Source organism: Juglans microcarpa x Juglans regia, chromosome 5S (genome assembly GCF_004785595.1).
Source record: "Juglans microcarpa x Juglans regia isolate MS1-56 chromosome 5S, Jm3101_v1.0, whole genome shotgun sequence".
NCBI classification, from domain to species: domain Eukaryota; kingdom Viridiplantae; phylum Streptophyta; class Magnoliopsida; order Fagales; family Juglandaceae; genus Juglans; species Juglans microcarpa x Juglans regia.
This window is the reverse complement of record NC_054603.1, coordinates 11195352-11267440: the sequence shown is the minus strand read 5'-3', so window position 1 is coordinate 11267440 and position 72089 is coordinate 11195352. Positions and strand designations below refer to the sequence as shown.

General features: G+C 36.5%; 3 protein-coding genes, 1 long non-coding RNA gene and 1 pseudogene across 7 annotated transcripts in view; 4 read left to right on the top strand and 1 right to left on the bottom strand.

The window, feature by feature from the left end:
- The window catches only part of LOC121268648, a 14795-nt gene extending 9856 nt beyond the window's left edge, over positions 1–4939 (bottom strand). For both annotated transcript variants that reach the window (XR_005941198.1, XR_005941197.1), the window contains exons 1-4: positions 4681–4939; positions 4529–4589; positions 1653–1797; positions 1442–1486 (exon numbers count right to left, since the gene is read on the bottom strand). This is a non-coding gene — a long non-coding RNA (uncharacterized LOC121268648). The remainder of the gene's footprint in view (positions 1–1441; positions 1487–1652; positions 1798–4528; positions 4590–4680) is intronic.
- A 2589-nt stretch (positions 4940–7528) lies between these two features.
- LOC121267815 (MACPF domain-containing protein CAD1) lies at positions 7529–16903 on the top strand. 3 transcript variants are annotated; one of them, XM_041171886.1, is made up of 8 exons: positions 7934–8062; positions 12017–12075; positions 12121–12154; positions 12903–13141; positions 13791–13986; positions 14228–14411; positions 15100–15251; positions 16049–16903. In XM_041171886.1, exons 3-8 carry the CDS (start codon positions 12128–12130, stop codon positions 16679–16681), a joined length of 1431 nt encoding a protein of 476 aa, XP_041027820.1. In that variant the 5' UTR covers positions 7934–8062; positions 12017–12075; positions 12121–12127; the 3' UTR covers positions 16682–16903. The 3 variants fall into 3 exon arrangements, with proteins under 3 accessions (XP_041027819.1, XP_041027820.1, XP_041027821.1); XM_041171887.1 differs by lacking the exon at positions 7934–8062 and having other exon boundaries at positions 12011–12075; XM_041171885.1 differs by lacking the exons at positions 12017–12075; positions 12121–12154 and having other exon boundaries at positions 7529–8062.
- Positions 16904–20222: 3319 nt separating this feature from the next.
- On the top strand, positions 20223–23192 carry LOC121267092 (annotated as a pseudogene).
- Positions 23193–43005: 19813 nt separating this feature from the next.
- On the top strand, positions 43006–44459 carry LOC121266730 (oil body-associated protein 2C-like). The gene is made up of 4 exons (XM_041170533.1): positions 43006–43421; positions 43532–43614; positions 43711–43825; positions 43969–44459. Exons 1-4 carry the CDS (start codon positions 43139–43141, stop codon positions 44223–44225), a joined length of 738 nt encoding a protein of 245 aa, XP_041026467.1. The 5' UTR covers positions 43006–43138; the 3' UTR covers positions 44226–44459.
- A 9843-nt stretch (positions 44460–54302) lies between these two features.
- LOC121267844 (integrin-linked protein kinase 1-like) lies at positions 54303–71725 on the top strand. Its single transcript, XM_041171931.1, has 12 exons — positions 54303–54861; positions 54963–55037; positions 55223–55318; positions 59042–59127; positions 59216–59336; positions 60410–60489; positions 61336–61398; positions 61543–61649; positions 61806–61891; positions 69253–69374; positions 69873–69984; positions 71220–71725. Exons 1-12 carry the CDS (start codon positions 54538–54540, stop codon positions 71325–71327), a joined length of 1380 nt encoding a protein of 459 aa, XP_041027865.1. The 5' UTR covers positions 54303–54537; the 3' UTR covers positions 71328–71725.
- Positions 71726–72089: the final 364 nt, after the last annotated feature.

The window sequence follows — 72089 nt, the reverse complement described above, 5'->3', positions numbered from 1 at the left end:
ACAGGGTGACAATGAAAAGAAGGATAAAGGCGAAAGAGAAACTAGAAAGATCATATACTTGTAGGTGATCTAGCTAGGCAGATCATATACATGAATAAATGAGGGTTATTTCTCAGAACCCTCCATACGGCCATGTTTTCCATCTTTTCAAATGACACCTTCAAGTGGTATGAATGAAGTTAATAACATCATGTTAATCGGCCATTCATCAAGTACTAACTGGGGAGGCAGCTTTCTTTTTACTAAAGTTTCAAAACATATAAGTTTCTTATTTGTTTTATACCGTTAAAACATGGAATGCATGTGATTTCAACCATCAAGGATTCCAACAACATGGAACCCCTGTTTTCACAAAAAGTAAAAGTCAATTACACAACAAAATACCATCTTTGAGCTACATTAATATTGAAGGCATCCAACATAATAATCAAAATCCATATTGGGTTGATCATCCTCATATTAACCAAAATCAGATAAAACCCACATACATGAACACTCAGATTTATATCACCCAAAACAACATTCGCCAAACCTCCCAAAGTCCCAAATTAATTATAAATCAACATATTTTAAAACTGATCAAAACCCATCCTTCAGAATCAAAAAGTTCGTAATGTAGATAAAGCAGTGGAATTTATAACAGATTCACAACCAATTTAAACTAGTATAATTTAAAAAAAAAAAAAAAAAAAAATTAAACTAGTATCTAATAATTTGTATGTAAATGCAAACACCTTTCACTTGCAAATGAAAAAAAAAAAACTAGCTAAATACAGATACCCAAAGCAGAGAGAGGTAGTATCAATGTGAGGGAGAGAAATACCACAAAGTTTCAGAGGGGAGAAAACTTGCTGAAATAGGGACCGAGTGAAGGAGGTCGCGCGCGACGGTGGGGCAGCCTAATCACGGAGGAAGAGAGTGGTAGTGAGTGAAAGTTATAGAAATAGAGAGAGAGAGAGAGAGAGAGAGAGAGAGAGAGAGAGGGACGGTGAAAGATAAGGAGAGACAGAGGAGACTTACCGACGACCGCGAGGAGGCGACGGCGTGCAGCAAATGGATGGTTTCCGGAGGGGAAGTTGATCTGTGTCACAGAGAAGACAGAGATCTAGAGGAAGGTACAATTGCGGTGAAAAGTGGAATGTAGTTTTGCGGAGAGAGGTTTAGGGTTTTCCGTCGACTCGCACGCTTTACGCTCAGCGGGGGATAAAAATTTCACGGGAGTTTATTTGCGGCGACATAATATCGCCGCAAAAATTCATGTCGCCGCAAAAAGATGCATCTTATGGCGAACATTCCTTTCGCCAGCAGAAAAATGCCGCTACAGTATATCATAGTCTGTTACGACGACAAATGCCTCGCCTCAATTGTTTTTGGCAGCAAAAGCAGCTTTTTCTTGTAGTGAGCACACAACTTATGTTAATTCACGAAGTAAGCAAGATACCTTTCCAGAAAATATGGTAGGGATGCAGCATGATCCAAGTGAAAGCTGGAAGCAGAAGCATCACTTTAGGTTAAACAAAGAGGCAAAACTATACATTACATCAACATTGTTGGAAGAAAAATACAGCTGTTCTTTTTTATTTATAAGTAAAATACAACGCTTCCTATTGATAAGTCAATGAAGGAAAATTGCAGAAGAGAAAACCAGTTACCAGCACCCAAAGGAGTTATGATAAGTTGATCGTCTTCTCTAGTCACAGATGAATCACGTCTCGAGTGATTGTTGTGGCCCTGCTGAAGCCATTCTCTTTTCCTTAACAGAAATGTACCACAAGGCCTTCAATCAAACTGCATCATCTATCAGTGAAAAAAATTTTAAGTCCCGACTAAAATAATTGTAGAACCGATTCCAACAAGACACCAGCTATCAACTTCCAGCTGAACACCTAATTGAAAAGGCAATAAATTCTACCTTTGACTGCTAAAGATATCTAAGAGTTCATAAAGGTAAATTGTTTTAGTAAAAAATGAACAAATAAGTCAACAATCTTAGTCTAACTAAACACCGTAGTCTACAACTCAAAAATTATTGTTTTATATTTATTTTATTCTACTACGTTTTAACCTTAGTAATCAAAGTATACTGCCAAAAGAGCCACATCACCAACAACTTCTACAAGCATTGGCTTACTCTTAAGGAAAAATTATTTACTTTAAGCTGATTCTAAAGTAAAATACTCCCCTCTAATAACAAAATTCAAGCACACTCTGATTTCTTTCAAAAATAGAGAAGCAAAACCAGTACCTAAAGCAGCCCCTGTTTTTATAAGCCAAAAATTCAGGCTTCCAGTGCAGTGCTTTCAGAAAGGAGTCACAAAAACTTAATCCTAGCGTCTTCCTATTGCAGTGCTTTCAGTAAAGTCCAACAATGAAAAGTAAAAGTACATGCAGTAGTAACTTAATCCTGGCGTCTTCCTATTGCAGCTAGTAGGACTTATGCAGTTATATTATATATGTATATATGTATATATATATATATATATAAGTTCTATCATCCATTTGCTCTAGGTATCCATAGCAAGCCATATAAGGTAAATTATAACTTTACGGAACAAACATATAAATACCTATTCATCCAGCTTTTGGGAATTCTTTACCCCAGATTTAGTGAAACTTTGACTCAAAATAAGAGTTACCCATCAACAAATATGCAGGCAAGAGTAAATATAAAAAAATCTCTATAAAGCTGTCACGATCTTCCTTTCATCTCCATTTGGGTTACCTGTATAAAAACTCGTAAAGTTAGGGTGCATGCCAATAGGACTTGTAGTAAGTCCTTAAAAAATTAAATGTAGATACTTACATGCTTCTCTTACCAATAGTACTACTTCATTTCATCTAACCTCGGGTTGCCCCTATTGTGATAAGCTTAATGGAAACTACAAAAGGCAAAACATGAACCTAAATACATTTACAGCCACCCCATTACATGTCAAAAGCCCAAAAAACCAACACCTGCCCAGCTCACTACCACAAAACACGTGTACTTAACCTCCCATTGGATATATATTGCCCAATGCACCATCTTATTACCTTCTCTATAGGTGTGCTGCATAGAAAAAGTGATTATGTCATCCCAAATCTCCAAGAATTTCCAAGGTGGAGTGTCCAGTGCACTAACAAGAGACAAACAATTCTGACTTACAGCTTGTTGCATTTGCAAAGCCAACTGATAGAGTGCAAGAATCTTGAACTCTTGAGAGTTTATTTGGGTTTAACAAAAACATTCAAATCATGTAACCAATGAATGACATGGTTAATTAATGGCCGAGTGAGATGATCGCACGTTCATGTTTTGCATAGAATAATCACTGAGGCCAAAGTACATTCATGTTTCTTTTGATCTTTTGGGATAAGATGAGATTTAATATTGCTTCATTGATTCCCCCTTTAAGAAAAAAGGATGCAAGCTGGTACAAAATGGCTCAGCTTAGCAGACTAAAAGACTAGCTCCCACACAAGTATATTTATCTTTTAAACTATTTTTAATATTTTTAATACCACTAATTTATCTCCATCATTTTCATAAGATTGAAGACCCTGTTATATATGGGACTGACCACCATACCTCATGGTCCTTCGATCTAATATTCACTGATTTAATAATTAAACTACTTATAATATAAGCTAGCCTTAAACGCAATTTTAAAAAAGAAGAAAATCTTGCTATGCAGATCTTGTTACTCATGAGCTTCCAATTTATACATATAAATTAATGCAATTACACTCCAATATTACAGTATTCGTGACTAGAAAATGTTGAAAATTAGAAATGCCATAAATAAATAAACACAAAAGATAAAACACTCACTACAAGAAATAAGGCATATCCCGGCGATTTTGGTTGGAAATAAAATCGCTGCAAAAAGCCTTTAATTGCAACGATTTCTGACTCAATAATATAACACTAAGTTTTTGCTAAGAAAGACATATATTTATCCAACTACTTGTTCAACTTATCCCCAACACCTTTTTAGATATCCCATGCGAAATAACCTATGTGATTCACATATACACTCAGACCTTTCACAGGAATTTCTGGAAGATTGATACCAGCAAAAGGTTGGAGCTTGCTTAATCACACAAATTTATAATCAATTCTAAAGGAACATGCCAGTTGTAATCTGAAAAGTGTCTTACCAGAACATAAACTAGTCCCTAAACAAAATGTAAATGGTCCCTAAACAGTACTTTAGTCATAAAAAGATGCCAAAAAAATTAACCATATAAACAAGCCGATGTTTAGAAAAAGCCAGCACTCAAGAGTATATATCACTCATCAGATGGACTTACACTCTAACTCACATACACGGATAATTTTTGGGTTCTAGTTACACACTGGTATAGCTAATACTAATCAGAAAAGTTTCATTAATTTAATACTTTGCCATCTACATTTTGGATCAACTACTTCTATACACTTATCAAGCGCATTTCCCTTCTACGAGATACCATCTACTACTAAATCTACACGTTCAGTATATATTAAAAAAATAAGTAAACTATAATTGTTATAAGAGTATCTTACCAATGTTAATCGGCGGCAATCGAGTAGAGGAGAGGACGAGGAGGACGCGATCAACGAAACCCTATTAATCGGCTTAGGAAATGTCAAAAGGGGTCGATTTTTGAACTGGGAATCGTAGAAAACCGAGAAATACACAGAAAATTGGTGTTTACCGTGCTAAAAAGAAATGTAGAACAGGACAGCCGCGGTCGCCAAATCGGTGGAGGCAGATTCGCTGTCAATGGTGGTTTTTGGTGGAAGAGGAGAGTCGCGTAGCAACAAAAATGGGTGGGTTTTGATTAATTTTGCAGGTAGAGAGAAAATGGAAAAGACGAATTTGGGGAAGAAAGGGACTCGCGGGATTTGTGAGCACTGTACGGGGTAAAATCGAAGGGAAGGGGGGGAAAATTGAGTTTTCGTGCGTTCGGCGCCTGCCTTATTTATTAATCGTCGCCACAAGTGTCCTCCATTTGCAGTGAATTTTTCCGTCGCAATATGACCAAAACTCGCTGCAAGAAGACATTTGAAAAAAGTTAATGTTTGAAGTCCGCAGCTAGTCAGCGTTCGTCGCAATGCCTTCCAACAGTAATAGAATCACTGCAATAGGCCACATTTCTTGTAATATATATCTACTTTATTATAATAAGTGACTATTTAATTATAAATAATAACTTTTTTTATTTTTTCGTTAACTTTTTTTATTTTTTTGTTAAGTCCATTAAGTCATGTTTTACCAAAACGTCTTTAAAACTCTTGAACTATTTAACGTGTAGTTCATTTGTAGAATTTAATAAATGATATTTTTTTACTAAAAAGTCTTTAAAATCCTTGATCATTTGATGTGTAGCTCTTTTGTAAAATTTAATGAATGATCATGTTTTACCAAAAGGCTCTTAATAAACTCATGGAGCACATGAATTGACATCTTTTTTTATGTCTTTTTTATTTTGGGAGTGTATTCATTTTTCTCTCTTTTTGTTTCAATTTTTTTTAAATAAAAAAATTAAAATGACTTTACTTTTTAGAACATAAATGCTTTAGAGCATTCTCATTGTAAAATTCAACTTTAAATAAATTTAACTAATAAAATACTTAAAACACTCAATATATAATATTAATTATTAATTTAATTAGAATATAATTATTATTAATATTAATATTGAATATTATTAATTTGATTAGAATATAATTATTATTAATATTTTAATTAATATTTATTATTATATAGAGAGTAAATAGATAATCCAATATGGATGCAAACTAATGCTCATACTTTGCTGAAGTTTAAATTTTTTTTTAATCTTATTTTTTGTCTTTCTAACTTTGTATTTTTTTTTTCAGATAAATAAATTACTGACTTTTTTACTTTTTTTTTTTTATTTAAATCGTTATGTCGGATGCACCCCAGAGATAACGCACCTGGGGCGTTCCCTAGTGTGTGTGTATATATATATTAAGATTATTAGTAACGTTTATAGTCTTCATTAGTTTTATAATTGCCATCATAATTACTTTCTCATTTGGTAGGAGATTTTCTCGTTTATGTATTTGCGACCAATATAAATGATGGTACAATTTTGATTGTTAAAAATAATATCAATAACGAATTTAAAATTTTTTTCACTAAAGATAAACCTTTAGTTACATTTTTATATCGCTACTTAAACTTTTGCTAGTAAAAAAGATTTTTCTTGTAATGTCGATTAGAGCTTGTTCATATTATTAGAAACAATAAAAGAGAAAAGTACAATAAAAAATGGAATCAATCACATACAATACAAGGTTTACGTAGTTTGGTAACATGCCTACATCTATGGAGCTATAGATGATTTTATTCTGATGATAATCAAAGATACAGTACGGCAGTTATACAAAGGTTTAATACAATATATAATATACCCTAACTAGCTAGCCGGGTCGGATTAAAATCACCAAATATAGTAAGTTTCACCCTTAAAAAATCTGTAGACATAACTTTAATGTCAAACTACGTAAATCTCGTTATCTCTCTATTTACCATTTATGTGCATTATATACAATTTAAAACATATAAGAAGCACCCACTATTGTGTCTTCATCCAAATATCATCATGGATCACTCGACCGTATTGTTGACATTTGGGCTTAATTGAAAAATGCATCAACATTATATTTATGTATCACTCCCTTCCTATATATTTTTCTCTTTAATAATGAAATTATCTTATGTTGACCATAAAAAATATGGAAGCAGGAGCACATGAGCATGATGTATGCGTTAGCTGACCAATAGGTAAAACCATTGACTAATTATTTGGTGACATGATTGAATGCGTGGATCAAAGCTGACCAAACACAGTTGATCAACACAAAAAAAAAAAAAAAAAAAAAAAAAAAAAAAGGGATACAAAATAATCAGGCTTGATCAAAATTATAGCAATATGTAAACCTATTAAAAAAACAAGTCATATTTTTATCTACTCGACCGTATTGTTGACATTTGGGCTTAATTGAAAAATGCATCAACATTATATTTATGTATCACTCCCTTCCTATATATTTTTCTCTTTAATAATGAAATTATCTTATGTTGACCATAAAAAATATGGAAGCAGGAGCACATGAGCATGATGTATGCGTTAGCTGACCAATAGGTAAAACCATTGACTAATTATTTGGTGACATGATTGAATGCGTGGATCAAAGCTGACCAAACACAGTTGATCAACACAAAAAAAAAAAAAAAAAAAAAAAAAAAAAAAAAAAAGGGATACAAAATAATCAGGCTTGATCAAAATTATAGCAATATGTAAACCTATTAAAAAAACAAGTCATATTTTTATCTTATAACGAGATATTACAGCAAAATAGAATCATTATTTAAGATGGTCACAGAATCATTGCGAAATTCCTAATATTGCTTTTTTTCAAAAGGTATTATTATTAGGACTTCTTGTTTTGGAGATGGATCTGAAAAAGAATGATCAGTCAACTAGGAAGCCTTCTCCCCTAGAACCGAAAAACGCGTTGTGAGCCATTATTACGGTCAAAAGCCTGCCTTTAGAACAAAGACAAAGCTCACCAACTAGCAAAGTTCAAAGCTTTTACCCATACCTCGCCATTTCCGCAACAAAACAAAAGAGACCCAAAACGAGTACACTTTCATCTGCTTCCTAGGAACATGAATTTCACAATCAACAACAGCCGCCGTAAGAATACATATTGTTCCCTGCTTCCTCTTGTTTTCCACCGATGAATGATCCTTCCACTATGGACAACTCAGAAACAACAACAAGATCAGCAACGACAACAACGAGAAGCTTTAGCTCTGATGCTTTGTCCACCACTCTCTGCAACTCAATCCAAGCTCTGGGTCGAGGATTCGATGTCACCTCAGATATTAGGCTCCTATACTGCAAGGGAGCTCCTGGGTCGAGGCTGGTTCATCTTGATGAGGACCACACCAGGGATCTTGTTCTTAACGATGGCGTTGTGGTGCCAAATGTGCCTGTTGACATTGAGTGCTCCATGGGGAATAGTGGCATAGAGAGAAGATCTGTGTGCAGCTTCCATGAGGTGGTTTCTTGATCTATTTTGTTCAGTTGTTTTTATTTTAGTCCTGGTGAGATGTAATTCTTGAATACTTTCAGGGTATATCCGAATTCTAAAATTTTTGAATATTGATAATCTTTTACTTTTCTCCGCTTTTTCAGTCGTTGGTGGATTTGAGATTTAGTTTTATTTATATCGTTCAATCTGGTTGAGATTTCTCTGGAAACTTGTTTTTCTTTATTTTGAGTTGGTACTGACATAAATACCCAGGATATTGGTTTTCTTCTCCTAGATTTGGTTAGGTCACGAATTACGATTGGTTAACTTTCAACTCGTTTACTCTCGTTGTGAACTGGGCGTGCTGGGTTTTTTGTATTTGTTCATATGAGTGTGCTTCAGAACCATTAACACTGATTTTTAGCATTCAATCATTGTGCCTTTTTTTTTTCTTTTTTTTTTTTGCCTTCTAAGACCATTTGTGGATTCCGGTTGTCAATAACAGAATGGTTTAGTATATTGAGACTGCAAATTAAAAAGGAAGCGCATTGACAATCATAAACCAAAAATGAATAGAACAAAAAACACTATATACTAAGTCACTCATGAAAAGTTCTGTAAATATGCAATAACAATTTTCCATGATTCCTTTGTAGAATTATAATCTCTGACCACCATTTTGATCCTCTAACTGTAATCTTATTCGAAATTTGGGTGGTTAAATTGGACCACATTTTAGCCCCTTATAAATTTGGCACTAGTTGAATTATGAAAATACAGCTCTAATCTTTTGGCGTCATTGGGGAACTCTTATATCTGTTTTATTTTAAGGTCATCAAATCATTGGGAGATGTGATTAGAAACTACATGACTTGCCTGGAGACTGGAGTATATCATACTTCTGTAATCTTATGGGTCTTCAAAAAGCAATCAGGTCCAAATTGTGATTGTGTTGTCGATAGTGTTAGAGATATACTCTAAACCTGCATTGCAGTTTGTAGTTCTAAGTATTTAAGCTCCGTCACTTTAAAAAAAATACGTGTATTTGAACATTAGATAGACTTGATCTCCTTGAAAAATAATGTATGGAGATAATGGTCCAGTAACTGAAAGTAACTAAGTTTTATGCTATTAGCCTAAAAACTCTCTACTTTTAAAGTTCTTTCCAACAAGCTGAAGGTTTTGGGGCAAAAAAAGAAAATTGATAAGTAATGAAGCATTTTATTGACGAAGAATAATATGCATAGTCCAAGTACATAGGATGTATACAAGAGATACATCAATGCTTGATGAACAACTGTTACAAAAAACTCATGGACTCTTAATCCGTATAAATCTATCACTTGTGACCATTGAAATTGAGTGTTGAAAAAAAAATCTCTAAATTCATCCATTGTCCACTCGTGATCTTCAAACCTCCCATCACTTCTTTCCCTCCAAAGGCATCATGATAAACAAATGAGAGCCATTAACCAACTTGTTGCAATTTTTGGATTGCCTTGTAAGCCTCTCCAACTTGCTAAGAACTCAACCACTCTTCTAGGCATCCATCCATGCCCATTCCACCCTATCAAAAAAAATATTCCATAGTGCCCACGCTATCTCGTAGTGTAAAAGTAAGTGATCAACAGTTTCACTGTTTCTTTTGCACATATAACACCCATCCATTACGATAATCCAAAGACACTTTCTCAAGTTGTCAATGAAGAGAATCTTCCCTAAGGAAACTGTCCTTACAAGAAAAGCTGCATTTAGAGGTGTTAATTTTCCGGATACTCCTCCAAGGAACTTCCCTTTTTCTTGACAGGGTCCTAAAAAGCTTGTCTGCTTCTCCCACTGTCATTGTAGCAGAGTACAACAAGTGTGTGGTGGATCTCTTAGCTTGTTGGCAAGGTTTTAAGGGGATTCATCGTATTGTTGCTATTTGGAGGATGATCCCTTTATTTTTTATGTGGCATTTATGGTTGGAAAGAAATGGGCAGTGCTTTGAAGATAGAAAACGTTCGATGGGAGAACTTAGAGAGTTTTTCTTTAGTACTTTGTGTTTTTGGGCAAAGGCTCTTGTTTTGAATGGAGGCAATCTTCATGATTTGCTTTTAGCCTACTATAGTTCCTAGCTTGTATTTAGGTGTTTTCTCTTGTATAATTCCTATGTCCTTGGGCTTTAAGGACCTTACCACCACACTAAAGTTCATGCCAGATTGGATGTATAAAAAGTAAGGGGATTATCTGCAAATAAAACGGTAACCACTTACATCCACTGCACGCAGTGTTTAGGAATGAGTGCTACAAAGGTTGCATTGAGGCCTTTTCAAATCTCCCAGTTGATTGGAACTCTTGAAAAGCGCCCATAACATCATCTTTAACTACGTCCCAAAGAGTCTGAAGGAAGACCACGGTGAAGCCGTAAAGGCCTAAAGCTTTGCCACTAGCCACACCTTTCACCACTTTTGTGATCTTTGTCTCTTCAAAAGGCCTCTCAAGCCACTCCGGTCCCTGTTGGTCTATGGTGCTAAATGCTAACCCATCAAGCTTCAAGAACTTCTGGTATTGCTGGTGAAAAAAAAATCGATATGCAAAATTTTTGTTATGTATTGCTGGCTAATGGAGCCAAGGAAAATCGTGGCAAGTTCATGTGGGGACCAGTGGTGTCTGAAGATGATTTACAAAGTGCATAGATTTATGTGGACCAAAACATTGGATTATGACATTATGAGGACATTGAGTAGCATTTCTTGAAAATGATGGTTATTGGCTTCTAGATATTCCATTCAATATTGGTGAACATTATTGTTCAAAGACTCTAGAGGAAATGTAAGTAGGACCTCCCCTCCTCTTCCTTTCTTTTTATCTTTGACCCTATCTACAATATCCTGCATGCAACAATAACTATAGGGAAACCATCAATTTTATTCATATATTTCAAATTTGAAGGAAAATAATTAGGCTGTCTCATTTAGGGTTTACTAATCACCCTATCTTACCAACATCATTAAATGCACTAGCATCATAAACCTTGCTTCATAATTCAGATATTTAGAAGGTTCGATGGCCTTTGTTGTCAATTTGACTGAAATGTAAATTGGCAATCAATTTGGATGGGTAGAGAAACTTCAGCTGTGTTTGTTTCTATGACAGCTACTTTTGACCTTTAGAATCCACTTGTTGTCCAAGAGTTCCAATGTCTAGCTGGGTTGGAGAACACTCAGATATCTTTCAAGGGTAGATTCTGTTGTTGGGAGAGAGAGATTCATGATGTGGGTAGTATCTGAGCTGTTGGGTAGAAGTTATATCTAAAAAGTTGTGGCACAATTTTCCTTTTTAAGTTGGATTTCTGGATTAGGTTTGGCTCACATGAGAACTCAGATAAATGTGTGCTGTTGCTCTTGTGACACAATTTTGATTTTTAAGTTTAGTTATGGATTAGGATTGGCTGGCATGAGAACTCAGATAAAGGTGTGCTGTTGCTCAGAGATCTGAATAAAAAGAATCATCTGATAATGGACAGTACAAGTCTTTTTTGAATTGGGATAGTAATCAATGTCCTTGAAAATAATCATATGAGGAAATCCTGGATTGCCTAGTTTGTCATATATGATATGGTAAACAGAGGCCTGTTGGTCAGGGAAAATGCCTTTTTGTTTCAATGGCAGATGCTGATTTTCTTCTGCTGCAGTCCTAGTATAGCAACCAATTAGTCTTTATATAGACCAGGCTGGCAGCAAGCAACTGATCAAAGTATCTTTAGAAGATCAATAGACATTTAGTTAATCATTTGGAAACCCTATTAAAATGTATTGATTTTTTTCTTCTTGGCAAAAAGGGAACCTAAGACCTAACCAGACATCACCCGACCCCTTTACGACTGGTAATTGGATTACAGTTGCATTATGTTGCTGGTTTCCCATTATTTTGAATTCTAATCTGAGTCTGCAAATTGAATTTTTTTTAAGCTTCAGCTTCTGGGGATTTAAGCTTCAGCTTCTGGGGAGCATATAATGGAGAAGGTCATTGGTAAACAGTTTCCCCTCTGTTTGAGCACCACAAAGGTGGTCAACATTTTTTGGACAATCTAGATAGAGAGTAAGTTTGATGTTTGCAGGGATAGAGCTGTCTTTGGTAATGATGAAGCCTTATTTTTTTTTTCTTGAGTTCATCTGATTGGATGACTGCTTTAGGCACCACCCATTTCATTTCTTCTTTAGATTTTGTGATCTTATGAACTTCAGATTGTAACTTTTAGGAGCTGCTCTAGTGCACCACCTGTGTACTTGTGCATTCTCCCCTTATAAATATTTATTCTTATATAAGAAAATGACAAGTTATGGGAGCCAAACCATGATGATCCTTCAAGCATTCTTTAAGCATATTCATAGCCAATATCACTATATATATTCTACATTCAACAAGGACACTCCAATGATATTCTTGTTGAATGTGAGCTCCCAAAGATGTGGATGGGTCTTTATTTGTATTCTTTTCACTTTTGTATTTCCAGTATACTTCAATTTGCGTAGATGTATAACTTATAATTTTTAACTTATTAGGAGCGCCGTAGTTCTGTTTATTGATCTATATTTGCAAAAGAATTGACGATATCTTGCAGTCATAATCTTATTTCTAGATTAATTCAAGTCATTATATTCTCACTTAATTGTTCGTCATGAGGGCCGATCCTTGGTTTTCATACATTCATAAACCACTGTTTGTTGTTTCTGTATTTGGTATCATGCCTATGTTTTGTATGTTGTAAATCATTCGTGCAAAGATGTTTTGGATTTTTTTCTCCTTATACAATCAAACAATTACCTCTTTTTGTTTTTAGCCTATCAGTGTTTAATTGACGCCTTTGTTACTGAAATTCCAGATGGCAGAATATTTTAATAAGAAATCAGGTGTATCAGGACGCATCCCACTGGGGAGTTTTAATGCAATGTTCAATTTCACTGGTTCTTGGCAAATTGATGCAGCAGCTACGAAATCTCTTGCTATGGTTGGATACATCATTCCCCTATTTGATGTAAAATTAGCAAAATCAAATTTATGTTTACGTGAAGAAATCAAACGTGTTGTTCCATACTCTTGGGATTTTGCATCTTTGGCAAGGTCAGCAATTCATCACTGATTTGTATTGTTGTAATTCCCTTAACTTTAGTTCTGGAAATATTCTACCTACTTTTCATTGCTTTAGATTTGAAAGTTTCTCTTTAAATAGATATTCTAGCATGATACAATAGTACCTATTAAGATCAATAAATGGAAACATCTTCCGAAAGGACTCTTTGACCTGGAGGGGCCACTCTTTTACTTCCTGTGATATGTACACACCATGATGACCAGTTTATCACCCAAGCAAAATGGGGGTTATTAGTCCCAGTGGATAATGCCTCTCTCCAAGTTTGTATTTGACACACTAGTAACGGTGTTTCACTTGGTCTACCCTGGGAGAAATGGATAACAACACGGATCCACTGGTATCATCTTTGTATTGAAAAATCTTGCAACTACCAGTTACAATGCGATATTCTGATTATAATTGTCCCGTTAATACATATAGAAGGAATTTAATAGTTCCAAACTGTAATGATTTCACAATATGGAGTGACTGCATCTGGAAAGATACAGTCAACATTCAAACTGGAAAGATACAGTGCCATATTATGAGCATGATTTTTTTCTATTAATATTTGAATGAATTTGATGGTCTGGCAGCATGTTTCTGAATGGAATTTCCATTTTTTCTCCCACTTTTCAGTTTTATTGAAAATTTTGGTACCCATATTGTTACTTCAGCAACAATTGGTGGAAGAGATGTAGTTTATATCAGGCAACACCAGTCCTCTCCTTTGTCCACATTGGATGTTGAGAGCTATTTGAAAGACATTGGGGATCAGAGGTTTCTGGACTCAAAAGGCCAATCAAGTGCTGGGCCCTTAAAATACAAGGACAAGGTCAGTATATGTTGCTATTGCTTCAAAACTAGTTCTCCTAAAAAGTGGTATTTACTCCCAGAAGCCTGCGGGAACTTTTAGCTCATTGCATCATGCCTTTTTGTTCTTGATTGTGTCTCTGGTGAAATATATTTCTGTCCATTTTCTGTTTAATTCCATAAACTCTCCTCTTGGCATATACACACCCCTTTGCACACACGCAAAGAAAATAAAAATAAAAGTCCTGAGTCTTTTGCTGCAGGATGTCACCGTAATTTTTAGGAGGAGAGGAGGCGATGATCTTGAGCAGAGTCATGCCAAGTGGGCAGAGACTGTGCAATTGGCACCTGATGTGATTAACATGACATTTACACCCATTGTTTCTCTGTTGGAAGGTGTGCCTGGAATAAAGCATTTAGCCCGTGCAATTGAGTTATATCTAGAGTGTAAGATCTCATCCACTTTGTTTGCTTGAAAAGTGAGTTTATTTGCAATTCTTCTTTTGATTGTCACCGGGTGTCTGAGAACAAACTCCGACTAATCCCCGGGGGCAATTCTAGAAAGTAGTTACTAAAAGTATTATCACAACATATTAAAAGAAAAAGAAGAGGACTCATAACAATCTAGTTACCCTATTATTTTAACTGTGAAGGGTTTGAAGCCATTTTAAAAATCTATTCAATGTTTATACATAGTTAAATGCTCTTTAATTATAATGACCAGTGATCAAGATAAGGGGAATATACTTTTCGGACCAATGACTTAGAATTTCATGCACTCTTGCTTGATGAGGCCTTTCAACAAAATATGGTTGCACCACCAGATAATATCCTCTCCTTTTCTCTTTACATGATTGATTCTTACTGTACCCGCTGCTATAGCGTTATAAACATTGTTGTCAATCTTGCTACCCATTGTAAAAATTCATCATTTTGATTGTCATCCTGATGTATTGGTTTTGTGATTATTATTAGCTAAATAAAGCTCTAAATACCCTAAGCAATATACTAACTGGAATTTCATTTAGACATGTTTAGGAGCAGTCTTATTCATATTCGTCCTACTATGGAATAGTTATTTAACAAAAATGCTTTAATTATTATTGTCTTGCCATCTTTTTATTGCTTTTACCAGACAAGCCACCCATTGAAGACTTGCAGTATTTCTTGGATTTTCAAATTGCTCGAGCTTGGGCCCCAGAACAGAATCTACAAAGAAAGGAGCCTGTGTGTCCCTTCCTTCAGTTCAGCTTGATGGGCCCAAAGCTATATGTGAGCCCGGATCAGGTATTCTTTGCAGTTACAGTGACTCCTCTTATGTGTAATCACTACGAATTTGAAACTGTCTTCCAAGTGGTTCAGACATGTCCTGCATTTTTTTATTTAATTTTCTGTGCTGCTAAATAATAAAAGAGACTGAAAAAAGTAAAGCAGGAAAAAAGGAGTTTGGGGGAGTAAATTCTGTGCAGGAACGTCTAAACAAACAGGTGTTTTTATCTCTTTCTTTCTCGTTTTTGTTTTTGTTTTTTGTTTTTGTTTTGTTATTGTTTTTATCCATCTTCATATATGTGATTCCTGGTTTGACATCTCTATTATCATTCTCGGATATGTTGATGTGGGCTTGAACGATAAAACACTAGGAGTTGTAAGCATCCATTGCAATTGTTTCATACTAGCCACTGAAGCCAGGAAGGTTCTATTTCTCCAACTTGGTACTCAGGATAGGCTATAATTTTTTAATGACTTGATCTTTTCTCCCCTCCCCATGCAAAAATGTGCGAATGTGTGTGTGAGAGAAGAGGGGTGGGTGGGGTTGGGGGAGAGGGAGAGAGGGAATCTTTGAATTGGGTTGATGTACAACTTCTCACTTCAGGTTTCTCTCCTTGTTCTTGGCTTAAGGCAGTTCCATTGAGAGAAAAAGTAAAGCTACTGCACAATTAGAATATCTCTCCTTAACATGTTACTCTTCATTATCTTTTGTAAATTGTATCCCCTTTGAATACATAGTGTTTATCTCTCTCCAGATTGACTACCACTGCCAATTCAAGGTTTTCTACCTATGATTTAACATGTTTCTGTTACAGGTAACAGTCGGTCGGAAGCCAGTGACTGGGCTTAGACTTAACCTAGAAGGGAGCAAACAGAATCGACTTGCTATCCATTTGCAACATTTAGTGTCTCTTCCAAAAATTCTTCAACCCCATTGGGATGCGCATGTGGCCATTGGTGCACCCAAGTGGCAGGGTCCAGAGGAACAAGACAGTCGTTGGTTTGAGCCAATCAAGTGGAAGAACTTCTCCCATGTCAGCACTGCACCCATTCAGCATACTGATACTTGCATTGGAGACCTTTCTGGTGTTCATATTGTCACAGGGGCTCAGCTTGGTGTATGGGAATTTTGCCCCAAGAACGTGTTACACCTCAAACTTCTCTTCTCTAATGTACCAGGATGTACAATAAGGCGGTCTGTTTGGGATCACAACCCTTCCACACTTAATAATTCACAGAGGCGTGATGGTAGTTCTTCATCATTTTCAAGTGACAAAAAGGAAGATAATTCAAGCCAAATTGGAAAACTGGCAAAAATTGTAGACTCCACAGAAATGTCAAAGGGGCCACAAGATATCCCTGGTCATTGGCTAGTCACAGGGGCAAAACTTGGGGTTGATAAGGGAAAGATTGTATTGCGCATAAAATACTCCTTGCTGAATTACTGATGTGTTCGTCTCTTGTTTTCTTTTTTCTTTTTTTTTTTTTTGGTAGTTTTACCCACCCCAGTAGAAACTATAGTCATATGCATTCTTTGAATAGCCAATACCATTTCTGTTGTGTACATTGTGTTTTTTTTACTCTACAGCCACTTTGTCGATAGTCACATCATTGATTAGCAGAGTACCATTTCTTCTAGAACTTTGGTTTGCATATTTGTTTATTGAAAAGGCAGGTTTTCTTAATGACAAGCTTGATTATTTTTAACAAAATTCGATTTTTCTTCATTGAGGTGATGATCCATTCTTCTTGATTGATGAAGTTTTGCTTTCTCTTCATTTTTTATTTATTTTTTTAATGATATCTATTTCCAAATTCATGTCTTCCATTTTTTTCAATGCTGAAAATGTGGTGCTTGGAACTGTTTGGCGAATTGGACCTCAATCTTTCATTGTTGAGCCACATCAGCTGGAAGTTCATGTAATTATCAAAGTTATGTAAGATATCTCATCAGTGTAGGAAGTGAATGGGATCTCACATTATTTACGAGATAACCTTGTTTGAATCATCATAAAAAATAAGAACTTCTCCTTCATCTCAATTAATACGAGATCTCATATACTGCCTATACTCACTACTACTCACGTTTGAATTTAAAACTCACTTCAACTCATCTTATTTCATAATTACAATTTTTTTAAATTTTCAGACAAAATATAATAAACAATTCAGCTTTTTCAAATCCCAAAATAACTTTTCCAAATTCTCACACAAAATATAATAAACAATTCAACTTTTATTCTACTATTCACAAACCATTTCAACTCATCTCTCAATCTAAATCACTTCTCAATATGGACTATCACGTTTTATAATGAGATGACTATTAAACCAAACACATAATCAACAACCATAAATAATATTGGTATTCTTGTCTTGTCCTATCATAAAATGTTATTAAAACTACTTGTGTAAATATTTATTTTTAATAATAACACATGACATGCTATGGTAGGATTAAAATACCATATGTCTATACTCGAAACTATCTAATAGTTATTAAATAAACAAAGTAACAATAAGTTGGATATTCTAGCCGGCAATTTTAGGCAAAGGGATCTATCTTTCTAGTTGATTGTGGACGAACCGGATCTAATTGCCCGACATATGACCAATTCATCGACAACACAGTGCATTTGCTCATCTGTCCATATTTGTCAAGTCTCAGACCAAAGCATCGAAGTGTCTGTCAGCATTCGTGTTTCACTTTTCCTCAACAACAACATATAAGTCCTTTTGTTTCAACATCAATCAGCTGGGACCATATTAAAAAAAATAAACAACATATAATTCCTTTGCTTGATAATAATTATAGCTTCTCCAACATTGATGTTTACGAGAATGAAATGGCTATATCTTTATCATTGTACGTTAATTCCTTTGCTTAATTAATTATAGCTTCTCCAAAAATATATGCTTTCTCCCATATATTAATTAGAGTGATCGATGACAGATTGGGACGCTTTTGGATTCAGTATGAATACTACTTTCTGCCTGTAATTTTCCTTTTGTTAATTACGTGTCTAAAACGTAGTTAAATGTTCAAACTACACCTAAATTTTCTAAACATTTCCCTTGAAACTCTACTTTTCTCATTATAGGGAAATTGGAGATACAAAAATCAGAGTAGCAATATGTGACATGATCCGTATATAAACTCAATATGAAGTTATGAACACGATACGAAATTTGCAGATTTGGGTTGTCAATAACAGATCAATTTGCTTAATTCAAAATCAACCCGCAATAACTCATTTAAATCTTATTTCAAAATAACAATTTTATTATTGTTGGATTGTAATATTGGTATTTTTTAATATGCTTATATTTTTATTGTTAGGATTGTAATTTTAGGTCTATGCTTATATTTGTTATTGTTAGGTTTGTAATATTAAGTTTATTATAGGTTAAAATCTGAAATATATTGATATTTTTTGTTAATAGATAGTCCTTTTTTTTCTTCTTTTTTTTTAGAAATATTGTGGCTACTATTAAAAATAGATTTTAACTTTGATAATAGATTATGTTAATCATGTCAAATTGGTTATGCGGGTCATTTCAACTCATTTACATAAAACGAATTTAAACATGTTAAAATTGGTCATATTTTGTTGATCAATTTCTACTTGATTATTGAACTGATTAAAACGGATGGTGTCGTGTCACCCGTTATTTAAATGAATCGTTTTAGAGTTTAATAGTCTCAACCGTTTAGCTTAATGGATCATATTCGAGTTGACCCATATAGTCGTCCGTCTATGACTTAAAATGACATGAACAATACTCATAAACACGAATTGTCCCCCTTACAAAAATTACATATTCATGTGAAAAAAGATAAATCTAACTACCCTTGTAACTTATGTTAAGACATAAATAAAAATAATAAAATCTATTAACTCTCATCAGGTTAAGTTAGAACAAGTGGTAATTTCATATGATATTAGAACAATGATTATGCGTTTGAACACTACACTTCATCCGATTAATAAAAATAGAAATAATAAAATTTACATTTTCTCATTGACTTAAACTCTTGATTCAACTCAAGGAAGTTGGTTAATGAACCAATGTTAGACATCAGCCTCAGACATTGTATGATAAAATATGATATATATTTCTTAATTAAGAGCGTCAACGTTAGCATCTTGATTTCTAAATTCTTGACTGAGTAACTAGATAGATCTCTTGTCTCTTACTCTCATTTATTGTTAGTGCTAAGAACTCTGGCCAATTATGATTTAATGAAAAGAGTGGCCAAAAATATTTATATAATATGCCAAGGTAAAAGGGTAAAATTGAGGAAATTAACAAAAATAAAACGTCTTAGCAAAACTTAAAAGAATATTAAAAATTAATTAAATATATTTAATGAAGCTTAATTATCTTAATTCTTATTTTAAGAAAATACATAAATAACTATAACACATCATGCATGCATCATGCATACAGATCATTAATCTTTTTTTAATATGACCAAAACGTTTAGGGACCGGGGAGCGTTACTTTCAATCAAAAGGTACATAAATATTACAATTATCTAATATGAAGTGTATATTATAAAGGTAGGCTGATAGCATCCTTCGGATCTTTCCCTCAAGGAGACGGCAATTCTCGGCATAAAATACGTTTACAATCAAACAAGAATAAGGGCGTTGTGGTCATAACAAGTGGTAATAACAAGCATAACACCACTCGGTCAAGCTGGCCATTTTTCACAGCGTTTGCACCTTATATACACACGAATGAAGCTCATTATTTTCTTAGCTTCTACATACCCATCTCAGCATTATAAGTGCTCTTTTGTACCAGGCAACAGATCAAGATAGACTCTTGCTAGTAGCTAGCTATCTATGGTATTTTGCTTTTGATCTCTTCATTGTGCTCACATTTATGCATGGCCTATATATATATATATATAATATATATATATTTATGTTCTTGCTTTAGGTTCATAACTTTCTTTCGTAATGACATAATTTGGCGTATATGTAGGAGAAACCAGAGCTGATTGTTGAAGGAAAGGTCGACTGGAAGGGAAGAGAAGCGTTGAAATACAAACATGGAGGAACCAGAACTTCGTTGCTCATACTCTGTACGTAAAAACTCAACTTGGTTTTGTATAAATAGAAAGATATATAGCTTGATGCATGGTTGTGTATATATAATATTATTGCCAGTTACAAGAAGATCATGCATCATCCATATTAATTGTTTTGTAGGCCCATGACTTAAATTTCGTGGTTAACGAATATTAATGTTTATGATGTTGTAGCCACGTTTGCTTTTGAGCACGTAGCAACCTTTGCACTGGCCGTGAACTTGGTGACATATTTTAATGGGGTGATGCACATGGAACTTGCCGAGGCTGCTAATCAGCTAACCAACTACATGGGCACTGCTTACATTCTCTCCAATCTGGCAGCTCTCCTTGCAGATACTTACATTGGCAGATTTAAAACTGTTGTCTTTGCTGGAAGCCTCGAGTTTTTGGTATGCTTAATTACAAAGCTTATATCCATCTTCATTGGTGTCAAATGTCTAAGCCGTATACATCTGTCAAAACTCCTCACTTCTCTTAAATGCAATGTGAAATCACTACTTGTCTCAAAAGTTTAAGACGATGAGAAATTTTATTATGTATTTTATATATTAACAATTTCCCTCACGTGTGAGCTAGACTTCCCCTCAATAGGTGGCTCAACACGTAAAATACTTAATTAAATGAGGTAGAGTGTAGAGTCAGGATTTGAACTCAAAACCTCTGCTCTGATACCATGTGAAATTATTACTTGTCCCAAAAGTTCAAATTAATAGAAAGATGTAGATTTTATTATTTCTTTTATATTTTAACATGCAATAAGAGAGCTTTTTTTAAAGGGAGAGGTTAGAGTGGGGGTAAGAATTTGTTAGTCTGTCCCATGCTCTATAATTTAAAGTCTATTTCAGACTGACCAAAAACAACAATGAACTGTAATTATAGAACTTACAGCAGTACTGGTTATGGCAATGGACTAAGAGTGACTGGCCATTTTTTCTATTCATATTTTGCTCTGTTCTCAAAAAATTTAAGTATGGTTTTTATCTGTTTCGCATGCTTGTTTATCAGGGACTAGCATTGTTAGCAGTACAAGCTCATTATCCCAAACTAAAGCCCCCAGTTTGCAACATCTTTGATCCAGCTTCTCGCTGTGAGAAAATTGATGGTGCCAATGCTGCCCTCCTCTTTATTGGTCTGTATATGCTTGCTGCTGGGTCTGCATCAGTCAAAGCTGCATTGCCATCACATGGAGCTGATCAATTTGATGAAAAAGACCCAAAAGAAGCAAGGCAGATGTCCAGCTTCTTCAATGGCCTTTTACTGGCCGTATGTGTTGGCGGTGCTATTAGCTTAACGTTAATTGTGTGGATCCAGGATAATAGAGGTTGGGACTGGGGCTTTGGGATCTCTTCCATCGCCTTGTTCTTGGCTGTGATTGTCTTCGCTTCGGGACTACCAATTTACAGGATACAAGTGATTCAAGGAAATAGCCCCATCACTGAAATTATACAGGTTAGCATAATTGGTTAAACCCCTTGTATCAATATCTTGGTTTATTTGTTCCCAAAGACAGGAGCACCTTTTGTTGTGCAGAATCTCTCTGCCTTTCAACTAAGACCAAGCTTAGTGCTTGCTCTTATTATCTATTAGTTCTTGATCAATGTTTCCTGACTATCCTGCTCATGGTTCTTTTTCTCAGGTCTATGTTGCAGCTATTCGCAACAGAAATCTTCACCTTCCTGAGGACCCCACAGATCTCTATGAGATTGAAAAGGACAAGGAAGCTGCTTTGGAAGCAGAATTCTTACCTCACAGAGACATTTTCAGGTTCTCTCCCAGCCTTGAACTAATTTACACATAGATTCATGACATGACAACATGTCTCTTTTTGGCTCTGGATCTCCAGAATTTGCACAATTCTCTTTTATATTCATCGCAAAGGAGAAGAGTTAGTTCATGCACCAATAGAAAGCTGCATGCTCTCCTATATATATTTGTTCCTCTTTGCTTTAACATTTCATGCTAAAATCCCATGCAGGTTTTTAGACAAAGCAGCCGTCCAACCAACATCTACAGAGCAGGATGGTAGACCTGAAGCTCCAAACCCATGGAAACTCTGCAGAGTGACTCAAGTGGAAAATGCCAAAGTAATACTAGGCATGATCCCAATTTTTTGTTGCACGATTATCATGACCCTTTGCCTGGCTCAGCTCCAAACGTTCTCGATCCAGCAAGGTCTCACTATGGACACTAGTTTCACCAAATCTTTCAACATCCCACCAGCCTCACTCCCCATCATCCCCGTCGTATTCATGATCGTCATAATCCCTGCCTACGACAGGATTTTCGTTCCCTTTGCACGCAAAATCACCGGCATCCCCACCGGCATCACCCACCTGCAACGTATAGGAGTTGGCCTAATTCTGTCATCCATCTCCATGGCCGTGGCTGGAATAATGGAAGTAAAGCGAAAAGACGTAGCAAGAGACAGTAATATGCTCGATGCAATCCCAGTGAAAGAGCCATTGCCCATTAGTACGTTTTGGCTATCGTTTCAATTCTTCATATTTGGGATTGCAGACCTTTTCACGTACGTGGGGCTCCTTGAGTTTTTCTATTCAGAGGCACCAAAAGGCCTGAAATCCATTTCAACTTGCTTCCTATGGAGCTCCATGGCTCTAGGGTATTTTCTCAGCACCATAGTGGTTAATATAGTGAACAGTGCAACAAAGGATATTACCAGAAGTGGAGGTTGGTTGGCAGGGAACAATATCAACAGAAACCATTTGAATCTCTTCTACTGGTTGCTTTCTATATTGAGCTTGATCAACTTCTCTATCTACTTAGTGGTAGCTAAGAGGTACAAGTACAGGCCTGATAGTCCTATGCATGCGGTCTCAAATGAAAACAAGAAATAGAACAAAAAGATAACTTAGCCTCAAGTGGTGATCATGATCTTATATATGTGACAATAAATGCAAATTATGAAGATCGTAAGCTTCGATCTATTTGATTTTCTTACTTTCTTTTTGCTTTGCTTGTATCTTTTTTTCTTCCTCTTTTTATTTTCTATAATAACTATAATGTAGAGGGTTTGAGATAACTGTTTATTAATGAAAAAGCTTTTTCGTTTCAAGTCATGTGTGTTGCCGTGCGGCCAATGCATCTACAAACTGGCCCATTAAGTTGTAGTTTACAATGATTACTATTATTTTTATCTAGAAAAAAGATTACCGGCCAGTTCGATGTGTAAGTTTGGTGCTATATATATATATATATATATATATATATATATATATATACCAAAACAGCGGAAATGAAGCAAGCCGAAGTCTGACTGAAGAAGAAGAGAATGAAGGAGAATGAAAGAATCAGAGTATATTGCACAATAATTAAATTATGCAAGCACAAATTAAAATGCGGTTAAATCGGCCATATGTATGTATGCAGATGCAAAATCAATTGTAATAAACATATAAGCTTTATTGAATTAACAAGCTTAAAGTAATTACAGGCACAAGGTAATGCAGATTTGCACTTACAAGATCAAGGTAAATAAGGAGAGGTTAGAAAGATAGAGAGGTGATCATTTTTCTCTCGAATGAACTCTGCCTTAGCTAAGGGGTGAGGTTCTCCTTTTATAACATAAGGAGTTCTTGTTTACAATTATTAAAGTTAAACAGTAAATCAATCCGTGAGTGAACAGTAAGGACTGTTTAAGTACGGGTCTCAGGGTGTCATGATTGTGTCTTTCCAGCTATCTCTGGGGCGGCTACTTTCGGCACAAAATGACAAAATAGCTTTCGGTCGTCTCTGTGTCTTCCAGCTGTTTTTGTAGGCGGCTGCTTAGGGTACAAGGCGACAGATATCTCAAAGGAGACGTTGTTGGTTTTCTTTGAACTCAAGTAGTAGTCAATCATCTTTTGGCTTTGGAATGCCTTTGGAGTCATGACCAAATAGGTTACTGTATGAAACCTCTGAAGAGGCTTCTGAATTCTCATCGTCTTCATAATTGTTACTCAGGGACTTAGACAATTGTTGCTCAAGCAATTTAATTAAATCTTTTTTATCAAGTCTGTTGAGGATGTTATCTTTGGCAGACTTAGAAGATTTCTTTGAGGATGAGCTGGTGGTTTTTCCTCTTGCTAAAGCAGTTGGTAAATTAGGGGCCCAAATCATCAAGGGATATTCAGGAATAGGTGAACCAGATTTAATTGCTGGAAATTCCTTCTTGTCTTGTAAATCAGGGGCGACTTGAGAGAAATCTTTAATCATCTGGTTGATTACTTTATCAGTATATCCGAACCTATCCCACCATTTTGTGAAGTAAGCTCGGTCAATTATATTAGCATTTTTCTCATAAGTCTATTTGAAGATCCACGGTAATTTATAGTTCTTGCAAAAATGGAGCTCATAAGGAAACATCTGTGAATGCCGGTTCAGTTTTGTACTAGCAACTTGTTGATAGAATGTAAAAGCTTTAGCGAGCTGCTCAGGAAGATTGTCTGGAATTAAACCAAATTGGTCCCACCATTAGAGAAACCAATAAGGGAAAGTTCCTTTGAATCTTGTATCAAAATTAATGAATCATGAATAGCTCATATCTGGAACCTGAAAAAACATAAAGCGTCTCCAGGCGGTTATATAATCAAAATAATTATAGCTCAGTGCAGAATCTGAGAGTCTTTTAGGAGTCCATGGGTTGGATGCCCAATCGACTTCTTTAATGACTCGAAGGATGTAAGCACTGTGATATATTAGTTTGGTGGAATCATTCTTATCATAAATGAGTTTTATGACAAGAGAGTTGGTGAGAATCAGGATACTGGAATAATACTGGAGATTTTTTTATGAATCTTCAGGTATCCAGTGAAAATTGGGGGGAAAATAGGAAGAGGCTATTTTGAACGGATCTGTTAAATTGGAACGGTTAGGTTCTATATGAAACAGATGGGTTATGAAAGGCTTCTTCATATATTCAGTTTTTCCTTTTGGGAGGAAAAACTGGGGCGTAATCAAAGTAGGACCTTTTGATGCCACTGCTTTCGCATATGGATCAAAAGATGTAGAAACCGTAGACGCAAACGTCGCCAGTTGCACAATTTTACCAAGAGGTGTAAACCTATTGGCAATATCCAGCGTTGTGGAAGGAGCACTGGGTACAAGGGTGGATCCAGACTCATTCTTGATGAGTTTTATACTGGGTATTGGAGGTGGGGGTTCACTCTCTATTTTTCTTTGCCTTTCTTCTTGCTCACGCTCATGGTTGGGTGTCTGCAAGAACTCTCTGGAGGGTACTCTGTTTTGAGAGAGTACCCTGTTTTTGCTTCACCAAAATAGAGGAAGTAATCTTCCTCACCGTGAGCCTCAAGCCATCCACCCAAGCCACCAGTCGCTGCCCCGTCGTCCCTCACGGCACACAGAAAGTGCCGCCCAGCACCTCTCACCACTCTCGCTCGGTAAGGTCACGCCATGTCACAGTTTCCTCTCCAATCTCTCTCACCATTTTTCGGACTCTCTCTCCCACCACTCAGTCTCTCTTGCTCATCACTCTCTATCTATCTCTCAGTGCTCCGACACCGTGTGCACCACCTGTGACATCCGCCCAGCCCTGCCGTTGCGTCCCTCCTTCCTCCTCGGTAAGCATGGCCATTGTTTCGTGTTTGTAAATCCCAGTCTTTGTTTTCAAACAGCCATGCAGGTTATGTTTTCTTTTTCTTTCCCAAAATGCCCTTGAATGGGTGCTTATTGAACATGTTTTTATAAACCTGTTGTGCGTAGAATTTGTTTGTAGTATAAGATTTTATATAGAAAATATTTTAGGAGTCTAGATTAATGAATTAATTATTTTTTTTACAACTAATTTTAGTAAGTAAATAGTAAGTATGAAATTTTTATGTTAACCCTTTAATAAACTAATTAGTCTATTTTTATTTGATGAAATCTTTGCCCTCATGCTTTAACCAGTTTTTTTATAATGAATCTTTAAATCATGTATTTTGTGGCATAGTTTGTGATACCCCGTATTTACGTGTATTTTGACTAAGTAATTATTGCATTTATTAAGATTATGGGCTTTCTTGTTTTAAATTTTTAGATGATTTACATTGTATTCTTTTAAGATTTTTAATTGTTAATTCAATGTGTTTTTTTGTTATTAATTATTGTTCATTATTTAAATTGCTCTTTATTTTAAATTAGTTTATTGTTGGATTTAATTATTTTATTTTTATTTAGTCACTATGTTTAAATTATTTTATTTAACTTGTTGTTTTGAAATTATTTTCGTTGGATCAATTTTGTGACCCAAGTTGTGAGGATTAGACCTCATTTCTTTCCTTCATTTATTCATTTTCCCTCTTTTTCTTTTCCTTCTTATCTTTCTTTTTCTCCTTCTTTTTCCCTTGCTTCTTCCTCTCGCACGCGACACCCCTCCCCTCTCTTTCCATCCATTTTCTCTTCAGCCCACAGCGTCATCGTGCACGGTCCATTGCCGTCACCGCCCCTCCCAACATCTTCCCCATTAGCCGGCGACCACCCCCCTCTATTTTTAGCTCCTCTCTCGCCACCATCAACCCCCACGCATAGCTCCAAACCGCGGCACCCTTTGTGCTCTAGCACCTTCATCGCGCCACCATTGGTCACCATATTTTCACCACAACACTGGTGGCCTCCCAGCTACCTAATCCACCCATCCTCAGTCCCGATCCGCCACCCTTGAAGCCCCTCTAACTTAATATCCAATTTGGGTATTTTGGCCTCCAACCGCCGCCCACGCCGCCACCCACGGCCAACTATCGCTACCATTAGTTTCACCAATACCTCTAAGCCCTTCCCTAGTAATCTCAAGTTTTCGTTTGTCTCTGTTCAAAATCTAGCATTTTGAGACCCACGACCATTGTCCAAAATACACTGTTTCGTTGTTGTGCTACCACTTTTAGCATCTCCGTGATCATTCGAAATGTATATTATAGCGTTGTAAGTATTTTTCTAAAGAACTTTTGAGATTTAAATGTATTTTTGCACTAACTCATATTTACTGTGAACTGGTTGATTGTGCCGAACTGAGTCTGAGAAGTGAGGGGGTTGGTTGGATTGGAGGATGGAGTTGTTGTGTGATTGGGTTATGTTGGGATTTGTTGGTTGTTGGATATTTGTGTCGTGTCGTGTCGTGTACATTGCATATTTGCACGCATATTCATATTTGTAAATGAAAACTAGATTTTCGTATAATTGCATACATGTTCATGTGTATATTTGAAAAAACTGGATTTTCATGTGAGAAATGATTTTGAGTATATTTGAAATGATTGGATTGATCGGTTTGAGAAAAAGGAAAAGAGACTGTAGAGATGGTGGTAGAGTCCCGCCTGTGATTCTCGTCTACGGTGCATGCGGTAGGGATGGTGGTAGAGTCCCGCCTACAGTGCACGCGGTAGGGATAGTGATATAGTCCCGCCTGTAATTTTCATCTGTGGTGCATGCGGTTGGGATGGTAGTAAGCAGGGACGATAGTGGAGTCTTGCCTGTGATTCCTGCCTACAGTGTCCGATAAATGATTATGTTGTCAGTTTATGATTTAATGGTTACGAGAACCATTTTCTCAGGTTGGTTTATGTTTGGGACATTTTCTGGAAAAATTGCAGATATTATTCATGGTGTGTTTTTGGTCAAATGGAATTTTTGGCTTGCATTGGAAAATAATCATTTTTTGGGAAAATGAGGGTTTTCGGTCACATTCATGTTTCGTCATGTGTACGCATATTTGTTAGATACATTAATGCATTTTTATCTCGTGGGTTGTTTATATTATTACTTACTTTATGGTATCACAGATTTTGATGTAGATGAGGAAGACGAGTCTGAGGATTCGGCTCCGCCGAATGAGTGATTTGGGATCACTTGCTCGTGTATTGGGATTTGTCTCCCACTTTTTAGCTATGTATTTGGTTTGTATTATATTTATATTGGATAATTCTATAACTTTTTTAAAGACAATTTATTTTGGATATCTATATTTAAAAATTCTAGTAATTAGTTAGCTAACTTTTAATTAATCGCTGCGATTTTTGTTGTGCACTTTTTGCATATTGCACACACTTGAGCACTTATTATTGGGATGCGTGACCCGTGGTTTCATCATCTCAACGTCACGATTTCCATTTTTTTGTACGTGAGAGTCGGGGCATCACATAGTTGAATTTATTACTATTATTATTATACAGTTTTAGAAAATGCCTTAAAATTTAATAGCTTAGTCAAAGCATTTTAAGTGGTTATTGATGGATTTGGAGAAGTGATGGTATTTTAAGGTTATAGGTTTTGAGGAATTAAAATTGGTTATTTTAGCATCTTAAGCTTAAATATTGAAAATACATATTCAATTGGACATTTACGGGAATTACGTGATCGATTGGAAATTTACGGGAATTACGTGATTATTTTATAGGTGATGATTAATATTTGTTCGGCATTGTTGAGGAAATTTTCGAAAGACTAAGAAGTCCAGGTAAGCAGAGTTCCTATACTAGACTTTGCATAAAAAAGAAAATGAACTGGGGTTGATTTATGAAAATGTGCATGATATATATTTTTTTGAAAAGAAATGTGAAAATAATTATTTTCTTTGCATTACTCATGAGATCCGTAAGAAAGATAAGAGTATTTTTGTCATTACTGATGTAGACATGAGCTAGTTTTTATGCATTCTATTTCTAATCTGGAAAATAGTGAATATGAGTTTGTTTTGAGGAAATAAAAATGTTCTGAAGCATGAGATCTAAAAGTTTTGCTGTGAATAAATGAAGATGTTTTGATTTTGTTTATTTCAAACATGTGAAATTATCTGAAACTGTTTAGTATTTGGCTTTTGATATGAAGTGGCATCTGAAAACCTTGGCATGAGATTTTAATTCTGTATTTTGATTAAGTCTGATTATGATGTTCTGTTCGATTTTCGGTTACAGCCTAGCCACGGGTAATAATAGTGGCATACGGCCTAACTACGGGTTATAATAGTGAATACGGGCCAACCACGGGTGATCATATTGGATACGGTCCAACCACGGGTGATCATATTGGATACGGTCCAACCACGGGTTATAATAGTAGATACGGCCCTTCCACGAGTTATAATAATGGTTACGACCCTTTCACGGGTTATAATAGTGGTTTATAACCATATCACAGGAGTTAAACATGGTATACAGTCCAACCACGAGTGATAATAGTGAATACGACCCTTCCACGGGTTATAATGATAGCTTATAACCCTACCACGAGGGTTAAACATGGTAGACGACCCAATCACGAGTTATAATAGAGGATACAGCCATTCCACGAGTTATAATGGTAGTTTATAATCCTACTACGGGAGTTAAACATGGTATCTGTTCCGATGTAATATTTTGATTGATGAAGATGAGGTATCAGATTTTGATATGCCAAATGGTTTTTGAATAAGAATGTTTTCTGAAAGTTTCGCTCTGATATTCTTTGTAACATGTTTGATTTTACATTCTAAAAGTAAATATTTCTGATTTTGCATTCTGAAAGTAAATATTTTTTTCTGCATTATGAATTCTGAAATTGTTCATATTTACATACTAGTATATGTTCTCTACTTACTGATTGTTGATAACTTACCCTCTTATCTCCATAATATTTTCAGATAATTTTGGATATTTCAGCTGAGAATCAAGATTATGAAGCATTGGGTGAGATGATTTAAGAATAGTGGATTAAGTATATAAAGTTTTTTATGAGTATTCACGATTTTTATTAAGAAATTTTATTGTGTTCTGGTGACTTGACATTTTGGAAAATTGATTATATCAAGGAAGTTAGTTTGAATCAAAATTTCTATATGATATTGAGAATTTGGAATCTATAATTATATTGTTGAAATGTGTTTAAATGATAGTTAATAACTCTCCGAACCTCCGGGAACGGGGCGTTACGCCATGGGTCAGGAGAGTGGTGTCAAGAGAGTAAGAGAGGGGTGTCAAGAAAAGGTGAGAAGAGAAGGGATGCTTAGACACGTAAAGGGTCAGGCCTCATCTCTGTTGATAAACACGCAAAGGAACCAGTCACATCATGGCCAGTAGGCACGTGCAATGAAGAGTGAGATAAAAGCAAGGGACAAGACGACGAATAGGGTCTCTCTCGATCAGATCTTCTTCTTCTTTAGCAACCTACCGAGGAAGACGTTCTCTCGAGGAAAAGAGCTCTAGCTTTCCTTGTACAATGAAAAATAAGAGGTCATGAGAGACTGTAAATAAGTATATCATAATGGATTTTCTCTCCTCAAACACATGTGGACGTAGGCAACATGCCAAATTCACGTAAATCTGTATGTCCCTTACTCTTACTTTCTCTGCACTTATTTTTCATTCACTGCCATGGAGGTACGCATTGCCACCGTACAATCGCACCAAAATACTGCCAAGGGCTCCAAACAATACCGATCAAGTCCTAATCGACTCAGTGGGCCGAGAATGACTTTTTCTCTCTTTCCAGCCTATTGTGCAATTTTTTCAGCATCAACATATATATACATGTGTATACCTGAGTTTATACGTACTGATACCACCACGCATGTCCATATATACTGCTAATTGTTTTTCCCAAGTTTTCAGTATCAAAGAAATTTCAAAAAATTCTGCACCAATTACGAAAGTTATGGCCATTGCAGAGGGGAATGGATTAAAAAGAAGTATATTTATATATTAATAGAAAATCAACATCTAACTTCAATTTAGTACTATATATAATATTCTTTAGCTAAATTAATTCAATCCAAAAAACAACTCTATATTAATACGTATTCCTACGCATGCATGATAATGATATATGCAGAACTATCTATGAATCGAGTCATACATGATTCAAATTAATATTTGCATCTTTTTGAATATATAGAACGACAAATTATATATAGGTGATTGCAAAGATTTCTCTTGAATCATCATGTATAGAATTAATATTATACATGTAAGGGGATTTTTCCCCATAGGAAAGGCCCATCAGGCCTTGGCCCAGAATCCGGCCCAAGTTTCCTTATCCAAGCAAGGAACAGAACGGGGAACAATCTAATCGACAAGACAGATCAGTCTGACACTCTGTGGCTGCCCTCGAAAACAGTATATGCACAGAACGCCCGGAAAACACAGAGGACCCTCAATTCATCGGCATCAGGTCATCTATAGCTCATATAAATTAGATCAGAAGTCAGGGGATCATACTGCATTAATACGCTACTGATTAAGTCACACGCCACATTTATGGAGCTAGCGTAGAGCCCAACCACATTAAAGAAGGTCTGACAACATACACAAAAGAAAGTACAGACTTTGTGGAAAAAAGACTATCTACACCCTCCCCAGACATAGTAGAAATAGGAAGCTCCAAGAATCAAAAAGGCTCTCTGATCCCTAGCCTCTCTTACTTATTTGCTACTTTCTAAAAATATTTATTAACTTTGGCATCAGAGGTTCCCCGGCCCCTAGGTGGCATTCTCAAAGTCGTAGTCTTTTCTACGTTGTGCAGGGACCTTTTTAAGACCTAAGTTGTTGGACTTTGGCTCAAAGGTGTGTGAAAACGACGTTAACAGTGGCGCCGTCTATGGGATCTTAATAAATCTTGTGTGTCCTTCGTACACCTGACACAACCCGTTCTAGGCAACTCAGAGGTTCGTTGAAGCAACTCGAGACATGAAAGTAGGCCAAATGAAGAACCAGGCATGCAGAAGCAAAAAAAATAACGACAAGAGAAGACCATGCATGAGCGAATGAAGCACGGAACATAGCGAAGGATATCGACGCTTTGCCTCCAACCCCTGATCGCGTGGAGGTTACAAGCGAAGTACGGAACGAACAGGAGCTCCGAAAGGCCGAACCAATTGGACTGCTGGAACTCATTATCCTCCACCCAAACTGACCAAAGGCTACAGTAATGATCAGCAACGAAATGACTCATGAGGCTCGAGACGCCATGCGACAACTCCTCGCCGAACATCTGGATGTGTTTGCATGGAATGATGGGGACATGCCCTGGATAGCGCCTGAAATCATACATCATAGTTTAAGTGTGGATCCAAAGGCCAAAGGGGTGCAGCAGAAGCGCCTAAGCTTCAGTGCAAAAAAGAACGCTGCCATAGTCGAAGAGGTGGACCGACTACTGAAGGCAGGGTTCATTCGAGAAGTTCACTACCCGAAGTGGTTGTTGAAAGTGGTGCTAGTAAATACAGCAAGCGACAAATAGAGAATGGGCATCAACTTCACTGACCTGAACAAAGCTTAATCGAAAGATAGGTTCTCGCTCCCTCGCATTGACCTCATCGTCGACTCAACGGTGGGTCATCGCATGCTCAGCTTTATGGACCCCTACTCGGGGTATAACCAAATCAGTATGAAGCCCGAGGACAAGGAGAAGACATCGTTCATCACAGACCGAGGTCTGTACTGCTATAAAGCGATGCCCTTCAGTCTCAAAAATGCGGGGGCCACCTACAAGCGATTGGTTAACCGTATGTTCAAAGATCAAATAGGAAGAAATATGCAAGTCCATGTGGACGCCCTGTTGGTCAAAAGCAGGACCTTAAAACAACATTAGAACGACTTGAGAAATGCTTTTGCGATAATACGGCAGTATCAAATGAAGTTGAACCCAGCAAAGTGAGCCTTTGGTGTCGAGTCAAGAAAGTTTCTCAAGTTCATGGTGTCCGAACGGGGCATTGAAGTCAATCTCGAGAAGGTGGATGCCATCCTCGGCATGGCTCCACCGCGAAACATAAACGAAGTATAGAGGTTGGCTAGGCGAGTTGCTGCCCTTAGCAGGTTCGTCTCAAGATCAACTGACAAATGTCTACCATTTTTCAAAGTTTTGCGAAAGGCGAATACATGGGATGACGAGTGCGACCAAGTGTTTGAAGCCCTTAGGATGTACCTCACGAGCCCACCGCTCCTTAGCCAACCGCAGAGCGTGGAAACATTGACCTTATATTTGGCCATATCCCCCCAAGCGGCTTCCTCAGCACTAGTACAGGAGGAAGAAGAGGTCCAAAAGCCGGTCTACTACATCAGTCGGGCATATCGAGGGGTTGAAGCCTGATACTCCTGCATAGAGCAATTAGCTTTCTCATTAGTAGTAACCACGTGAAAGATGCGCCCGTACTTTCAGGCTCACCAGGTACGAGTCATCACAGAAACTCCTCTAAAGAAGGTATTAAAACGACCAGATGCTTCAGGACGCCTCATGAATTGGGTAGTGAAGTTAAGCGAGTTCGACATTGAATACGCACCTCCAAACACCATAAAGGGACAAGTGTTAGCAGATTTTGTCTCCAAATTCACCGGATTCCCAGCGATGGACAATGGTGCATGACTTATAAAGCCCTTGCAAGTATTCATTGATGGCTCATCTTGCAGGGCTGGTGAGGGAATGGTGGTGCACATCGTGGCGCCCGAAAGAGAAGAGCACAATTATGTCGTTAGATTGGCATTCAAAACATTAAATAATGAAGCAGAGTATGAAGTGTTGCTCTCAAGATTTCAGGTAGCCAGACCTTTGGGAGCCTCCGAAATCAAAGTATGGGTCGATTCCCAGGTAGTGGTGAATCAAGTAAGGGGGAGCTTACTGTGAAGAGTGAAAAGTTAAGCAGATATCTGGCATTGGTAAAAGTTGAGTGCCCTCACTTCAAATATCTCCAAATTCAACAAATACCGAGAATGGAGAATCAGAAAGCAAACAAACTAAAGTGCGCAGCATCCAGACAGGAGGATTCTCCCAGCCGGAAAGTACGGTGATTAGAACGATGGAAGTACCCACTGTCGGAATCAAGGTAATAGAAATACGACCTAGGACCCCAGATTGGGCAGAGGACATAGTCAGATATTTGGAAATCATCGAGGTGTCTGAGGATTGGCAGGAGGCGAGAAAAATTAGATGCACTCGGCTCCTCTCTTAAGATGCATTTTCCCGGAGGAGACAAAATATGTGTTAGTAGAAATACATGAGGGAGTTTGCAGGAACCATTCGAGAGAACAAACGCTAGCCGAAAAAGTGACGAGGGTTGGTTATTACTGGCCTCAAACCCTCCGAAATGCCAAAGGTTATGCACGAAAGTGTTGGAAATGACAGGAATACACCCAAATCCCCCATTGCCAGCCAGAGAAGTTGATGTCAATCACATCGCCTTGGCCGTTCGCCCAGTAGGGAGTTGATTTGGTCGGCCCACTTCTCATGGGCAAAGGAGGAGTCAAGTTCGTAGTGGTGGCCATCAACTATTTCACCAAGTGGATTGACGCTAAAGCCTTAGCCACTATCACTGCGAGCAATATCACGTGATTCCTATGGAGATCAGTGCTTTGTAGGTTCAACATCCCGCACACTATCATCTCAGACAACGAAAGGCAGTTCGATTCCGACCATTACCAAAATTGGTGCCGAGATTTGGGGATCAAGTTCTGATACTCGTCCTCGGGTTACCCACAGTTCAACGGACAAGTCAAAACCACTAACAAGACGCTAATGGGAATACTCAAAAAACGACTTGACGACAGAAAAGGTGTGTGGGCCAAGGAGCTCCCCGCTGTGCTATGGGCCTACCGGGTCACAGTAAAGACACTGAGAGGGGAAACTCCTTTCACCCTCACTTATGGACATGAGGCAATGTTGCCAATACAGGTTGGACTCCCTACATACAGAGTTCAACACTTTGAACAAGAATCTAATAGCAAACGGCTAGAAGAACAGCTGGACCTGTTGGAAGAAGTCCGACTAGTAGCAGAGATAAAGGACGCAGCCAACAAAAGAAGGATCGAGAGATGCTTCAACAAGCGTGTGCGGCCGATAACATTCAAGGTGGGAGAATTGGTACTCAAGGAAACGGAAACAACAACGTGGGACAAAGGAAAACTAGGCCCCCACTGGTTGGGCCCCTACGTGGTCATCGCCACAAATCAACCAGGTTCCTATCGCCTCAAAAGATTCCCAAGGAAGTGGACTACCACACCCATGGAACGTCGAGCATCTGCGGAAATATTACTACTAAGACGGCTTTCTTGTCATAGTTTTTATATTTTCCCATGCACTAGTTACCAGCCCTTATATTCTATCTTGTCTTAATGATTAATTTCAGGAACATAACCTAACGTGCCAAGTGAACTTTCTCCCGAGAAAATCGGTTTACCCCTCAGCAAAGTCAACTTTGCTAAATAAAAACTCCAAAGACTTACCTCCCCGCAGGGAAAAAATGGAAGGGTAGACCTAAAAGGTTACCTTAACCCTCAAAATGGAGGAGTGCGAATCGATCTTTGGCCACCCGAAGACAAATTTTACCTTCCTCGTAAGTGTCAACAGGCGAGAACGGGTCCAGTAACAAACTACCCAAACAATTTACCTCCCTGCGGGATACCATAGAGAAATGTAAGCTTAAAAGGTTAACATATCCCTCCCCTAGCGGAGAGCAAGATCAGTTTTGCAGGTACCCGAATAATTTATCCCGACATCCGCTGCGACTAAGTGTGAGATCAGCACCAGCATGATCCAAATTTACCATTTCCTGTGATATCAACTGGCGGGAGTGGGTTCAAATCAAACTGTCCGAACAGCTTACCTCCCCACGAAGGATGATAGGCGAGTAGGCGGCTTAGCTTCCTCGTCCGAGAGAGCGGGACCAGACCCAAGGCGGCCCAAATAACTTACCTCCCTTCGGATACCATAGGGAAAGGTAGGCCTAAAAGGTTGCCTTATCCCTCCCCCAGTGGAGAGCAAGATCAGCTTCGCGGCTACTCGAATAAGTTATCCTGACCTCCGTTATGACGAAGTGTGATTCAGCACCAGCCTGACCAAAAATTACCCTTTCCTACAGTGTGAACGGGCAGGAGTGGATCCATTAACAAACTGCCTGAATGACTTACTTCCATACGAGATGTCATAGGGGAAGGTAGGCCTAAAAGGTTGTCTTATCCCTCTTATAGTGGAGAGCGGTTCAGCCCTAAGGCTGGCCAAATGCTTACCCTAACCCCCACCGTGGTGAAGGAGCTGACCAGCTACATCGCTGTCCAAATTACCTCCTCAAGGGAGAAAGAGACGGTTTGACATGAGGCAAGAAACGAGGACATCTTCATCATAAACGACGGCAATACATGATGGACAATATCAGCAAGAACCTTCCAGCATAGACCGGGAAGCTCAGGTTTATGACATTGGTTCCTGTGACGAGAAGGCAAGCATAAGGCCCTACAGACTCCTAACAACAACGTGAAGAATAAAAATTTGATAAGGAAAATATGAAAAATTATGGCACCGCAGTCGAGGCTGACAGAGAAATGCAATACGAAAGGCCACCAACAGGTGGGGTCGTCAACTACGGCTAGCTACTGGCGGGGTAGATCAGGAGAGATACAGGAAGGTGAACCCTCACGACCAAGCTCTACTCAAGCCGGCCCATAAAAAAACAAAGAGAACAAAATGAAGGAAAAGGAAGAAGAAAATGAGAAAAAGATACTGCGAGAAGAGTATAGAAACCATATAACTAGGCACGATCAACAAAAAATAATTTTATTAAAAAAGCAAGTTACATCATAAAGCTGCATGGACCTGCAAGACTACAAGAAGCAAGTTGCATCATAAAGCCGTATAGAGCTACAAGACAACAAAAAACAAGTTACATCATAAAGCCGCATAGAGCCGCGAGACTACAAAGAATAAGTTACGCCGTGAAACTCATATATTCAACAAAGTGGGTTTCAGTGCCAGACCTTAGACTGTAAAACGGCCAAGGATAACCTAAAAGAACCGCTTATCGGACAAAGGCCATTCACCACAGCAACCAAGCCCGATCAAATCACTCTTCCATGCGAAGCAGCGGGCCAAGGTCTCCACCATTATGACGTGTCAATAACGCCAGAGGTTTCCTCAAAACATCAACATGGATGTAATGAGGCAACTAATTGAGTTGTATGATGAACGCGTCATCTAGGAAGCCCCCGAGATAGCCTGCCAGCCATGGAAGATGGCTTATGAGTCGAGACACAATAAGCAAAAGGGCTAGAAGGAGAATAAACGGTCCGGGACCCCAACAACAGAGGATTGGCACAAAGATTTATCCAAAACATTCACCCTTATAAAGCAGGTTTGTTCCCTACAAAACTATCACCAAGGCCACTCGAAATCAGACCCTTCCCAAAAATGTTGTGTCACCATAAAGACACTTCCTGAGGAGGAAAGTCGCCCAAGCTCATAGCATGGAGGTCAGACTAGGCGTTCTGAAGAATGTAGGTCTTCATCCGTTCCAAGCCTTCATTGTAACTGAATCTCCATGCATCGTCACTGACCTCACATGCATAAGATTGCTCATCATGCAAGCTTCAGAGGGCAGCTTCCCGACCTTCGAGCACCACCTTATTCATTTATAGGGTAGCTTCCGCATCTTTTCTTCGCTGCCTCTCCATCTCTAGGGTCTTCTTCCTCACCACCACTGACTCGTTAAAATCTTGAACCTTGGTCTCAAGCCATTTGATCGACCAACCATTTGTCTCCCGCTGCCAGTGAAGTTCCCAGATATCGCCTGCAACCACTCCAATTTCGACTGACACTGGTCAAGGGATTGCTGCAGCGTGTTCCTCGCCTCGCAAGCAAGCGAGGCTTCAATGCGGAGCTGGCCGACCTCCCCTCGGGACTTAACTAGAACGGCTAAGGCTTCTTTAACCACCTCCTTCTGCTTCTGCTCTGAGGCCACGCAGTCCAAGGATACCTGAACGAGAGAGCAAAGGTCCCAGTTCTCATTCCTTAGTTCTGCCTGGCTGTCAACAGTAAAATCTGCCAGACGCTCCAACCCCTACCACAAAAGACAAGTTAAAAAAAAATCTCTGAAGAATTAGCAAGTGAATTTTACCCCTGCAAATAGCCTCTGGATTCTCTTATCCACCTTGTGAAAATGATCGGCATGGCCATGTAACGCAATCATCTGAAAGTCCGCTAGAACTCTCGTGGCGGCTTCCGTGCCCACTCCATCGCCAGGCACACTAGGTGCCACGATTCCCTTGCCTGAAATGTCAGCCTCCTTCCCCTCGACGCTACCCAAGAAAATGCCTTTGGTTGCAATGGTAGCATCCATTGCAACTCTCCAGGCCAGTGGCATGGTGCAAGGAGGATTAGCAATCGACATCGTCTCTTTAGGCACTCTTGGGGGTGCGGGGATTCGAAGCACCAGGATGGACGGCCCCCTAGGAGGAATGGGAACATTATCAGAGTCGACAGGAGCAGGAGAGGTACTCAGGGTCTCTTCCCCTTCCCTTCAACCAACGGGCTTGGAGAACGATTGCGGACAGATAGAGAAATCGTTTCATGGGAATACCTACATCAGAGCGAAGATTAGCAGGGGGAACCAGATACCAAAGAAGGCTACCCACTGACAACAGAGCCTTCGAATAGAGATCGCCTAGATGCGTAGCCACCCAGGCCCAAACAACCCCCAATCTCACCTTCTCATTGGAGTTTGGTTCGAGGCGGCCGATCGAGGCATCATCTATAGTACCCCAATTGGCACAAATATAAAACAAATGCTTAACGGCCTGCCCGGCTGGATACTCCCACCCCTCGCCCAACAAGAAGAAAATCTTGCGGGTATATCCTTTCACCACCTTGTACCTCTCCTCAATCAGAGCCAATTCCTGAACCAGCTGGAAACTGTAGATATGCAGGCCCTTCCGTACTAGATTATGAGTAAGAAAGAACTCACAGGCTGTGAGGTCAAGGAAATCCGACTCGGCCTCCTCCAGAGAACGACGCCAAATAACACAGCAAGAAATAAAAATCCTCCAGGCAAAATGAGGGAGTTGAGCGGGCGCCAAATCAAAGAAACTTAGCACTTTGCTCACCGGTCTACAAAATAGCAACCTCAGGCCACATGAGAACATGACAGGATATACCGCAACTTTAGTGTCATAGCCCTCCTCATCCACCGCTTTGCCAGTAGGGAAAGGCACTACGAGCTCCACCTTTGAGGGGATCTTATAGGTCGCCTTCAACTCCTCTAATTCATTGGAGGTAACTATCGACCGCCATGAAAATCCTGCAAAGTCATCTGGAATGGAACCGCCACGAATGACGACAGCTTGAACAACACCAGAGGGCCTCACCTGCTCTCCAGAATGCGAAGATTTCTTCAATGCCATAAAGGGCAGGAAAGGTTGATAAGAAACTTTGGAAGGAAAGTAAGAAAAGTAAATCACAGAATGACAGGACAAAGGTAGAGTGAATACGATGGGCTTCTCAACATGAGAGAAAGTCCTTCTATAGGAAGAATCGAAGATCACCCTCCCGAGGTGTCAAAACTCTGCGCATCTCACGCGCGTCCCACTCAAGTACCAGGATCCTTCGATTAACGCAACTGCTGCAAAACATATCTACTGATACGATGTGCAAAATTAATGGTGAGACATATAGAGCCATGATGCAGAAACGGAAGGGGCGCCATTCAATGCAGAAGCGGAACTGACGTTGTATTGCCATGTATGCGAAACGCAAGCAGTGAGTGCGGCAAGGTGGGTCTGAAATTTGACAGGATGAGGGGTCAAAAGGAATAAATCAATTCCTCCCAGATCCATCCGAGAAGAATTGGCGGGCTAACTGTAAGGAGATTTTCCCCCTAGGAAAGGCCCATCCAGCCTCGGCCCAGAACGCGACCTAAAGGCTTCCTTATCCGAGCAAGGAGCAGAACGGGGCGTCGTCTAGTCAACAAGATAGATTTGTCTGACACTCTATGGCTGCCCTCGGAAACAATATATGCATAGAACACGGAAAATATGGAGGACCCTCGATTCATCGGCATGAAGACATCTATGGCTCATATAAATCGGATCAGGAGTCAGGGAACCACATCACATTAATGACGCTGCTGATTAAGTCACATGCCACATTTATGGAGTCAGCGCAGAGTCTCGCCCATTAAGAAGGTCTGACAACATACACAAAAGAAAGCACGAACTTTGTGGAAAAAATACTATTTGCACCCTCCCCATACACGGTATAAATAGCAAGATCTAGGTACCAAAAAATCTCTCTGATCCTTAGACTCTTTTACTTATTTGCTACCCTCCAAGAATATTTACTAACTTTGGCATCATAGGTTCCCCAGCCCCTAGGTCGCCCTTTCAAAGCTGCAGTCTTTTTTACCTCGGGCATAGCCCCTTTTTGAATATTTGAATTGTTGAAATTTGGCCGAAAGGTATGCGAAACACTACATTAACCATACGAATAACATTAGGTCATTTGCAACAACCTCTCCCATGCATGCGTGGACCAAGGCCAAGTTGGGTGTGAGTTTTTAAACCAAGTAAAGACTAACTGGCATCAGGGTCGTTCCATTAGGCAACTTAGGCAATTGTCTAATGCCCCTAATGGAAGAAGGCTCCAAAAAATATATATATACCCAATAAGAAACTTTAATTAATTCAATGAAAATGAGAATATAAATAAGATCAAATAGATATTATATCATTATTAGTTTTTAAAGGTATCACATATAATAATTATTTTACCTACTCTCATTCTAAGAATACACTTCTCTTTTATCATTATTAGTTTAATATATAATTAATGTGAAAATTATAAATAGTAAAATTTAATTTTTCAGTATTCATAAAAGGTTTTTGTAGGCCTAGGCTCCGACTCCGACGGAGTCGGAGTTGTTGTTTCCGACCTCCGACTCCGACAAGAGTCGGAGCCAAAATGCTCCTCCGACTCCGACTCCAAACTGGAGTCGGAGTCCAACTCTAATCGGAGGTCGGAGCTCCGATTTCCTATCAAAACTCCAACCTCCGAATGGAAGCTCCGACCTTCGTTCGGAGTCGGACTGTTTATTTCTCTACATTTCTAATAGATCGAAATGTATTTGAATGGATGAATCAATTTGGACGGCAAAATTATATGATGGGGAATATATAATAAATTACTTGTTAATGTTTTCAAGTATCTCACCAACTCTACGTTCTCAATTATCCAATTCTTCTTGACCAATATTTTTTGTCATCATGGTATATAAAATATATCATCATCTTTTTTAAGCATAAAATGAAGGAGGAGTTATATATCTTGGACCCAAAACAATTTTTTTTTTCTTTTTTGGTTATGAGAGAAGCCAAGCACACCCAAGACCTTACAAAATGGATAGAATTAATTACAAAATATTCAACTATCATATATCTGTTATTTGTTTTACATGTAAAGAAAACAACGCAAATGAACCAACTGGACTCTATGCACATCTCTTACACATCTGTTACACATTTTATCATACACTATGCATGCATACAAAACAAATTACAAACATATCATACATTTCATTAAACACATTTTTTTACTACAAATTTACAAAATCAATTCATAGGAATCACAACAAAATACCAATTCACAAGAGAGTGAGAGACGTTTACATAAAATTAATTAATTAAACTACTAAATTTAATTCTAGGGCTCGGAAGTTCAAAACCCGCCACTCTCACCGTAGGCTGAAGCTCGGCTTGAAGTTGCACGGAGGAGCAACGACGAATGGCGGCAACGGAGATGCGAGACGCGAGACGCAGCACGGCAGCAGATCGCAGACGCAGCAGACGAGACAGAACAGAGAAGTGAGAAGGAAGAAAGAAGAAGGGAATGGGGGGGGGGGGGGGGGCTCCTGCGTTTTGGCCCCATCCGTTCCATAAAACGACGCCGTCCCACATTAAGTGGGACGGCGTCGTTTATTTTTTTTTTAAGAAAACCCCAAGATGTAAAACCATCTGGATTTTTTTAAAAAAATTCAGAGTCGGAAGTCGGAGCTCCGAACTCCGACTCCAACTCCGAGACGGAGTTCGGAGCTACTCCGAACTCCAACTCCGAAATCTGACCACTCTGACTCCGTCAGAGTCGGAATCGGAGTGGATGTCGGGCAGAGTCGGAAATTCCAGAATTTTGCCCAGCCCTAGGTTTTTGTATAATCTTTTGAAGAGGCAATGGCCCATTTTTTTCAAACGTGTAAGTTGTTTATAGAACTTTATTGACAATAATGATTATAATTGTGTCTAAGAGTCTAAAGTACTTGTAAAATTAGATTTGATAAAATTCTCTCTAAATCAAAAATTTCTTAATAAAGATTAAATTAGTCCGTTATTAATTGAAAATGCGATATAAAATCTTAATTAATAATTTTGCTTTACAAAATGATAGCAATTATTTTTAAATAAAAATATAATATAAAAATAAATAAATTTATTTAATTTTACTTAAATAAAAAAAAATCTCACTCAAAATTTTAACCTGCGAAACGTATTGAGCCGGCCCCGATTGGCATCTACTATATATATTGTTTACAACAAACACGACATTTCGACAAAAAGAAATTCCAAAAATAAAAACTGAGTGGGATACAGCTGAAGATTGTAATTTTTATATTATTATATTCTACTATCTTTTAGGGCTAATTAATGGTGAATGTATGACTAGATCAATTCTCAAGTTGCCAATTGATAGACGTCAACAGCTCAAACTTCTCGTAAAATAATAATTAACTAGAAAATACACACAGAAGGCCGGGGTAAAAAGGCAAAAGAAAACAAAAGCTAAAGCGAAGAGGATAGGTTCTAGCCAGTAGACGCCACCTCAAACTTTGCATGCATAATGTCTACGTGGGACGTTCAAACCTCACCACGTTACGTTCTCTATCCACTCTTCCTGATCTATTGCTGATCCTATAACACTCCCTAGGTTGCACGACCGGCCTTTCTACCAAAAGCAACAAACAGCAACGAGCTATCTAGGGGGAGAGTTAGCGAGTCATCGCCTTCATGCGATCGCGTACGTCGTTGTCTCATAATTAATAATGGCCTCGAGCGACAAGTCACCAAGTGCTTTGGCTACTGACGGAGACCCCAGGCCGCCTGGGCAGCCTATGACGATGGAGCAGCATGTGATAGACAAGGGAGCTCAAATACTTCAGTCCGTCAAGCCGGTGAAGAAGATGAGCCAGCACGCCTGCACCTTTGCCTCCTACAGCCACGACATGACCCGCCAGATCGAGACCCACCACTACATCACCCGCCTCAACCAGGACTTCCTCCAGTGCGCCGTTTACGATACGGATCACGCTCATGGCCGTCTCATCGGTAAAACTTTTGTCTCCGGCCCCGGCCTACCCTTCTTGCTTTTGCTTTGATAAAAGAAAGCAAAACGTTGCTGTCTTTTCAACTTCCAACTTAATTGTTCTGGTCTACAGGTATTGAATATATAATATCGGATAGGATATTTGAAGATTTGCCTCCGGATGAGCAAAAGCTGTGGCATTCCCATGCTTATGAGGTTGTACCGCGCACCTGTACTCCAGTATAGTCTTGATTATTCGCTTTCTTTTTTCAATTCTTGATTGTGATTATGCATCGACTTTGGACGATCCAGATCAAGTCTGGCCTCTGGGTCAATCCCCGAGTTCCAGGAATAATAGAGAATCCCGAACTCGAAAATTTGGTCAAAACATACGGCAAATTCTGGTGCACGTGGCAGGTTGATAGAGGTAAGAAACTGCATAAAACTTAGCATAATAGCATCGTTGACTTGCACGCCACGTACGTATAGCTAAGCATTTTTTTTTTTTTTTTTAAATCTGTAAATCAAATGGATCGGTTCGACTGATTTTAAGGAGGGGTTGTGAATAAGGTGACAAGCTACCACTGGGTGCGCCTGCCTTGATGATGTCTCCACAACCGGTGAACCTGGGCCAGGTCTCACCGGAGCTGCTCCATGCGAGGGATAGGAAGTACAACATATCGACAGAAGTTCTGAGGGCATCGAGGGTGGAGTTACCGGAGCCGGAGTGGATCAATCCGCAGGCTGATTACTGGAAACAGCATGGGAAGGGTTTTGCCATTGATATAAAGCTCACCGATATGATACTGAGGGCGCCATTTCCCTGAACGTGACACATACAAAAAGAGAGAATAGATCAGAAATGCATGGGCCGCTTCGCCTGTGTATGTGCGCGCGCATATAGAATGTTCGAACATGAATATCCATCGTTGTATTTATTAATGTTAAATATGTGTGTGGCAAGATCAGATCGACCTTCTCGGGCGTTAGTTATAACGCATATATAGTGTATTTAGAGTAGTGTTGTAAATTACTAAATGTGGATCGGATGTTTTAGAGCAGTAATATAGTGGCTTTTAAAGCCTCTTTTGTTTTCAAGAAACATCTCATCTCATCTCATTTCATCATTACAACTTTCTCAAATCCCCACACAAAATAAAATAAACAATTCAACTTTTTTAAATCTCAAAACAAAAATAATATTAAAAAATATATTCTAATAATATTTTATTCAACTTTTTAACTTTAATCTCATCTCATCTTGGAAAACAAACGAGTAAGTGTTAATTGAGTCTAGTCAAGTGTTAGCAGATTTAGCGGTGGTACCTCAAAACTTACAAAAAATTAACTTTTTGTATACATGTAGCACTACTCTATAATTTTAGAGTGACATAGATTCAGTGTGCAAATCCTAACACATTATTTTTAACTTATACATCTTATAACTATACAAATTATTTATTATAATTTTAGAGATATTTACAGTTTTAGATGTTATATTCATTTTAAAGAAATGGATAAACTAATTCATATGAAAAAATTATTTTTTTTAATAATACATCGTATTTTTTTAAGAGAGTCATGTATGGAAGTTATAGATTCTAAAATTGTATCTAGTATTTTATATTCTATCAAATACATATAAACGGTACGTTATATATACTTTAATTAATTTCTCATGCGTGATACCTTGAGAAATACTATGATGATAATTATTATATTTTTAAGTCAATATCGTATTGTAAAGTATATTATCTACTTTATTTAAATGGTAACGCTTTAAATTTTAAAATTTATTTTTTAAATCACTTAAAATGGCAAAACCCTTGATCTCATGTTGTTTCCATTAATACATTGATCTACTCTCATATAAACCAGTCAGTCTAAGTCTTATAAATTATAGATTGTGAGAATTTAGTCCAGTCCTGATGTTTATAAATTTTAGATCGGACAGGACCAAACTCTCATATATATTGTTAAAATATTTTTAATAATTTAATATATTATTTTTATATAGTAATTATATAAGTTAATGATGTAATTTTTATACAATTTTTTATCTTTAACTATATAAAATATTTTTTTAATGAGTTAGTTACATGATACACATTAATAATTCACTTAATTTTAATTTAATAATTTAAATAATTTTTTATTAATTTATTTGAAAAAAAAAAGAAGAAAAATTAAAAATAAAAATTAATTAAGCCGGACCAAACGGACCAATAGCTACCGGTCCAGTCTCGTCCCTATAGATGTTCGATCCAATCCGGTCTAGGGAAAATGATGGATCAAAAATTTCAGTCCATCACCCCCCGGACCGTACCGGACCAACCGATTTACACCCCTAGTCAATATGTTGTACTTCTTATCCCTCCTGCATGGAGCCAGCTCGATCGGGTGAGACCTGGCCTAGGTTCACCGATTGTGGAGACATCATCAAGGCAGGCGCACCCAGTGGGAGCCTCCTCAAAATCAGTCGAACAGGCCGATCAATTTGATTTATCGATTTCAAAAAAAAAACTACTACAGACACAAATAGATTACACAAAGTAAATCCACTAACTGATGTGGTTACATGAAATTCGTTAGATCTTCTGTATAATAAAAGTTAACTTTATAATCGAACATACCACATCAAACCATATCAGTTTGTAGAATTACTTTTGTATAATTTTTTTGTCGCTAAAATACTTTCATTTCAAAAAATATATGGTTAGCAGTACGTACGTGGCACGCATGCAAGGAAATGATGCTAAATTTTATGCAGTTTCTTACCTCTATCAACCTGCCATGTGCACCAGAATTTTTTCCGAAAATAAATGGTGAGAAGGCCAGAATTCTATATATAATTTAGAGTTATGTTACATATTCACTGGTATATATAATAATTACAACGTTTGAAACAACTGATTACCTTCATCATTAATTAGCAATAACGACAAACATAAATTAAGAGTATATATGACCATTTAGAAGCACATTTAAAAGAAGGATTCTTCATCTTACTTTTACCTAATATTTTTTTTCAAAATTGAGTTTAGCTCATGTTGATTTTGTTCATAATTTTATCATGCAGCTGTGTCTAAAGATTATTCAGTACTTTAGTATCAAAGCAAATATATATATGAAAAACGCTGGATGCAAGTGGCCAAAGCACAACCGGCATGCAAACGCTGACGTGGTGGCCATGTCATTTAATAAAACGATTGTGCTTCATTTGTTTTTTTTTTTTTTTTAAATAAAACGGTGTGTTTCATGAAATCCCTCTCCATTTCGTTTTTGTAACCCTAAGGTCCTCTCCCTTTCCCTCTCCATTTCGCAATCAGTTCTAACATTATACTCTGCAACTTCACACTATTTTATCATTGAAAACAAGAAGACAAAGCATGATAAAGACAAATTTTATTAGACCACTGCCATCTACAAAGCATAGGAAGTTATGATGAATCAGCATATTCTCTGGTCAATTAGAGAAGGGGAAAAGTACCTAGTAATAAGAAGATTTAGATTAAAAATGTGAAGTTGCATGGACAAATGATGAGTGTGCAAGAAAAACAGAGAACTCCATCTCCTTAATCTCTCTCTCTCTCTCTCTCTCTCTCTCTCTCTCTCTCTTTTACGGTTTGGGTTCTAATTTCCATGTCCCTTTAGTCAACAACTTTACCCATCCTTTTCTTCTTTTTTTTCCTTCTATTTTTTTCGCTCGTCTGATCTCTTTATAGAGCTATCTCAATCTGCAAAGCAGTGGTATTAAACTCCACTTGTTGTTTTTGCTGTTGTGGGAACCCAACCTCCCACCTTGGCTTGGCCATGACTCCATCATGCACAGGCACGAAAAAGACCCAGACGAGCTGCCTTTTTCATCTACAAGAAGACCTAGATGAGACGAACTCTGAGAGATTTGAGAGACCCAAACGACGACCAAGACCCACACGAAGAGCTGATGCCTCTCTTCTCACTCTCTACGTTTCTCTTCTATTTTTATTTTGGTCTTTTTTTTCCTTTTATATTAATTATTATTATTTTTTAAAGCCGTTTGCACACCGCTTACATAGGGCGACTGTATGTAGCAGTTTTGTATATATATATATACACATATTTGCTTTGATACTGAAGTATCGAAACAATTATATATATTTAATTGTTTGAATTTTTCTTTTTAAATAGTGTTATTTAAAGTTTTTAGACATATAAAACTAAAGGTTAAGGCTCAAATCATCCCCTGCATAATAAAATAGAAAAATAATATTCATCATTTTCTTAATCGTCATGATTTTACCATTAATTTACGTGGCATTAAATAATTAGATGATAAATAATGCATGAATTTTTTTTTAATTATTTATTAAGAAAAAAAATGATGAGTAGCACACTTTATAATATTGTCGTTTATGCGAAGATCCAAGCCCAAAATTTGATGGGGTCAAAACCTTCAAGTCTAAGTACAAAACCCAACATATCTATATTCCTTGCCTTCAACCGAATCTTGATATGTGTTCGTGATGATTTAAGCTAGCCCAAGGAGAATCCGAGCTGGCCCAATGGGTTGTGTATGCCCGGCCTGAATCCGGGACGAATCTGGCTTAGGATTTTTCAAAAGACAATCTTGGGATTTTGGCATAGATCTATGAAAAGGCATCAAATATCAGGCATAATTGTTATGTGGCCCTTATTTGGGAGTTGCAATATATGCAACCTTAGCATTATATGCTATAGATGCTATAGCGAGGGATCTTATGGAAATTGAACTTTTGGCAGTTTTGAAAGGTCTACAGATTTGTTATTCTTTGAGGATTCTTGAGCTTCAAGTGGAGAGTGACTCACTTTTGGTGGTACAAGAGTTTAATAGAAAACAAAAGCCTTCGTCTATTTGGAAAAATTTGATCCATGAGATTAGAGGCATGCTGCACAGGTTTCCTAAGTTAAAAGTCCAGCATAGATGTCGAATGACCAATGTTGTTGCCCATTGTTTGGCAAAGCAATCGCGGCATATTGATGATCTAGTACTTTGCTCGAATTCTTTCCTTGAAAGTGTTTCTCAAGTTATTTGGACTGATGCTTGTAATTCTTTTATAGATGAATAAAACAGTTTGCTTTGTTATAAAAAAAAAAATGATGCTACAAATAAAACATTTATTTGTAGTCAATTATTTACAACAAAAATTATCATTTTTTATAAAAAGAATTTATATATTCTCATCACAAATAATTATTTTTGTTACAAATAATTCACTAGAGCATTGTTCAATTATTTAAGCATTTTACTCATTAAGTTATTTGCAAAAGTTTGCATGTGTCATCAAAACTAAGGCCGGCGCCACGATTTGTTTTCATTTTGAGTTTCGAATAACAAATAATATAAAAGAAATTGTGTGTCTTAACATGATCTCGAATATAATAAAAAAAAAAAAAAAACAAAAAGGCATCAATTATAGATAAGATCACCTCTATTTTCTTCAGACCTTTTATTTTGATATTGTCCTCTTCTCTTAGAAGTCGTAGCTTGTGGCCAAGATGTCAGCTAAAAGCTTATCCATGTTGATGATATTTATGATGATATTTATGACTTTATCAACGATCACGAATAGTAAAATGACATAATCTGTGTTTACTGGTCAAGAGATGCAGGCAGCAAAACTCCTATTTTTGTTAGTACTTATTTAGAAAAATGATTTGTATAAGTTTTAAATAGACAAGTTCATATAAGCTCTTATAAAAAAATAGATTCTACTTAAAAAAAAGTATAAAAAAACTATTCTTTTTTAATGAGACTTATTTTTTTACAAATGACTTGTATGAGATCTGTCTATTTAAAATTTATACCAAATATTACTTATTTATTATGGATTTTACTATACATCAATTACTATTCACTCTCACATATCACATATCTGATAATTTTTTTATAAAGTATAGAATAATAAATAGTAATTAATGAGAATAATTATTCATTTATTATATACGCACATGCCCTCATCTTGAAAGTGGCATATTGGAGTACCTTATTGAACAAGAATGTTGATTTTGGCACTATTCGAGAATTAGCAAGCTAGCCATAAATGTTAAAAGTCAAGACAAATTTTTTATTTGGTAGGAGGGATTAATCAAAGCGAAAATTACGTATTAGGATATATTTCTTTATTGTTTGAAATAGAAATTGTCAAATCTACGTAGATAGATTTTCACTAACCATACGGCAGCCACTTCATTTGGGGGAGGTTTGAGGTCCCCATACAGGCGCTTTCGTCATTGATTTTTTCTCCAATTTGGGTATTGGGACAAACATTCTCGTTGAATTATCTTATAGTATCAACTACGTGTTCAAGAGCTCATCCTTGATCAAGTCAGATTCTTTGATAATGGTAAATTGGCTCTACTATTCTTTGATCTCAATCATTCGAAAGATTTTATGATCTTTGAGACAATATTTTACAAATAATAGCTTGACTCGTTTAGTTAAATGGATCAGATCTTAAAATCCTATCACAACTTATATAAATAACATACAACATGATCCATTTAACCCGTCTTAACCCTTTTAACCCATTTAAACCTATTTTATATAAACGGTTTGAACTAACCTTATTCATTTTTTAACCTAATTAATAGAATTTCATGTTTAACCCTAGGATAACTATATAAGTCATTCACAATTACAACTAAACTCATGATAAAATGCTTTATAATCAATATTCAAACCAATAACATATAAGAATATTAATATTTTCAAAAAATAAAATTATATGTTACAAAAAAAAAATTAATAGTTTGAGATATTATGGAGGCAAATATTAATATTAAATCCCAAAACTAATAAAGTCATATAAAATTAAATATTTATAAAATTTGAAAATATAGTTCTTCGTGAGAATCGAAGAAAGTTAGAAACTATCATATATATTCTTCCCTAAAAAATTATTTTCATTTTATATTTTTGTTCTATATTATCCTTTTATATGTGTGTATCCATGTTATAGTAATAAAAAAATAATATTTATAATTATAAAGTGCGCGACTCTTATGCGATTGAGAACTATATATAAAATTACTCGTAATTCCTTCCGCTTACCCAACAACCAAAAATGAAATCAGTAAACAGAGCTAACAAATCTGATAGTTCATTGCATCATGCATAGACAAAAAGGAGTAATGTAAATGGTGAGAGACGTCATAAAATACGGCCCTTTGAAAGCAATAAATGACTTGACTTGGTTTTCCTCGTTTTGGTTGGATTTTAGATTCTTCAAAAGTTTACTTTCCAAATCAACTCACACCTTCCCTCGATAATCTTAAAAATATTCCTTTTTTTTTTAAAGAATAATATTACATATAATTATAAAATACATAAATATTATACAGTCACTTTAAAAAAAATGAATCTATTATTAAAAAATTAATTTTCTTTTCGTGTAAATTTTGCATTTATTAACCTTTTTCAAAATGATTGCACGACACTTACACATTTACAACTATAATTTCTCTCTTCTTTATTTTTTATTTTTTTATTTTTTATCTCTCATTTAGGAAAGAAAGATGAAGAAAATGGAGTTTTTTTTTATTATTATTTTTATCCGTAATATTAGATATAATTATAAGTTGTATAAGCGACATTCATTTTAAAAAAAAGTAAAAATTAAAAAATTAATTTTTATGTGAATCGCGTATTTATTTATATTTTTAAAGAGTATACATCACTTGCATACTTTATAATTACAAATATTATTTTTTTTATTAATATTATTTACTTTGAACCCATAATCATTTGGACCTTCTCATTAGCAAAACAAGAAAGATTGACCTGTGATAATTGATAAGGGAGTAATTTCTTCTCTCTGTTTTATTTTTTAACAAATTTGTAGGAATGGAGGAATTAATTGCTGGCAAGCTTTTTTGCCATTTCATTCTCAAAAAAGAAGGAAACTACCATGATATAGTGGCCACCACTTCTTATGGGAAATTCACCGACTGCATATCAACCACCTCAATTACAGACCACCCTGTCTGTAGCCGGTACACTACTCTTTGGGTGGTAGCGCCACCGGACTACCTCTTGTGAGAATTTTTAAATAAAATATAATAAATAATTTAATTTTTAAAATTTTAAAATAAAAATTATATTAAAAACTTATATTATAATTATATTTTATTCAACTTTCATCTCATCTCAATTCACTATCTAAATTAGGTCTAAAGGTTAATTCAGACGTTGAATTTCTTAGTTAACAGTGATGGAGTCCGTAACTAAATATTTTATTTTTTCCTTGCCTATAAATTTCATTTTGATATTTATATTGATACAAAAACAAATTATAAACGCAATTCATTAATATCTAAAATAATAATTATTAAAATTTCATGGACCTAAGGATGCAAGAGCAGGCCGGGGTGTGAGGGACTGAGGGTGATTATATGATCAAGTTTAAATAATAATTTTCATCCTCAATTGAGAATTTTATTTCCTTTCAAAGTTGTGTTCACAGTAAATAGAGAAAATAAAAAATATTAAGGAAAATACTGAAAAAAAAGATTAAAAAATGGATGGAGGAAACTCTAAGCAGGATATAAGTTTCTATATTTGGAAAAATATGATCTATTGACTTTAGCTTTTACTTTGGGTCGAGCCAAGACTTGGAACTTTAAAAAAAGTATAGATTTATTTTTTAAATTTAGAATTAGAATCTTGAAAAAACTATATATTGATTTTATAAGCACAAAATAGTTCTTTTGAAACTTTGAGGACAGCTTTACATATTTTCAGACGACTTTCCACTACTTTCTAAATCCAAGTATTTCCAGCTTGTTCATCAATCTCTATCTCATCTAAATTATTTAAGTTATGAAATAAGAAAAGTTAATTGGGTATCTTTGATTAGGAAAGAAGAGAGAGATTTGAAAAAATTGCTCTCATCTTCTCAATGTCTCATAATATAGTATCAATTGATTAGCAAACAAGTGAATTCTAATATGAAAATAAATTTTGTATTCGAGTTTGTAAAAGTGAATAGGTAAGGATTTAAAAGTTGTTTGAATATAATTTTTTAAGAATATTTTTATTTACAGTATGTAAAAGTTGTATTAGTTTTTTTTATTTAAGTAATAATTAGATGAAAATTTGAAATATATATATTTTTTTAAAAAATTAAAGATGTTTGGTTTGATTTAAAAAAAAAAATTTGAAAGAATTTGTTCAAACAAATGTACCATTAGTTTGGTTTTTTTTTTTTTTTTTTTTTCTTATATGTATATTTGATAGTCAATGTGTGTGCATGATTTTGTGCCTAATATTGGGAGTTTTTAAAATTGAAGAATTACATTTGAAGAGTGCTTATATATAATATTATTGATCGAAGGTCCAAAGCAGATAATATTTAACATCGTAGGACTTACACATTTTTATAACTCGATTAATTTTGAAAGTGGAAGGCTTTCGACCACGAATTTTCTGCAAGTGCATATCGAGTAGTTCAAGAAAAAATTCCAATATGATAGCCTATAAAAATTTTCTGCAAGTGCATATCAAGGTGGTTACCAAACTCACCTCAACTCATCTCAACTCATCATTACAACTTTTTCAAATCTCAATACAAAATATAATAAACAATTCAATTTTTTTAAATTTTAAAATAATAATAATATTAAAAAATAATATTCTAACAATATTTTATCATCACAACTCAACTCAACTCAGTTCAACATCCACACACACAAGAAGTCTTAAATGTAGAGGGAGCGTACCATCGAAACCTAGGCTTTTAGTACTATACCTACAGGCTTCCTTCAAATTAAACATGGAGGTAATCTTGATTCCTAAAATAATTTCTTTTTTCAATTGAGAACTTTAACTAAGTTTTAAAATTTACCGTAATCTTTAATTATTATAATTTTCTTAATTTTTTATATGGCATCTAATTAAATAACTTCTTTAAATAACTTCAAATAAATAACATTTTCTTTAAAGCAAAGTCAAAGATGCCGTTACATTCCTTCTAAGAACATTTATATGGTTTGACCATTTTACATACAACTACAAAATGGATAACAAAGTTTCAAAAAATAATAAAAAATTATTATTACTTCTTTTAATTTTCTTTTCTTTCTTTATATTTTTTTTATAATCACATTATTTTATAAAAGAATAAAAAAATTAAATAACATCAGAATTTTAAAACTCATTAACTAAAAGTTTAAAATAGATAGAATTAACTTTAGATTAATTATTTTAGATAAAATAAATGATAAAAACACCATTTTTTTATATCCTTTTTATTTTTATTCTTTTAAAAGCTTTTACACTCTTCTATAATTTTATTAAAATATACTTTATAAAATAATTACAAAATACTTATCAGAGATTACAAATATAATTATTTTATAAAAATATCTTATACTTAAAATAGAATTATAAAAATAATTATAAAAGGAGTTCGGTACTTTCAAACTGTATTAAGGTGCCGTTTGAATAATAAGTTGAGATTAGGTGAATTAAGATGAAAGTTGAAAGTTGAACAAATATTATTTTATAATATTATTATTATTTTAAGATTAAAAAAATTAAATTACTTATTATGTTATAGAAAAATTTAAAAAAATTATAATAATTAGATGAGATAATTATGATTGATATGCCTGAGAATAGAAAAATTCTATTCATCATTTTTATATATTATATGTTATATTGTTTTACTTTTTAATTTTTTAATTTTATTAAATATGTAGTATATAGATAATGAATAAAATAATTCAATAAGTTTAAAAAAAATAAAATTTTAAAAATATTTTTAATATGAAAAAATAGAAAAATGTAATGTATATTATTTAATGTTGATGAGTAACAAAAGAATAAACTTCAAGGACTCGCATACGACCCCACCTGTCGGTGCGGCCGTTTACTAGCTGTTGCACGTTAGTCAAACTCTTCTTATCATGCGCCGTCGCAGCCTTATGACAAAAAACCTCAACGACGCGCTCACAAACGCGTGAAGCCACAACCCGTCACCACTTCCCCTCGGTACTTCGAACGTCACGTATCACTTTCGAAAAAGCTTCGGATTGGAAACCTCTCTAAAATCTCTCTTCCCTGGTGTACCTAATTCGCATCAAAGGCGTTTTCAATTCGATATTGCGGTGAATTCGTTGATGGAACCGTCCAAGCCGCCAGTGAGGTTCACACTGGGGAGGCAGTCGTCGCTGGCGCCGGACAGGCACCCGAAGGAGGAGGGGTCCGTCACCGAGAACGACGACGGTGCGGAGGGGATCGATCCTGGGGTGAGGCTGATGTACCTGGCTAATGGCGGCGACCTGGAAGGGATCCGGGAGCTTCTTGACTCCGGCCTCGACGTCAATTTCAAGGATATCGACGATCGGACAGCTCTTCACGTCTCGGCCTGCCAGGGCTTCAGTGACCTCGTCGCGCTCTTGCTCGACCGTGGGGCAGCGGTAGACCCCAAAGATCGCTGGGGAGCACGGTAACAACACTTTTCCTGTTTCCTACCCCTTTTTTTTTTTTTTTTTCCTTTTAAATCTAATGCCGCTTTCCGCGCTTTCCGGAAAAAAAAACACAGCCTCTTGCAGATGCTATATATTACAAGAACCACGACGTGATAAACCTTTTGGAGAACCGTGGTGCGAAGCCTCTGGTATGTATGTTTGTGTCCTTTCTTCTTCAGCATTACATTTTTAGGAAATAATGGCAATTTTTTAAAAAAAAATAATTTTCAAGGCGTGTGTTAATTATCTCTGTTTTCTTTTTTTTTTTTTTAAAAAGTTATCTCTGTTTTTGATTGGTGGTTGTGATTCTTTTTTTTTTCTCATTACTCGTCAGATGGCCCCAATGCACGTTAGACATGCCGGTGAAGTCCCGGAATACGAAATTGATCATAAGGAACTTGATTTCACCAATAGTGTAGAAATAACTAAGGTAAAGTTGTGCCAGTAATTATGTTTTTGGATCTAAAATATTCGATTATCTGCTGCTTAGGCCGCATGTGGTGATAGTATTGCTATTGTCGTTTATTTGGGTAGTTTCATTAACATGGTTTTAGTGTAGGAAAAGCTATTGAAATTACTAGGGGGCTTGAATGGTTTGAGTCAATTTGCTTAAGGCTTCATTAATTTCAGTATATTATTGTTTGTTCACATTTCTATGCTTTCTCGGTGTTTTCATTTCTTTACAAAAATAATAAAACTATTCTCATCATTAAAATTCCTATCGTTGGCCAAATAAATATAGTTACATGATTAATTATAAACTCCTCTTGTCATACGTTTTTTTTTTATAAGAAATCCTCTTGTCATACGTATCATTATATATGGCCTAGTTATTGTATTGTTATCCCTTACTATATAGGGTTGTTCCATTTCTTACGTAGCCAGGCCAACCGAACTAGGCCATTCTGTGAATGAACATTCTCCCTATTAAGTCTTGGTGTACAAATTGTGCACTTGGATAGGAAATCCACGCCTTTGCGAGGATTATACTTTCTCAATATCCTTCAATTTGGTTGCACTTACCTCTATGTTCTCCAGAAGCGGTACTGTACTCATTTGTAATTTTGCATTTGTCGAACTTTCTCTTTGGCCAAGGAAATATTACTATAATTAATCATGTAACTATGTTTATTTATAGGTATATTGCTATAACTTTCTCTCCAGAAGCGGTACTGTCCTTACATTCCAGTCATCATAACATTGTGACTGTAACTTTGTGCAGATAAACTAGTGAAATTCTTTCATGGTAACTTGAATGTAAACAGTAACATTAATTAATTGTAGGCAGCACTAAAGCTGTCCTTTCATAAAATATTACATAGAAATCATAACATTAACATTGAACTTTAAATGATGCAATAAATTAACAATATCATGTTTTGCAAGTTCTGTTAAGAAACGATGCACATATACTTCATTAGGTATATTTGCAAATTCTCATGGGCTTGAGAAACACATTTATGTATAAAAAATATCTTGAGTAACGTTAATCGAAACTAATGCAGAAATTCACTTACCTTAGAGCACTAGCATTGGCTTGGGCAAAGTTGAAAGTTGACCAAAATTTAGATAAGTTGTACTAAAAAGACCCCACATTGGATTGGGCATCTCTAAAACAATTTGGATTTCTGCTACAGTGATTGGCCAAATTTGAAGAACCAAATTGATTCACCAAAAGTTAAAATAATAATTTCTCACTCCATTGAAAATATGGTTAGTGAATATTTAGATAGAATATTAGATATTTGGTTAGTGAATAAGAAATTTAGATAGAATTTTAGATAAGTTTAATCTCAATTTTTGATTATTAGTATTAAATGACCATTGAAAATATGATTTTTTTAATATTAATTTAATTAGAATATAATTATTATTAATATTAAATTGGTAGAATTATAAAATGTGATACAAATAAATTAAATAAACAAATTATTAATTTAATAATATTTTATTATTTTATAGAGAGTAAATGGCTAATCCAATGTGGGGATTGAATTTAAATGGAATAGGCAAATGTAAACAAATGTGATGTTGGCTAAATTTTGAAGATGCATTTAGCCAAGCCAATGCTAGTGCTAATACATAATCATTTTGATCCATCAAATTTACTTCTTAGCCATTATATAAAATCACTAGATTAATCAAAATGCTTACTTTAATCGCTTTACCAAGCTTGTGAATGTCTACTTGGCCCGTAATGTAACTACCTAGGGAAAGTGCTAGCCATATCTGCATTATAATTCCAAAATAGTCGGGATTTTGCTCTCAGACAACCAGTGCCAATAAAAAAATTATAACTCAAAAAAGACTAGTCAATTTAAAGCTTCCTAGAATTTTTTTTATAGGTAAATTAGGAGCTTTATTAATTAAGAACTTTATTAATGAGAAAGTAGGCATTCCCCCGGTATTAGTCGGGACTTTGTTTTTGGACACCCGGTGCCATAAAAAAAAAAGAAAGTAGGCATAGCCCAAGTACAATTTAAAGCTTCCTAGAATTACTTTCTCTTAGCTAGCTATGTGTTTCGTGATTTCCTTGTATCCATTTCTTCCTCCTAGTTAGGTGTTTTCTCTTGTATACATCTAGTGTACTTGGGCTACACCTATTAATATTAATAAAATATTTACTATAAATAAAGGCATCCTAGAATTACTTATAAAGCCCAATTTCACCTAATAAGTAGTTCATTTGGGACTCCCACCCGTGATGACCTTTATAGTACATCCATGACTATCTTTATAACCTATCCACATTCTCAATATAGGATTGGGGTGTTACAAATTCTCACTCTTAAATTCCTGACGTCATTGTGAGGCCATGTCATGCAGTGCTTTTGATATCACATGGTTGACCTCATTAGGTGACACTTAGTATCACCTAGTAATTAGCCAATGCGGTAATTAACAAACATGACTACCTTTATAACCCCAATTACTGTCTTTATGATCTACCCACTCTATATGAGTTATTCACATTTTCAATGTGGGACTGGGGTGTTATCCTTAACCTTATAAGCTTTGCCCTTAGAAAACTCCCCTTTAATTTTTCTTTATTTTCTCTTCTTTTCCTATTTCTTCTTCTTCTTCTTCTTTTTCTTCTCCCCCCCCTCCCCCCCCTCCCCCCCTTTCCCTCTCTCTCTCTCTTTCTTTCTCTCAATCTCTTTCAGCTTCCTTTCTCTCATTTTTTTACTTCTTCAGCGAGCTAAGGAATCCTTTACCTACACTCACCTTTTCCCTTCAATGAAGGAAAAGGTTGTGTCATGAGTTGTGGAGAAAGAGAGACGTGTCCTCTCTTCCTACATACTTTCATCTTTTTCCTTTCTTTCTTTTATTTTGTTTGCCTTTTCTAACTTGCTTGAGGCATACTTTCTCATCGAAAGTGGGGTGTCCAACAATATTAGTCGGTCACCTTTTTTCTCTTTTTGTTATTTTTCCCAATTATGTAAAATGTCCAAGTTGAACATATATTTCTATAGAATTACAAAAATACCCCTTTAAAAATTCGGGGTGTTACAATAGTGGATCTTTTTAACTTATGGAGAGGATTTGGTGATACCTCCCAAATTTAAGCAAAAACAAATATAGAAATTTTGAGGGCCGTGAACAGATGATGAAGGACATCACGACTTGCTTTCTGAACACTCTCCTCCTTTGGCAGCTTCCATGGATTTTAATGGGTTTAGTTTGCATGATTTTCTTGTATCTTTTTTTTTTTATTTTTTTTTTAAAAATTTTTAGCTAGGCGACTTTCTTGCACTTTGCTTGTGCCATTTGTACTTATAATCAAATTCTTACCACTTATCAACAACAGCAACAACTATTATGATGATGATACAAATGCTGTGGTTAGAGTGCAACCTAGTGGTCAATGGGCGGGCTTGGGATGAGCTCTAGACTGAAACATCTTGGGTTTGATTCCATGCTACGTGTCCCTTTGGATTACCTGGTACATTGTTCTGGCACGTTGGATCACGAATGGATTTACTTCTTAGGGGGGTGGGTCTGAGTGGCCTGCCTTAGTGGGTTCCCCATCCCCCCCCTCCAAAAAAATAAATGCAATTGTTGTGTTTGATTGATTATGCTATTGGGCCTTATTTTGTCTGTGATTGCCTTCCTTTTGTGTTGAATTTGACCATATGGTATATAAAAAAATCAGGGAACGTTTCATATAGCAATGTGGCGTGGGATAAAAGTTGCTGTGAAAAGGCTTGGGGAGGAAGTGATTCCTGACGAGGATAAAGTGTGGGTTGCTCATGGATTGGAAATAATTTTCTTTTCATTCTTTCCCATATTTTTATGTCCTTTAAAGCGGTTGGTTTTTAACTCACAGGAGAGCCTTCAGGGATGAGCTTGCATTGCTTCAAAAGATACGGCATCCAAATGTAGTCCAATTTCTGGGTGCTGTGACTCAAACTACTCCGATGATGATTGTCACGGAATATCTGCCCAAGGTTTTTCTATTCCTTGGTCCGTTGTCAGATATGGAATTGTCTTTGCACTTATCCAATTACTGGCTGTTTCGTGGATTGTATACCCTTGTAAACCTTAGTTCGCATACACTTGAGTGTTCTTAATTTTTTTTTTATCAGTAAATAAGAATTTTATTAAAATAGGCGAATTCAAGTACACAGGACATATTTTGAATGTTCTTATATTTTGAAAACTTTTTGTGACTAGAAATTGTACCACCTGTAGTGATGCGTGCGTCTCTGTCAGAGAGACAAAGGAATGAGTTGTCTTGTACATCATCCAAATTTGTTCTCTACCTGCCCTTATGAAAAGGGCATTGCTTGGGAAGTGGTTTTAGAAGGTTGGCAGTGGCGGTCTACAACATGTTTTGCCCGCTTGGTGACTACATAGGGTATTTGTAAATGACTTGAATCTATATGGGGGCATTATGAGAACTTAACACATCAAGCACCGGTTAGGAAGTTTTTGTTTGTGACCATTTTCTTTGTTAGTAGCAGGCTAGAGACTTCTCTATTTTGGTGATTATCTGCCTGATTCGCTTTCTTAGATTTCAGTAGCTGTTGTTTATTCTCATAATTGAATATCTCCTTTATTGAAACTGCACGATCTTAAATAATGACCTGCTATAATGGGCTAAAATTAAAGAATTTCTCAACTTTCCCTGGGTTTGATTAGTTTATTTGATCTACCCTAAATATTTTCACTGTGGAAACTGATAAGCGCACAGCATTTTTGCTTACTGCTGCAGTGTGCCTGTTTGTCTTGGTTTCCTATCAGTCCTCGAATTTTGATTTGTTTCTAACATATGTATAGAATAAACTACAAAAGAGGTGTGTTTTACCAAATACTGGTAGGGCCCCAACCATTTTTAACGTGCGATGAATCTTATATTTAATTTTTTTTTAAATCCAAATTGCACTGATAAATCTATAGAACATACAGACCAGCACAATTAGAATTCTCCTTGAAATGGTGAAACCAATTGACAAATATGAATAGAAGTAAAAAATGATTATATGAACCCTTTATAATTAATTTGCCATTTGTGATGCAGGGAGATCTTTGTGCATTCTTGAGAAGAAAAGGGTCTCTAAAGCCAACAACAGCTGTGAGATATGCCCTTGATATTGCAAGGTCTCTTACTTTTTTCTTATGCTCATTGAAGTGTGATAATGATGATAATTTTGCTTGTTCTGAATTGTTACTCATGATTACGTTAGCTATTTTAATTTGAGAATTACAATTTATAGTATATAACTATGAGAAATTATGCTCTGAATTTTAGTTTAACTTGATGTTAAATAGGGGCTTGCGGCACTTGCTGGTGCTGAGAGAAGCTCAAGACCAATGCCTTTTTTAAAATTGTACCTTAACATCTAGAAAATAAACATTGATCTAAATGATGTAGAATAAGATGATAAAGAACTAAACGAAGAAATTCTTAGAGAACTGAATGAAGGAGAGAAATATGCTAATAGATTGAGCTTTTTTGCTGGATTATTTTTCAACAAAAGAGTGGAAGTATTTATTTTAGATTCTAATAATTTATGCCTTCTTATCAATTTCTTGTGGTCAGTGTTTCAGTGTCCGGACTTGACTATCTAATTTTTTTGCCTTCAGAGAGGCACTTAGAATTGAGCCAAAATTCATTTTGGCATCTGACATATGGTTCTCAGAAATTCAATTCGTGTCTCAAGATTGAAACTTTGATAGAATCATTTGATTTTTGAAAAAAAACAAAAAACTTCTAACAGAAAATTATACTACACTTCAGTTAAGCCTGTCGTGAGGTTTGAAGGTGGGAATGTCGATTGCATACATTTAATCAATTATTGTATCCGTAAGGTTGATACATGTTGATCAATTATATTTTCTGCTGGTTATTTTCTTCTTGATGTGAAAACAAGGAAAAATAGTTTTTTTCTTTCTTTTTCGTTTTGTATATTTTACAGTGTCACATTGTCTTTGGAAACTTTTCAGGGGAATGAGTTATTTGCATGAGACTAAGCCAGCCCCGATAATTCATCGTGATCTTGAGCCTTCGTTAGTTTTCTTTAACTTGAACTCTCTTACCTGAATTTTGTTATGCACACTCCAAGATGAGCATTATTTTTCTAATAGAAAATCCTCCGACATAATTAGCTGAAACTCTGGCATTTTTTTCATTGCTTACGAGTAAGATTTCAGAAATATATTGCGGGATGATTCTGGGCTCCTAAAAGTTGCCGATTTTGGAGTTAGCAAGTTGCTGACAGTTAAAGAAGATAGGCCTTTTACCTGTCAAGAAACTTCGGGTGAGTGGTCTTTTTTGTCAGAATATTTGCAGTTCTCAATGTAGTTTAGATCTTGCATAGCTATGATGTCCTTTGTAGAAAAATACAATATCTCCACAGCATTCACACCTGATGAGTTTTAGTTTCTCATTCAGCTTTGTTATTTGAAATGGACAGGCCGGTATGTGGCTCCAGAGGTCTTCAGAAACGAAGAATATGATACTAAAGTTGATGTATTCTCATTTGCTTTAATACTGCAAGAGGTAAGCTTGTTTTAAACTTCTAAAACTTGGATATTGTTAAAAATTGGCTGTTCCACATTAGGACCCGCACCAACTTATAAATCCTGTTCCTTGTTTAATATTTGTCAATCATTTGGAATATTATTCTCATTATTCAGAAATACACATGACCTATAAAAAAAAAAAAAAAAAAAAAAATTCAGAAATACACATAAACCAAGGAGTCTTGGATGACTTAGCATAACATGCTAAGTAATCAAATTTGATTAAAAAGTGCAAATGGTGCAACTTAATATACTAAAAGTATACAAGTGAAACACCTAACTTCTTGGAGAAGAAAAGATATCAGAAAATCTTGTAAGGTAAGTGGCAAAGCGCATTGAAGCCTATAGAATCATAGATGTTGATCGGAGGTAGAGTGTTGAAGAAGACAGTTTTGAGCTACTTTAGTATCTGTCTGCGATCCTCAAAATTTCTACCATCTTTCCCTTCAAATACAGCATATGAGATTTGTAGGAACCATCTTTCACACAACTGCAATTTGTGGGCTACCAACTAACCCTCTCCAAGTGAAAAAGGTCCATTCTCTTATGGGCATGACCCAAGCCAAACTAACTCCCAATTGAAGAAGCCATTCCACAAGGTGTTAGCAATTGAGCAATGAAGTAAAATATGCTCAACTGATTCTTCACTTCTCTCACATGCAATATCAATCAATCAGAACAATACGTTTATTTATTAGATTCATGGTGAGAATCTTTCCTTGAGGCGTGGTCCAAGCAAAAAAACGTAGATCTAGAAGGGACCTTAGTTTTCCAAATACTTTTCGAAGGAAATGTGGCGCCCCCCCCCCCCCCCCCCCCCCCCCCCACCCCCCCACTTGTGATTTGGAGGGAGTCGCAATGTCGAGGTGCTGATCGCACGGATCACACACCCCAAGCGCAACGTGAAAGCAAGTGTGGGGAAGCATGTAACTTAAAAGTGTACAGTTATAAATGCAACGGAGAATCATAAGGCAGTCTATAACTACGTACCAGAAAATTAAAATACAACCCAACAAGAAATCCTCCATAAAGTTATTACAGTCATCCAGTTGATCAAAATAAGAATAAAAAATAGAAGGCCATCAACTACAACAAAAATAAACCTTAGGTCACCACTCCTCAGGTGGGGTCGGTCCATCATGCTCAAACTTGTCCCCTGCATCAAAGTCTACGGAACCGTAGGTGGGAACACCACAATGAGATCTCGCAATCTCAGCAAGTAAAACCACAGGTCAACAACCAAGAATTCCAAACATGGATGTATACAACAAACATGGGCAACAATAATAAGAGATTATCCAAATACCCTTTTTGTAATCTTTACCCAAGAATTTCTTCAATTAGAGCCACTCATGCCAAAAATCACGTTTACACGTGACATTTATTAAAATTACGGTGTGCACTATGGTCTCCCCTAGGGACTATCCGCACACTCTGGCTCCCTTCGTCACACCACGTGTAACGATCGTGCGTGTGACTTCGTAACGAGCGATGCCCAGCTTTGCGCTGGCACATAATGTAACCAGACATCTTCTAACCCTCGCCAGCAGAGGGGCCACGGAGTCGTGCCAAGAGCGTTACCGTCTTGGCCGAGCCCGTTGTTGCCCAGCGATAGCCTAGGGGACGTCACTCAGCTTTACATGCTCCCGAGTGACTAGAGGAGCTCTATTGAGATAATACCCCATCTCGGCTTGGGGTCGTGATACGCACGCACCCACAAAATATACTTTTGATCCTTTGACACCAAAGCCACAGTTTTACCGGTTTCACAATACAACCATAGAACAAAGCACAATATTAATATCACGACAAGCAATAACAATTAAAAATGTAGATGTATGACAATCAGTTATTGGATGACATGGCAATAGTACAATACAACAAACATCACAGATTTCACAGTTTCAAAGAACCAGGTTTTCCACAACTACACACGATTCCCAATACTCCATCCGGCCCTTGGCTAACAAATCCAATAACAACCACGATATTATATGCCAACACTTCATAGGGCAACCACAACTAGACTGCAATAGAACACAGTTTTCCAACGTTAGAAATCCAAGGGCCAGTCTAGGGTTTTACATACACAGCGAAAGCCAATCTTGGATGATCGAGCGCGCTGTCTAAGGTATCTCGTGTGTGCTTGCGCGTCGATGCAAGATGAAAAACGGTTAGTTAAAACTGACGATGCCTAAAAAGTAATACGAAAACAGTGGCACACAGCTTATTATGGTAGTGCCAAGAGTGGCAGAGCACGGTGGCAGCAATGGCGGCGCACGGTGGACAATGACAGATCTAGGCAGCACATGGGACTCTATAGTTGGGAATGTAGTGGGTGGTAGATCTGATGAAAATAGAGGGTGGATGAAGGAAATCTCATGGTGGAGGGTGGTGGTGGCGGTGCACAGACCACATAGGAGGGGTTTGCGGTGTCTAGAAATGTGTGTGATAGGCATGACTGACGGTGCTCACATGGCTGAAAGAAGCCATGCACAGCATATGATGAACTTGGCTCTCGATAGGGGGTTGCGGGTGGCGGTCTGATGGTGGCAGAGAGGACGGAACGACGCTGACACATGGAGTCGGCATGGTGGTGGCACAGCCGCTGCCGGCTAGCGAGATGAGAAACGAAAAAAAACAAAGGGGGAGGGGGAGAAGAGTTGTGCGGAATTGGGGAAAGAAAGAGATGAAGACTAGGGTTAAAACCCTAGTCCCAAAACGCAGGCTGGGTTCACAGACACACGGGCTGGGCCCGTCTCTCATGCATCTACTAATCATAAAATCCAACCTAATGGGCTTCACATGGTCTAGGCTGGCTCACCACACACACACTTGAGCAAAACTTGGGCTCTAGGCTGGGTTTCACAAAATGATTGTTATCATTGGGAATGAGGATATTATAGAAAACTTATATATATATATATATATATGAAGGATATTATAGAAAGAATAGATATTGAATAACCCTATCTAAACAGGGGTCTAAAAAAGCTTGTCATCACCTTGCTTGAATATAGTGGAATATGACAGGTTAAAGAATGCTAATAAAGGCATCTACCTCCCAATCAAGTGTGGTTTTGATAACGCTTACATTCCACAAGGGGTAAGTCACTAGATATCTCTAAATGGTCCGCCTTAGAAGCTTCTTTTGCATGAGTAACACCGTACATATTTTTCTTTATATGTAAAAAGAAAGTAGCACTGTTCATATTTGGGAAATTTTCTTTGTGAGCCCTACCTCCACACCACAAATCTTGCCATAGCTAATACTGGATCCGCCTCCCACATCCAATCTAGCATAGTTAAGAAACTTTTCCCAGCCATTTCTTGTGTTCTTCCATAATCCCATCTCGTGAGACCCTTGTACTTCGATTAAACACATCCCCACCCCCATGAACATTCGTATTTTGAATCAACCAAGCTCTTCATTAGGGGTCTCTCTCATTCTAACAGCACTAAAGCCATTTCCCCAAGAGTGCACAATAAAACAGGAGTGTCTTCTGAACTCTCAACCCACCTTCTAATTGGAGAACATACCTTGGCCCACCTTCTCATTCTTAATTGAAATGTTACTCCGATTCAGATTAGCCATTCCATACAAAAGTTTGTGTACCTGTCACCTTCTTTCAACCAAACGCCCTTGACTTCCCTCAACACATGAATCTCTCATTTCTTCTGTGAGAGACTTCAGCTGATACTGAAGGTCTGCTCCTTCTACAGCTTTAAATCCCATTACAAGGCCTTAAGTATACAGCCATCATACTGATAAAAAAAAAGTATACAGCCACCATGAAGCTTGGGGTGTCTTAAAAATGGTACGAGGACCACCACTATTTAACCCTATCGACAAAGCCTTCTGCTTTTAACCACATATTCTCAAACTTGAAGTATTGCTAGCATCATGAATACGTCCACTTTTTAATCAAGAAGAATTGGAAACGAATTTGAGTAAAGTTGTGGCAACCTCTTTTGACATAGATCTGGAAAATGAGATTCCCACTCCGGGGAAACAAGAGGGCATTAACAACTAAATTATTCCTTTCTTCACTAGTAACGACATTCTATTCTTTCTTCATAACACTGACGCTATAGCTCTTCTTATTGTTTCTTTAGTCTTTATTCTCCTTGTGCAATGTAGAATATCTATTCAAGGGAACTGCCCCTTAGTTAGGAACTAAAGGGAATAGAATCAATGACTGGAAAATCAATACACCTGCATTTCTCTATATTAGTTCTCTGTCTTAACAGTATCTTTGTGCAATAGGTTTTTGTTCATTTCAAAATTTGCTACTGCTTCATGATTCTGCATTTTAAATAGAAATTATTGCCTCTCATGGGTCTTCCTGTGATTCTTGAGTAATAGATGATTGTGGAAGATGATATATGCACTGATCTAGAAGGAATATACGATCTTGAGTTCTGTTTCTTTGGAACAATTGGTAGTGATGTAACGCCCCCGTCCCCGAGGGTCCGGAGAGTTAACTCATATCACCTAAAAATCATTTTCCATCCACATAGTACATACTCTAATTTTTCTCTATCATACAAAATACTCATTAATTCACTTTAAATACTCCAGTATGATTATTTTAAGACAATTCAAAGTCTTAATATAAACATCAACTTCCCAACAAATTACATCAGAGCACAACAAGCTTACTGAATAAAAATCCCCTATACTCATGTAAACCATCTATGCTTAAACCATCATTCTTAACTCCTCTTACTTATGCTCCGTGTTCTTGATCCTCAACTAGAATATTCAAATCATCTGAAAAATATTGTGGAGATAAGGGGTGAGTTATCAACAACTCAGTAAGCAGAGAACATATACTAGCGTGCAAACATGGGCATTTACAAAATACAGTATGCAACACAAAATATTTTCCCGAGTTATCATGCAGAACAAAACATGTTTTCAGAAGTAACAGAGCGAGCGATGGTTTTAAGACCAGTAAAACCCAGAGTACTTTGGTATGACATAACCTGAGCATCATCGTCACATCAAAAAGAGCATCTTACAGAGCAGAGATCATGTTTCACCCCCGTGGTAAGGTTGTGCTATCCCCAGTGGCCAAACCGGGCAGAGACAGAGGTGAAATCTTTCCCTTATTCTTCTCGGAGCCCCGAGTGTGCACACAGGAAAGACCACAATAAAATCACTTTGTTTCCAAAGTGGGTGCACTCAGAGACTGAAGTTGGTACCAACCCAAATAGAGCAGAGCATAACAGAGCAGAGCATAGCAGAGACAGAGTCAGATACAAAATCAGTACACCGTGCCAAAGGTTTTCAGATGCCATATCAAAATAAAACAGAGTACCAAAGCATAATCAGATCATTCTCACATACCGAAAACAAAAGTCAGAGCATCTTTCTAAATCAATGCACAATTTTTCAGATTCTCAATATCGCTATTTTTTAGATTTTAGAGACAACATGACAAAATTTAGCTCATGTCTACACGATGCATGTCAGAAATTATTTTCTCTTTTTCATACAGATTTCATGAGTAATGGAAATAAGCGACCGAAGTTGGTTTTTCCCAAGTTCTCATTTCATCACAAAAATATGCAAAGTTTTCAGAAAGTCAACCTCAGTCTCAATAATTCGTGTAAGGTCTAGCATAGGAACCTCGCTTACATGGACTTCTTAACTTTTCGAAAATTTCCTCACAATGCCGAACAAAAATTAATCGTCACCTATAAGATAATCACGTAAATTTCCATAAATTTTCAATCAATCTCGTATTTCGATATTCAAGCCTGAAACTTCTAAAATAATCTATTTTTAATTCCTTAGACCCAAAATTCTCATTATTCCTAAAATACCAACATCACTTTCTAAACTCATCAATATCGAACATAATAACTCCGACTAAAACATTAAATTCCAACTTATTTACAATTGAGATCTTACTATAATTTATAAAACTAAAATAACACAACCATATCGAAATCATTATAATTAGGTAATCATACTTTTTGCTTAAATCAAAATATTCTTTTAAAAAGATTTAAAAGAAGATTTTGCACTTTCCTATCACTTCAAAAGTTCATCAGTATTTGCATAAAAATATTCCGTTAAAAAAATCAGTCTCTTACAAAAACCAACTTAACAATATAAATCCACAAGCGCCTAAGTCCAAATAAATAAAAATCACACGCGTCCATTCTCACTTAAAAATCTCCGACTAAAATATAAACTCTAAATTCTTCTAAAACATTAATATCAACTAATATAATTTTGTACTATAAAGTGAGACAGAACCCATATAAAATACTAAAAATATTTACTATTGGAAACGACATAGGCCCAGGAAATAATGAAAGAAAACATGTCCTACTGATTTCACTCGTTCATAAACATTTGGATCAAAAGGGTAAAATTGTAATTTGTAGTTAATACCCAAAATATTTGCTAAACCTACGCAAGTTTACGGGGACAACTTAAACACTTGAGCTAGAAAAACATAGCAGCGTCGTTGAGAGTAACGGAGGACTTGCCGAGAGATGGAGAGCACAACGGGCGGCGAGCTGGGCGGTTGACTACGGTGATGAGGCGGTGGCAAGACATTGGTTAGAGAGAGAGACCAACTAATGAGAGGGGAAAGTTACGGGATGAGCAGCCAAGCGTGAGAGAGAGATGAAGCTCGTTGTGAGTCTCGACTCAATTTCTAAAATTAATCCAACTTGTTCTAGAACTTTCTCAGCTCAATTATCACCTTGGCCCTTTAGAAAAAACAACCTAATTATCAAGCCGAATAAAAATCATAATCCACCAAAACAAAGATTTTAGGTTCGTGGTCTAATAAAAATAAAAATAAAAAAAATACTTAAAAGAAATAACTAAGCTCTTCATACGTATAAGTCCAAAAACAAAACTTTTATAGAACGGCTAATTGCTGAACCCGGGTGTTACAAGTGATCTCCATTCTATAATATTTTGTCTGAAACTGACATTGTTCCTTTTTTTAGCTGGTTTGGCGATATCACATATTCTCTCTATATTTTTTTGATAAGTAAAAGTAAAATTTTATTGATAGTACATGGCATAGCCCAAGTATACATGGAGCATAAATCGAAAATGCCTAACAACCAAGCACTAGTGGGAGATACAAGCAAATCATGAAAATTGCCCTCATTACATATTCTCTCTGTATTTTTACGCTCATTTGAAATATGACAAGTTAAAAATTTAATTATTGTAAACTTCTTTTTCTTCCAAGTGATAAGTGTGATATATGTCTTTATGTGGTTCTATCTTATACTTTTCCTGCAATTCGTTTCGGTTATAAAAGGCCTGATTTGTGATATTTGCAATATCCTATACTTTAGATGATTGAAGGCTACCCACCATTTTCTGCAAAGCAAGATAATGAAGTCCCTAAATTATATGCTACAAAACAGCGTCCACCTTTTAGAGCTTCAACAAAGCACTATGCACATGGACTTAAAGAGTAAGGCCTATCTGTTCCTTTGATGTTTGATGTATTTTGTTTTTATTATTTGTTAATGATACTAACATAAGTATCTGCTACTTTATAGCATAACTTGCATAACATTTCTTTTTCTTTTTCATTGTTTGATAAACCTATCATCTACATTTTTTGTTATTTAATTTCATCTAGAAAAAAAATGTATTTATTCTAAACTTTCCGAGTTTGATAAACCTACTGTGCACATGGAGTTAAGGAGTGGCATTTTCTATCTATAAAACTTAGTGATTTTCAGTTAAGTGCTGTATGGATCCTGATGTCTTATTTGTTTGATGATAAATGTGGGCATGTAATTATGTGAATAATTCGGCAATAAAAAATAATGTAATCTAAGTCACTTTCATAAGGTTAGTGGGAAGGCAACAAAATAGCAGTATGATGGATAACTCTCTCTGTGATTATTGTGTGCGGATGTACATGAGTAAGGTCCTAGAAATATAGCTGATGATTATTTTTCAGGTTGATTGAGGAGTGCTGGAGTGAGAATCCAGCTAAAAGACCAACATTTCGGCAAATAATAACAAGGCTGGAGTCCATTCATAACAGTCTTGGTAATAGAAGGGGTTGGAAGGTTTATCTCTTCTTTCTTTTCCTTCTTTTTCTTCTTCTTCTCCTCTCTCTCTCTGTTGTGTGTCCTGCGTGACCCCTGCTCCTGGGGGGTTGCCAGTGTGGGTGCTGGTTTATAGTTGCCTTCACTCATGCGGATATTCTTGCATGCCCTATTATAACCTCTGTATTCTACATGTTGATACCATTGATAGTCTGGGTAGATTTTTATGTTCAATAATGATAGGTTTTGTGGGTTGAACAAAATGGATCAAGATCCATCAGAGTTCTTAGGGTAACATATGTGGTGGACTTTGCTGAATCCTGACCTTTGTTTTCAAATTTAATCGTAGGCATTTTGTCAAATCAACACTTGTCGCCTTAAAATCTATGTACATGTTTTAATATTTAGGACAAATCTATAATGTTGATGCGGAAAAATCAATGCCAATGAATTTGATCTCAATGGTTGGGATTTAACGAAAACGACCTGATAGATCATGGCTTACCTTAAGAACTCTAGAGGATCTTAATGCAAACAAAATAATTGTCTTCACATTATGCATAATAAATTAATTTAAGATGCCATTGGAGTAGCCTTTAAAAAAATGAATTGAGGAGATTATTTTGTTCCTCAAAACATTTAGGCAACCGTATACAAGGCCTAGCTAAGTTTGAATCCCACCCTACCTGTATACAGCCTTAACCAGCTAAGTTAATAATCTCGATAAAAGAAATGATTAGATCACATTGCTAAAACCACATCCACTCAGCAGCTGAGGAGAAAAACCTCTGTAATTGTGTAATCTTTTGATAAGATCTGCACATTTAAGTTTTGTGCCATCCAATATTTTTGTTTATATATCTGAACATTCCTTTCTATCTAGATATGGTAGAAATGAGCAATCCATGCTTGTTTCATTATCAGCAAAATAGAGTTTTCTTTACAATTATTCACCTATGGTCTGGTTGATGAAACAATTATTGAGAGATCTCTTCCGTGTTATCCTTCTTAAATGGCCATAAAATTGCAGTTGCAAACAACTTGCTCAATATCTTGCAGTCAGACTGTAGGGCCTCCATTTATGTCAAGCACTAGTTTTTGTGATTTTTATTGATTGGCTTAAATCATCTGAGCATCTCTTGGGAGCTGTGTATTCTCTTGAATGGTGTTTCTTCGTTTAATTTCACAGGTCTGCACTATAACTGTAAATTGTAAGTCTATAAAGGTTTCCATTTTCTCTCTTTAACACGTAACAGGTAACTAGACCATTGAGATGCTTTCAGAACCTGGAGGCCATGTTGAAGAGAGAGAATTCTGAAAGCAGCCACAGCCGTTCTTCTCGTTCTAATGCCAGCAACCGATGAATAACAGACTGGTGCTCTCTTTAGCTTAGCTTTAGCTGTGCAGAAACTCTTTTCCAGTTTGGTGGCAAAACGATTGGTTTTTATTCCGGAGCATTTCATTTTATAGGTGATGTTCACACCCATTGGATAGATGGGCTGAGAATCACGAGTATTCATCTATTGCTTCAATGATAATATAGCTGTTCATTTACATTATGTATGTATCCATATTAGGGATTGTATTTATGAATGTAGATTGGTGAATTAATGAGACCATGAGATTAGCGTCACAAACGTGGATTAACCACGACTCCCAATGTATTAGTCGGGACATGTATCTATATAATTACGCTAATTAATCACGTAGAATATATGCTTAGCCTTTCTCCTAAGAGGTAGCTGGCAAATTAGTGACTAAACTATATATGCATATTATAATCACATTTGTTCTGTAAACGTCCATAGTAAATTCCCTTTTCCTGAACCCCCAACAAAAGTTATCCCCTGCAGCGGGACTTTGCATGTATGGGGTAATCATGTAGTTTTGTGGTCACAAATTGCACAAAGACATGGATTTGTGGTAATTTCCCAGAGCATAGTATTGGATGGGTTGTGGGTCGAGAACGCACATTATGTCATTTCAAACACTAATCTTATCAGAAGATTTGTTTTGCATTCTTTTGCTTTAAGTACCATTTTGGGCAAGCCAAAAAAATTCTGATTTTCGCCTTTAATTTGTTCCTTGCATCTCAAACCCATTTCAAGATAATATGTCTCGTCTCC

Coding starts and splice junctions, on each gene's coding strand:
- LOC121267815 (XM_041171885.1), top strand. CDS start 7,739: ATGAATGATCCTTCCACTATGGACAACTCAGAAACAACAACAAGATCA. Junction 13,987..14,227: donor CCTTAAAATACAAGGACAAG/GTCAGTATATGT, acceptor CTTTTGCTGCAG/GATGTCACCGTAATTTTTAG. Junction 14,412..15,099: donor AATTGAGTTATATCTAGAGT/GTAAGATCTCAT, acceptor TGCTTTTACCAG/ACAAGCCACCCATTGAAGAC.
- LOC121266730 (XM_041170533.1), top strand. CDS start 43,139: ATGGCCTCGAGCGACAAGTCACCAAGTGCTTTGGCTACTGACGGAGAC. Junction 43,615..43,710: donor GGCATTCCCATGCTTATGAG/GTTGTACCGCGC, acceptor TGGACGATCCAG/ATCAAGTCTGGCCTCTGGGT. Junction 43,826..43,968: donor CACGTGGCAGGTTGATAGAG/GTAAGAAACTGC, acceptor GTTGTGAATAAG/GTGACAAGCTACCACTGGGT.
- LOC121267844 (XM_041171931.1), top strand. CDS start 54,538: ATGGAACCGTCCAAGCCGCCAGTGAGGTTCACACTGGGGAGGCAGTCG. Junction 59,128..59,215: donor ATTCCTGACGAGGATAAAGT/GTGGGTTGCTCA, acceptor TTTAACTCACAG/GAGAGCCTTCAGGGATGAGC. Junction 61,399..61,542: donor CATCGTGATCTTGAGCCTTC/GTTAGTTTTCTT, acceptor GTAAGATTTCAG/AAATATATTGCGGGATGATT.